At 40.8% G+C, this 71,086-nt stretch overlaps 5 protein-coding genes across 8 annotated transcripts; 3 read left to right on the top strand and 2 right to left on the bottom strand.

Moving 5' to 3' along the window:
• Window positions 1-4,180: 4,180 nt before the first annotated feature.
• On the bottom strand, window positions 4,181-5,204 carry LOC146632142 (ferritin, heavy subunit). The gene has a single exon (XM_085354104.1). The coding sequence runs from the start codon at window positions 4,967-4,969 to the stop codon at window positions 4,436-4,438; it is 534 nt and encodes a 177-aa protein (XP_085210230.1). The 5' UTR covers window positions 4,970-5,204; the 3' UTR covers window positions 4,181-4,435.
• Window positions 5,205-19,941: 14,737 nt separating this feature from the next.
• On the top strand, window positions 19,942-25,444 carry c1galt1lb (core 1 synthase, glycoprotein-N-acetylgalactosamine 3-beta-galactosyltransferase 1, like b). 2 transcript variants are annotated; one of them, XM_085354103.1, is made up of 4 exons: window positions 19,942-20,449; window positions 20,573-20,843; window positions 23,100-23,764; window positions 24,627-25,444. In XM_085354103.1, the coding sequence occupies exons 2-4, from the start codon at window positions 20,618-20,620 to the stop codon at window positions 24,924-24,926; spliced, it is 1,191 nt and encodes a 396-aa protein (XP_085210229.1). In that variant the 5' UTR covers window positions 19,942-20,449; window positions 20,573-20,617; the 3' UTR covers window positions 24,927-25,444. The 2 variants fall into 2 exon arrangements, with proteins under 2 accessions (XP_085210229.1, XP_085210228.1); XM_085354102.1 differs by having other exon boundaries at window positions 19,942-20,843.
• Window positions 25,445-40,021: 14,577 nt separating this feature from the next.
• apof (apolipoprotein F) lies at window positions 40,022-42,695 on the top strand. The gene is made up of 2 exons (XM_085354100.1): window positions 40,022-40,157; window positions 40,730-42,695. Exon 2 carries the CDS (start codon window positions 40,766-40,768, stop codon window positions 42,044-42,046), a length of 1,281 nt encoding a protein of 426 aa, XP_085210226.1. The 5' UTR covers window positions 40,022-40,157; window positions 40,730-40,765; the 3' UTR covers window positions 42,047-42,695.
• A 2,489-nt stretch (window positions 42,696-45,184) lies between these two features.
• stat2 (signal transducer and activator of transcription 2) lies at window positions 45,185-54,950 on the top strand. Of its 3 annotated transcripts, none has more exons than XM_085353234.1 (24): window positions 45,185-45,341; window positions 45,695-45,826; window positions 45,914-46,058; window positions 46,436-46,531; window positions 47,123-47,215; window positions 47,302-47,380; window positions 47,540-47,619; window positions 47,714-47,865; window positions 47,969-48,127; window positions 48,228-48,317; window positions 49,047-49,106; window positions 49,243-49,263; window positions 49,360-49,453; window positions 49,707-49,754; window positions 49,851-49,934; window positions 50,089-50,187; window positions 50,311-50,446; window positions 50,639-50,691; window positions 50,886-50,971; window positions 51,586-51,722; window positions 51,834-52,022; window positions 52,105-52,159; window positions 52,352-52,443; window positions 54,159-54,950. In XM_085353234.1, the coding sequence occupies exons 2-24, from the start codon at window positions 45,696-45,698 to the stop codon at window positions 54,386-54,388; spliced, it is 2,409 nt and encodes an 802-aa protein (XP_085209360.1). In that variant the 5' UTR covers window positions 45,185-45,341; window position 45,695; the 3' UTR covers window positions 54,389-54,950. The 3 variants fall into 3 exon arrangements, with proteins under 3 accessions (XP_085209360.1, XP_085209358.1, XP_085209359.1); XM_085353232.1 differs by having other exon boundaries at window positions 47,537-47,619; XM_085353233.1 differs by having other exon boundaries at window positions 45,185-45,826; window positions 47,537-47,619.
• Window positions 54,951-61,727: 6,777 nt separating this feature from the next.
• On the bottom strand, window positions 61,728-62,951 carry LOC146632138 (G protein-coupled receptor 84-like). Its single transcript, XM_085354099.1, has one exon. It carries the CDS (start codon window positions 62,949-62,951, stop codon window positions 61,728-61,730), a length of 1,224 nt encoding a protein of 407 aa, XP_085210225.1.
• Between the last annotated feature and the right edge of the window lie 8,135 nt (window positions 62,952-71,086).

Genomic DNA, 71,086 nt, shown 5'->3' with positions numbered 1-71,086 from the left:
GCGTTTTTTCCATTGATTAAGCACTGCTTCCAGCCAAGAGTGATACCATATATGCCACATAGCTGCAGAAAAGGCTAACATTGTTATCTTTTTACAAAAAAACCCAGCTAAACATGAGAGGTTTTTGGACAAAGTTTGTGTTCTCCATTCTTTAAGCACCGGTTCGAGCACCGTTTAAGCACCGGCACCGTTTCAAAAGTACCGATTTGGCACCGGTATCGGATAAAACCTAAACGATACCCATCCCTACTTAGAGATATTGGGGTGCCTTGGATCAGATGAAGAAACCCCTGGTGTCACATACAGGATTCGTTACCTCCTGGATCAATCAGACAAGTCTCAAATTGTTTACTACAATTGTCTCAGGCCTTACAATTCACCTGTCCCTAAAGGTAGCACCAACTCGCCTGCTGGTGACCAGTGTTGGTCAAGTTACTTGAAAAAAGTAATCAGTTACTAATTACTGATTACTTCAGCCAAAAAGTAATCCCGTTACTTTACTGATTACTTATTTTCAAAAGTAATTAATTACTTAATTACTTAGTTACTTCTTAAAAACATGATTTACAACCTAAATAGGTGATAAAGCGATAGATCTGTCAGCCCAATTCTACTTTTTCTACATAATCCATCATACAAAATGTAATCAAATGGAAAAGTCCCTTTTTAAAACTTGTTTTATTAGTTTTAATCTTTTAACTTTATGCATCAAGCAAAAATGTAATTATATGCAACATTCTCTGACTGGAAGAAATTTGTTTGATATTTAAACCTATTTTCTACGGAAGCGTAGAGCTGCCACCCAGGCAAAAGAAAAATACAAGTGTATCACGTTATAACGTGAAAGGTTTATTGTTCTAACAAGATACTTTTCCTGTTTGTACAATATACTATCATGTTTGTACAATATAAATATTATATTGTACGAACGTGATAATTATGTATATTGTAATAACGTGATATTATGTTGTTCAAACGTGAAAAGTATATTGTTAGAACAATAAACCTTTCACGTTATAACGTGATACACTTGTATTTTTCTTTTGCCTGGGTGGCAGCTCTACGCTTCCGTAATTTTCTGCACATTCCAGCACATAAATTTTATTTTTTTTTTTGTGTTAACACTCAGTCTTTCAAATAGATGCAAGTAAAACACAGTAATCCCTTACTATTGCAAAGGGATGATTTGGTCAGAAGCCTTGCTGCAGCGTTTTGAACAACCTTCAGACGTTCCAGGGAGTTTTTGCTTAGACATGTAATGAGTGAATTACAATAGTACAAACATGATGAAATGAATGCATGTATAATAATCTCAAGTTCAGTGCGAGATACAATAGGCCTTTATTTGGCAATGTTTCTTAAGTGATAAAAGCAAGACCGAAACAGACATTTGACATGAACAATGTGAGAACTGGGTTCAAACAAATGTGGAAAGGGGACCAAGAGCATTCATTATTTTAGGTACAAGTCTGTCAGGAGCACATACAAGGACTTCAGTCTTTCCTTCATGGGGGCTGGCTGCAGCTCAGCAGGTCATGTACTGATCAGAAGGTTAGTGGTTTGATCCCTGGCTCCTGCAGTCTGCATGCCAAGTATGCCCAAGTATCCTTGGGCTGACCCCAAATTGCTCTCCGATGCATTCATTCATGTATGAATATTAGTTAGGAAGCACTAAGAAACTTAGAATGGGTGTGATTGGGTGAATGCGGCATGTTGTATAGAGTACTCCGGGAGAGTAGAAAAGCGTTATATAAGAATTAGTCCATTTACTATTAAGTTAGAGGAAGTTGGCAGCCATCCAACCATTAATAATTCTAAGCTCATTCAGAATCTGCAGCGTAGATAATTCTTGGGGCTTAAAAGAAACGTATACCTGGATGTCATCTGCATAGCAGTGTTAGCAAATGTCCTTAAACGGGCTCAAAATATGCTGGAGAGGAAATAGATATATTAAAAACAATAAAGGCCCCAATATGGAACCTTGTGGCACACCGTTGGTAAGGGAGAAGAAGAGAATCGTTAATTATGAAGTTTCAAAGGGTTCAGTACTGGGACCAATTCTGTTTACATTATACATGCTTTCCTTAGGCAGTACCATCAGAAGGCATAGCACAGGGCTGGGCGATATGGCCCAAAATTCATATCTCCATACTCTTTAGCTGGATGGCGATATACGATATATACCTCAATATTTTTTTTAAATCATAAAGTACGAACAAAAAGAGAATTCTTAGTCAAAGCTGTGTCCCAGATCTCACACAGGCACTTTACTAACATACAGCGTAGATGTACATGAAAAAATTACTCAGAAATAAATTATCAGCATTTATTAAAAAATTATTGCTCCATAAATAAAATAAATTTTTTTTGTCTTTTTGCATTACAAAAAGCTCACAATTGTGCAGTCAAAATGTAAACTAAAAGACGCTGAGCATAATAACAAAGACAGATTTCACAGCTGCTCTGTTTCCAAGTGCCGCTGCGTGACTGAAAGCCTCGAGTTTGAAATCCTCTTTGAGACTGTGTCTCTTAACAGGTGCTAAAATCAGCCTTCAATAAACGGCTCGTTTTCAGTTAATAGTAAGCCTTGTTATTTTGCGTGTACGCACTTGGGTCCAACTTCTTCACTCCCTATAGTCTGCCTCTGCCAGACTGTGACAGCGGTGCAGCTTCGTAGCTTACCAAAGTCGTACTAAATAATTTTTTTTTTAAAGATTGCTGAATGCCGTGTACCACAAAATCGGTTTGCGGTCAGTAAGCACAATCAGAATTCATACATAAGGTGCACTGTCGATTTTTGAGAAAATGAAAGGATTTTAGGGCGTGCAGCCCCCGTGCATGGGGGAGTTGTGTACAGTGAAGGAGAGAGGCGAGGCAGAGTAATGTTGCGTAAAGACAGGAATGAGCGGAGCCTCAGCTGGCCCAGGAACATGAGCAAAGACCAGCTGAGCCCCGGCCACCCTCACCCGAGGCACTGGTACGGGTGCAGGGAAAGGCTGGAGAACGGTCGAGCCCTAGCGACCCTTACCTGGGGAACTGGAACAGTTGCAGGGGGAAGCTGAACCGCAGGAACAGGAGCACATGGAAAAGCTGTCCCAGGAAAAACCAGCTGAGGAAAGTGATTAGCAGTGCCATATTGAGCAAGCTCGTTGACACACTCGAGCTGATGGGCACTACTGGAAATCTGTGTTTGGAAAACATGGAATAGGCTTTGAACAGGAAACATAATGGAGCAAAACACAATGGAGACCATACGTGAGCGTCAAAAGCTATCAGCTTCAGTTTTTGTCAAACCATTGCAGATGACCATTAAACTCTCTGAAGGTAGATCAGATCTCCACATCTGATCAAGAATTACGGGACATTATGTGACCTGGTGTAGGATTACAGGTGACCATACAAGGATAAAGATAGCTCTGGACCTATTCAAGTTAAACAGATATATTGCCTCAAGCTGTTCAAAGAATAATTAATGTACATGGATCTCCCTTCAGTTAGAAAACTACAGTTAGCAGCAGCTTGCTGTAGTCAACTCCCAGGAGAGGAATGCCCTACCTTAGCGGTACACATATTTATAAGGATAATGTGCGTCTATCTGATTGGTCAAAAACTGTTGAGAAGGGCCTGGGATTTAGAGTTAGCCCCCTCCTCCTCCCTCAGCTGCAGCTTGACCTAGGGATGGACATACACACACGCACACACTAGAACAATAAAAATAAAATAAGAACACACAAAAGACCAATAGATCTCCTGGAACAGATGGCCTCTTGGTTGAATTTTATAAGTCCTTCTCTGATGAGTTAGTTCCCTTTCTAATGCAAGTTTATATAGAAAGTTTACAAAACTGACTTCTCATAACAACTTTAACTCGGGGTCTAACTTCTCTAATACCAAAAAAGAAGGATCTTTGATCATTGACAATTGGCATCCTATTTGTTTTATAAATAATGATTATAAAATTCTAGCATAAATTCTTGCTAGAAAGAAAGAAAGAAAAAAGATTAAGGTCCATTTTAAACTTAGTTATTGATGAGACACAATCAGGTTTTGTGAAAAACAAACATATAACAAATAACATAAGGCTAATTTTGGATATCTTCGATTACCCTTCCTTTTATTTTTAGATTTTTACAAACCATTTGATACCATAGAGTGCAACTATTTTTTTTTTTTTTTTCAGAATCCAGAGGGTTGGTTTATTTGGTCTGAGTAACACCTCCAGGCTTTAAAATACAGCAAATATGTAGCAATGACGAGCATTTCTAATTGTAGAGAGACATGCAAGATATAGGGAGGGTTTGAACAAACTCACAGGGGCTTCTAATAATAACATGAGTAATAACTTTAAAGGTCTAACCAGCAACATGCAGATGGCTTTTCATTTTGAAGCAAGATACAAATACACATAAGCTGTAGTAAATGTGGTGTGAGAGATTTAGCTGCTCTCTTTGCCAAGAGTGTGTTTGTCAAACAGGTACTCCGCCATGCCATTCTGGGGAGCGCCCATGCGGCGCAGATTAGTCACCCAGTCAGCCAGCTCTTTGATGGACTTCACCTGCTCATCCAGGTAGTGATTCTCAATGAAGTCGCACATATGTGGGTCATTGTGTTCAGAGCAGAGTTTGTGCAAATCCAGCAGTGACTGGTTCACGCTCTTCTCGAGCTGCAGGGCACATTCAAGAGCCTCGACACCGCTGCCCCACTCATCCCTGTCTGGCTTCTTGACGTCTTGGAGGAAGATCCTTCCACCCCTCTGGTTCTGCAGTTTCATTAGCTTCTCAGCGTGCTCACGCTCCTCATGCGACTGATGATGGAAAAACTTGGCAAAGTTGTGCAATGCCTGGTCATCACGATCAAAGTAGTAGGACATAGACAAGTAGACGTAGGAGGCATACAGCTCCAGGTTGATCTGCCTGTTGACTGCAGCCTCGCAGTCCTGGTGGAAGTTCTGTCTGACCTGGGAACTCATGGTTCAAATTTCAGTGGCAGGTCTTGTTGAGAGGAGGTCGAAGCAGTGCGTTGTTAGCAAAACAAAGAGTTAGCTTCCGAGCTAGGTGGTTTTCAAGGCTGACTAAGCTAGCTAATGTTTCAAGTTTAAATTCACTCGATGTATCGGAGCGACTGGTCCCGTGCTGTACTGTATAAAGACAGTTGAAAGGTTGCCGTTCAAACACTGTTGAAGCAGGTAACCTTCACTGTCCGATAACGAGAGACACAACTATTTTTCAAGCTCTAGATAAATTGGAATTTGTTAGTAACTTTATTGCTGCTGTTAGAACTTTCATCTTGTAATTGAAAAAGAAAAAGCCTCCCAAAACGTTTCAATCAGTGGCTATTAAGGGATCTACCTCTGAGAGGCAGAGTCTTAATGACTAAGGTGGAAAGGCCGAGGGCAACTCCAGGTTAATTTATGCTGCCTTGGCTTTGGAGGTCGGAAATAAAATTTACAAGGAAATTAATCATTTACTCTTCAGTTTTGTCTGGGAGAATAAAACAATAAAACAAACAAACAACACTTTATAGGTCAACTGGATTCTGCAATTTTTCAGGTTCCCTACAAGTATTTGTAATGTCATTCCTTTTCATATCCTCTCTAAAATTCAAGACTTACATTTATTTCTTGTCTGCAGTAGGATGGTTTAAGCCTGGTCTCAATGCCTGTTTTCAACATGCTGACCTATTGCCAGGAGGGGCGCTGTGTATATGAGGACGCTGAATTTCCTAGCGTCTGTTGTCGCTTTCTGTTTGGTCAGCTGCTTTGAACAGGTGCATTCATTTACGTAGTGCGTGTGTTTGCACAGAAGTTGTAGACGTTTTATCAGCTTAATCAAACTTGGCTATCCACTTAGAGGCCTTTTGTTGTGGCATCTCTTTTTTCTGTTGTGGTGGGAAATTTACCACTCCTCCCTAGGAAAACACAGTACAATAGAAGATGTATGCATCGCGTTGTTCGCCTAAACTGGCATGTTGTCACCTGTTGCTGCTGGGTTGGGAACAGGGCTGGACTGGGACAAAAAAATCTGCCCGGGCATTTTGACTAGAGACCGGCTCACCAGGTATTAAAGGAAAAACCATAAAGCCTTTGAATGAAAACAAACGCTGTTGTCACAGTGATGTACACTGTCTTGTTGGTATATATGTATCAATGTAATAAACTTAAACCTACACCATCCTCCCTATTCTGGTATTCTAAACAGTACCCAAAAGTAGACTGCTTGGTCGAGTTAACCTCCTAAACTATCTAGAACACATGGCGAAAACCTGAAATTAAGACAGAGAAGACTAGAGGTGAGACATGATCATTACTGATTACTGATGACAGATTTAGATATATTTTCATAAACCATTCATTTGCCACATCAACAAACAGCATGGCAGGGCAAAAATATTTTTTCTAACATGGCAACCTTTAAAAAGTGAAAGGAGACAGAAAGACAGGTGAGAAAGAATAAAACTTAATTGACTTTTTGATGGCATTTTATACACAGTACTGATACAGTATCTAGAAAATGTGGGAAAATACTGGCATCATATACAGTACTTAGCTACTTCTGAAGAAATTATGATGGGACCCTAAAAAAATTACTATGTACAATAATGGATTTCTATAAATTTTATATCAGATGAAAACATTTGTTGTAAGATTCAGATAATTATCTGTTAAAAGCAAGACATTTTAAATGAGAATAAGAAAGAAAAGTATGTCTTTGTGCCCCTCTTTCTGTGTTAATGCCCTACCTGGCCCCTGGCAAAACTTTGCTAGATCCGCCCCTGCACAGTTACCAGCTGTCAGCTACATAAAAAAGGATCCTGGGGTTATTTGTCGCTCAGAAACAGTTCATAACTTCCCTTCAACTCATCCATGTCACCTAAAAGGTAAACCTGTTTCTCCATCACCTGTTCAGCTCTGATGATTCAGTAAGGACATCTCCTGGTTTCATCTTCATGTTTCCCTCTCACCAGATAACCAAACCCATATCATGACCAGCAGCTTTTACAGCTGTGGCTCCAGCAAACATCAGCTGATACTAGAAATTAATATTAAATAAATTCTAACAACAGCTGATCAAGCTTAAACGTGCTGCCGTTGTTTAGCGCGACATCCGCTGTTTTCCTCTTTGTGGCGCAAAGTGGGCGATAAACAAACAGGAGAGTAAAACTGATCAGCTGATCATTGATCAGTTTCATGATTGAAATAAGAAACAGGAGAGGGAGGGGAGAGAATGAGAGAAGAAGAGGCAGCTGTGCAGCAAAGACACAGAATAAATCCAGCTTTGTGTCTTTTTCATTGTAGCTGAAGTCCGGGACAAACTGTGTTCCTTTTCACCTCAACACAAAATGTGCAATATTTTCTCTGAATACCAGACGATTCCGTTTTTTACGGGACGGTTGGAAACTCTAATAACTAACCTCACAAATAAAGTAAGATAAAACAAGTTTAACATCATAGCACCCGCCCAGCTGTATATAAACTCCATCATGCTAGCTAGTACAAAGTAGGAGTTATTATAACTGACTGTAAAAAGTCAGCATAACGAAAATAAACTACACCTAAACTTGGTTTATATCTGACCCAGACAGACTGCAGGTCATAACTTCTTACCTGAAGTTCAGTTCACCGCCTTGGGTCTCTGCTCCTCCTGCCTTTCCGTCATCCACCTACCAGCATGTTGCATCTGCTGGCCTCCATCACTTGCTAATGTTACTGAATCTGTGGCAGCTCTGCCATAGCCACCACCAAACAACTGAGTTACTTTACACATCTCCCAGCATCCGGTCAAATCCACCACCTTTCAGTGTTTATACCGTTACGGAAAAAAACGAACCCCCCCCCCCCCCCAAAAAAAAACAAAAAAAACAAAAAACCCATTGGCCCATAAAAACGAAAAATCACCATCGGCCCACCGGGCATTTGGTTGGGAAGCTCTCCTCTTTTGTCCAAATGAAGTAGTTTAGCGGGCCAGGTATATGTAAGCTGCCCGTGAACTCAGCTTCAAATTTAAAGCGGCATTCCACTAAATGCAACTTGTCATTTTGCAGATGTTGGAGCTGCTGCCGTTTTTTTTCGCAGTATCTTTCTTTTCTTTTTTGTTTCTTTTTTCTTGTTGTCTTGTTTTAAGTTTTACTTCATTTGTTCTTTGGTATTGTTTGGGTTTGCGGCCCTTGCACATTGCCTCGCTGGTTGCGCAGCAACTACGTTTGATTCCCTAATTGGGTGTTTTGATCTTTTGTGTGTGTGTGCGCGCGCATCTGTAACCGGAAGGTCGCCGGTTCGATCCCTGGGCTCTCTGTCCTGGTCGTTGTGTCCTTGGGCAAGACACTTTACCCTACCGCCTACTGGTGTTAGCCAGAGGGGCCGATGGCGCGATATGGCAGCCTCGCTTCTGTCAGTCTGCCCCAGGGCAGCTGTGGCTACAACTGTAGCTGCCTCCACCAGTGTGTGAATGTGAGAGTGAATGAATAGTGGCATTGTAAAGCGCTTTGGGTGCCTTGAAAAGCGCTATATAAATCCAATCCATTATTATTTATGCAATGTTTGATCAAGCATTGCTTAAATAAATGTGTGTGTGTGTGTGTGTGTGTGTGTGTGTGTGTGTGTGTGTGTGTGTCCAGGCTGAGAGCTGAAGGTGGTGGATGGCCTTCTGAGGAACTGTTCCTCTGTGCTGTGCGTGTTTGGTGCCGGGTTCTCTTCACACTTGAATGCATGTTCACAAGTGTCTGACGTGATCTATTTATATTATTTGTTGAACTTGTCTCCTCCTCCTGTTACCAATCCTCACTTGCTGGTAAACCTCAGTCATAAACAAAAAAAAGTAAATACATCATTTTACTATTCTATTTTTTTTTCTTTTTTTTGGACCAAATTTCATATTCACAAGAAAACCCATTTTCCCCATTTTCATGATGGAATTCCTCAACTAAACTGACACTATCAATCATAAAGCAGTTAAGATGTTGTTGTTCTGCTCTCAATTAAATATTCAAAAAGGTACTTGATACAAAATGAGGAGGAAAGGGGGAAAAAAACTTCCTCAGTAGTCGCTTTTTTCTTTTTTGCTCACGCTGGCACATCTGCATTCCTTTAATGTTCAAGTTCTGAAAAGATTTTGTACAGTATATATTTTATGTCTTTGTGCTACTGAGGTAGCTACAGCTCTTAGCTCACACTTTATTAGTACCACATGAAAAAGAGCAAACGTTTGTCTTATCTTGTCTTATCTTTTGTTGAATTAAGTTTTAAAAAAATCCTAGTGCCATAAAGTTCTATTTTGCTCGCTGTGGTACAGCATGAAAAATTGATAGAAACCTGGATTGACAAATCAGGTGTTATGTCTAAACTTATAAAGAAAAGCATCTGGACTGTTTAAAAATCTTATTTGGAAGGTCAAGGACCCAGTATTGATCCTCTGCCTAATCACAGAAGTCAAGGTGACACTCTCACGGGTGAACACATTGTGCCTATGACACCAACGGTCTGCTATCTATAATCCAGTTTTGAGATCCCTTCTCAGAAGTCTTAACACCCACTCACATTTTGGGTCATTTTATCTCAGTAAGTCACATGATAGGATAGGGCAAGGTCTCACAATGTGTACACCTGAAACCTTGACTGATAGTGACCTATACCTGTTTTCACACCTTGGTTCATGTGATTGGACAGACGATCAATAGTTGGTCAATGATCCTCTTAGGGACACTCCCAAAAAGGCTTAAAAATCTGGGACTCGACCAGTTCCTCTTAGAACTGAAGAAGTTTCTCAAATGAGAGGTGAAACATCTTCAAGAAACTTAAAGTCCAGATGCTTTTCTTTCCAAGCTGCTTAGATTACTATGACCTGGATGATTGAGAACCTTCACAGACAACACCAAAATCAAATATGCAAAATTAAAGATAACAATGATGACACGAGTAAAAGTGTGCAACAGGCATAAGAGATTCACATACACTAGTCTATTTCTAGATGTGTATATATAGTGTGTTCAGATATAAATAAAAAAAAACACTTTTTGGGTGAGAAATCAAAACTTCTTGTGGTTTGAATGTCTGACAAACGTGTAACAATTACTTAATGATAGTGCAGAGAATGTACATTATAGATGGGAGACAAATATGCTCTAAAGCAGGGGTCTCAAGCTTAAATGAGCTGTGGGCCACTGCTGGCACTGTCATCTCACTGGAGGGCCACTTTAGTGTTCAAGTAGTGCAAAAGAAACAAACAAGAAAACACCCACAAATCTTTCTGAAAATGTAGTGGGTTTTTTTTCTAAATTTCAAATATTGTATAACAAGACAAAATCGCAAACGTGAACGCAATTTTCTTTCCTCACTCTTAACTAATTGAAGCCTTTCATTGAACTACCAAATAAACTAACTGATACTGTCTTTCTGGCCAGACACGTGGCAGCACTTCTGCTATAATTTTGTTTGTATTTAACAAAATAAAAATGCAGATATATAAGTGTACACATTAGTTTTTGACTGCAAGTGAAAATTGTTTTCTTTACAAATAACTCTCACTTAACTAACACAGCCTAGACATGTTTACTCTCTGCCTTCATATTAAATAATTTTGGGTGTTTTAAAGAACCTATTTTAACATTGCTCTCAACAACAAACAAATCCTCTCTAATAAAAGCAACTTCAAGGGCCGAATTGTATTATATTTCTTCACATCAATATGTGCAAGTTTGAGACTCCTGCTCTAAAGAATATGTTTGCACTGTAATTTTAGCTGGAAATAAGAAACCTCTCTATGTTAACCAAGATTATAGAGTGGAATCTGAAATGAGAACACATAGTGTGCAGTATGAAAAGGGGCTGACAGTGAAACATACAATCTTAAAAAAACAAAAAAAAAAACATGTATCATCTGGCAACTTCTACAATACTTTTTCTTTGATTTTTTTGTAATCTTCCTGATTATTCCTGTAATAATAATAATAATAATAATAATAATAATAATAGATTGGATTTATATAGCGCTTTCAAGGCACCCAAAGCGCTTTACAATGCCACTATTCATTCACTCTCACATTCACACACTGGTGGAGGTAAGCTACGGTTGTAGCCACAGCTGCCCTGGGGCAGACTGACAGAAGCGAGGCTGCCATATCGCTGTAATAAAACAGCTGATAAATATAGGACAGACACTGTGCAATAGACAGAGAATTACAGTGTCAGGCCTTTTCCTTGCTTAATGAATGAAGTTGATTCAACACAGTCCTCTATATAAGGGATATGTTGAGGTTTGGTCAATTCAAAACCCTGTTGCACTTCCTGTACTAGGTATGCTTTAGAAAAGCTAAGCAAAATTATCTCCTTTTTGTCAAGTATTGATTATTATCCACCAGTGTTTTTAATTGTTTGTATTTTTAACATACAACTTTTTCTTTTCTTGGTATTTTTAGCCTATTTCGTTAGTGATTTTTATCTCTGGGTCCTGTGTGGTGGATCATAAATTTGATTAGTTTTGAAGTTGTACATCTCTGTTCCTTACATTTCATGTCATGCCCTTATTAATGTTTTATTGGTTGCTTTGACTGTTTTCGAATAGAATATGCAGTGGGAATATAGAGGGAGATAAGTAGTGAAAGTTTTGCCTGGGTTGATTGTGGGTCGATCCATTGTTAATGCCTCAGGGCTCCAGTAGGTGGGTTCGCGCGCTTCCTCCTTCACTCAATACAGACGAGTGAGAGTGAGAGCTGCGTGCTGCGTGTCTGTGCCGTTCTTTCACCTCTCCTCACTATTTCCCCTGTTTAAGGGCACAACATTTGGAGGCACCGCTGGGATGATTGATTCGAGGACCATCCCTGACCTGTAAGAGAAATCCTCTCGTTGATCATCCCCCCCAGACGACCCAGGTATCAGAAAGGAGCATAGTAAAGCAGCAGAGACATCGCTAGACCTACGTTGGTATCTGTATCCTGAAGTGAAAAAGTGGCCACTAGGGGGCAGTAAAAGCCAACTAAGTCTGATCATTTCTCAACTGACTGCTTGTGCTAACTCCTCTGACAACATGGAGTCTGAATTAGAAAAGCTTCAGCTGGAGATTAAAGGAACACTGTATCAACTGACTTTAGAGCAGCTGACTAAATTATGTGATGTACTTCAAATCTCAGGACCAGGAAAAGAGTTTGTGATTAATAGAACGCGCAGTCAGCTAGTCTCGCATTTAGTTAAGCACCTTGAACGCACCGAGCTGGCTACCCGAGAGGATGAAGGTATGTCAGAACTTCTTAATGTCCAGGACATTATAAGTGACATATAAATGGATAAAAAACAAGGTGTGAATGAAACAGTGGATCCAGCTGTTCAGGACCAGGAAAGTAGCCAGGAGGAGTTAGAGACATTAAGACTGCTCTTACAACAAAAAGAGGGTGAAATGCATGACTTGATGAGGAATAGCATGAATCCTGCCTTAAGTCCTCGCACCCCAGTGAGAAACATTGTTCCAACAGCACCAAACAGTTCCATGTGGCGCAAAGATTTTAAGATATCAGGCCAAATAGGAGAGCCGGGGCAAAAAGACAGGCTAACATTCTCCAGTCTGGCCAGACAAATTGAAAGCGGGATCAATAGAGGCTACCCAGAATCAGAAATCACTGATGCTGTAATTCGTGCTATCACGCCAGGCTTGCAGCTAAGGAGTTATCTTGAAGGAAAAGAAAACCTCACATTACCTGCTCTTAGGAGAATCCTCAGGTCTCATTACCAGGAAAAAGGTGCCACAGAGTTATACAAACAACTTACCTCTGAGGTTCAGAGTAGTAAAGAGACACCCCAAAATTTCTTGATCAGGACAATGGACTTGAGACAGAAAATCCTGTTTGCTTCTCAGGAAGTTGAGTCCAGTCTGAAGTATGATCCAGCACTAGTCCAGAGCCTTTTTATGCATACTGTCCTGACTGGTCTTCAGAATGACAATATTAAAAGTGACCTGCAACCTTACCTCCTGCAAACAAATACTTCAGATGAGTTGTTGCTCGAGAAGGTAAATATTGCAGTCGCAAATGAAAAGGAAAGACAGGACAAAAAGAAACATGCCGCTCCATCACGAGTAACAGCTGTAAATACTGTCCAGTCTAATGATTCCCCAGTGGGAAAGAGAAGCACAGCTCAAGAGAAACCAGCCCCTCCACCCCCTGATCTTCTAACAGAAATAAAGGAAATGCGTGCTGACATGGTGCTGCTGAAAGACTTGAGGGCTGAAGTTTCCCAAATCAGAGAAACCATTCAAAAGACAACCCCAGCACCTCAGCAGCCTTTCCCCATTAAGGCTGAACAAAACTGCATGCCATTTTACCACCAGCACCCTCCTGCAGCAGCACAGGAATACCACTCAGCATATGGACCTGGGCATGTGCATGGGACAGCACAGTTTCAACAAAGATTCGCACCACAGCGATATTATCCCTCACCAAGTCACCGTCCCAGATGTTTTGCATGTGTGCAGGCAGGTGAGGCATATTGCCAGCATTGTTTTAGGTGTGGGAGTAGTGAGCATTTCCGTGCAGGTTGTAAAGCACCTAGACTGACAAAATCAGATAAAGGGAGCCCTTTAAACTAAGGGAGGTTGCTCCCACGGGACATGGGGCAACCGACAGCATTGAAAAGTCCCAATATTGTGCTAACTGTGAGGGAAAGGAAGAGAGTATGAAGTTAAAATGTTGTTCTGTTTGTAAAATAACATTGTACTGCTCAAAAGACTGTCAAGAGACACACTGGTCTGTGCACAGAAGGTACTGTAAGCCACATACATGTTCATCTATTAAGAAACAGGAAACACAGTCAAGTTGCAAACCAAAGTGTAGGAAAAGAAGTAATCCAGTGAAGATGCCTACTGTAAAAGAGCTTGTAGGAGAGAAATGTCTCATTCAGTGCTTTCTGCACAACCAAAGAATCCAGGCACTTTGGGACACAGGTTCACAAATTTGTGCTGTAGATGCGGCCTGGAAACAGACCCATTTGCCTGATGTCCAACTAAGAGATATAGCAGAACTAGTAGACCCACTTGAACCACTGCAACTTGAAGCAGCCAATGGGACGGAAATACCATATATTGGTTGGCTTGAGGTAAGCTTCAGACTTACTGCTAATGATAAAGATCTGCTAATACCTGTGTTAGTGTTAAAAGGCAACCAACAGTCATGCCCCATAATTGGCTTCAATGTGATTTCACACCTAGTTGCAAACAGAGTACAGGATAAGACAAACAATAAGAATAAAGAGAAACTCATGAAAACAGTAAAAGTAGCTTTTCCTCACCTCAGAAAGAGTAGGGCAAGAGCTTTTGTTAATGCAGTGACAGTGGGACAGCCATGTGAGCACAGTGTAAGAACAACAAATGAGAGAGTTGAAGTGCCTAAACAGAGCTCCGTCCAAATAGAGTGTCGAGTGCAAGCCCCACCTTTCAAAGAAGATAGAACCCTGATCTTCGAGCCTCATGAGAACCCACATTGGCCTGAAGGACTCGAGTTCTGTGATACCCTTGTTTTAGTAAAGACTGGTATGACACCAAAAATTGTCATTAGTGTACAAAATCCCACCAGCCATGATATCACACTGCCAAGTAGGACTGTTATTGGAACTGTGCAGTCTGTTGCATCAATATATCCTGCTAATGTATTCAAAACTGACTGCCTCCCTACTGCATCAGTCCGTCCCATCCAGGCTAAGAGCTCAGGTGAGAACACACCTAGAAGTGAACAATGGGACCCACCTGTCGACTTGACTCACCTGAATGACCACCAGAGACAAGCTGTTAGTCAGATGTTAAGAGAAGAGTCAGAGTCATTCTCTAAATCTGATGACGACATAGGCTGTGTTGAAAACTTGCAAATGAACATTTCGTTGAAAGATAATGAGCCAGTCACACGGACTTATCTCTCTGTACCAAAACCCTTGTATCAGGAAATGAAAAACTACCTACAGGACCTAATAGCTCAGGGGTGGGTGGAAAAATCAAACTCATCTTACTCCTCTCCAGTAGTCTGTGTGAGAAAAAAAGACGGTACATTGCGCTTGTGTATTGACTACCGAGAGCTGAATAGGAAGACTCACCCAGACCGCCACCCTATTCCCAGAGTACAAGACATCATGGACAACTTAGGTGGCAACACTCTCTTTTCTCTACTGGACCAGGGTAAAGCATACCACCAGGGGTTCATGGGCAAAGACAGTAAACACCTAACAGCTTTTGTGACCCCCTGGGGCCTGTATGAGTGGGTCAGAATCCCATTTGGACTGATGAATGCTCCGGCAGCATTTCAACGCTGCATGGAGGAGTGCTTAGAAGGGTTAAGGGATGAAATATGTGTGCCTTACCTCGATGATGTCCTTGTCTTTAGCAGAACGTTTGAGGATCATGTTGAGGATGTCAGGAAAGTGCTGCGCCGACTCAGGGAGTACAGAATCAAACTCAAACCAAGGAAGTGTGACCTGTTTAGGACAGAAGTGAGGTACCTTGGCAGGACTGTGTCAGCAGAGGGAAGCAGGATAGACCCCGCAGACACTGCTGCTGTAACAGCTTTGAAAAACAAACGGCCAGGTACTGTTGGTGAACTAAGAGCAATGTTGGGCCTACTAAGTTATTACAGACAATACATCAAGGATTTTGCCAGAATTGCAAATCCTCTGTATGACTTGCTCAAGGGACCTGCAGATGCTGAAACCCAGCGAAACACAAGATTAAAGTGGCAAACAAAGCGAAACAGGTGTAGTGTCCCTTCGAGTACACCTATTGAGTGGACCAACATGCACCAGTTAGCACTAGAGCAGCTGATAGACTGTCTAACTCAGCCCCCTGTTCTAGGCTTTCCAGAATTTTCACAGCCATTCACCCTTCACACTGATGCGTCAAACCAGGGATTAGGTGCCGTGTTGTACCAAAAGCAGAATGGAAAGCTTCGTGTGATTGCTTATGGTTCCCGCACTTTAACTGCAGCTGAGAAGAATTACCATCTGCATTCAGGCAAGTTAGAGTTTCTTGCTCTCAAGTGGGCTATCACAGAAAAATTCCGTGATTACCTATATTATGCACCATTCTTCACCGTGTACACCGACAATAATCCATTTACCTATGTACTGTCCACTGCCAAACTGAATGCAACAGGGTGTCGATGGGTAGCAGAACTGGCAGACTTTCACTTCACAATTAAATATCGCCCTGGTAAAGAAAATGTGGATGCAGACAGCCTCTCCAGGATGCCGGTAGACATGGAAACGTTTATGAATGAATGCACAGAGGAAATGGCATACGATGTAATTGGAGCAACCACACAGGCAGTGGAAAGGCAGGATGACTCCAATGTGTCATGGTCCATGGGTGTCTCAGTCAGGTGTTCAGCCATGGCCACAGATGTTTCCATCATTCCACTGACAAAAGGCCAGATCAAACAGGACCAGAGAAGTGATCCGACTATTGGACCTGTAATTCAGTGTAAACTAACACAGGAAAAACCATCACGTTCAGAACTAAGAAAACTCAGCCCACAGGTCATATGTCTCCTGAGGGAGTGGGACAAATTGGAGATGGATGAGAATGGGATCTTGCACAGAAAAACAGCAAACAGAAAACAGTTGGTCCTACCAGAAATACACAAAAGTACTGTACTAAAGGAGCTACATGATGAAATGGGCCATCAAGGTGTAGAGAGAACATTGTCACTGATACGGGACCGGTTTTACTGGCCCTATATGCAACGGGAAGTAGAGGATTATGTGACCAGAAGGTGTGTTTGCATAAAACAGAAGAAGCCGTGTCATGAGAGCAGAGCACCACTGACTAATATTGTCACTACTCACCCATTTGAACTTGTCTCAATTGATTTCCTGCACCTTGACAAGTGCAAAGGGGGTTATGAATACATCCTTGTAGTCATTGACCATTTCACACGCTTCGCCCAAGCGTATGCCACAACTTCCAAATCAGGTAAAACGGCTGCAGACAAAATCTTTAATGACTATGCTTTAAGATTTGGCTTTCCAGCACGAATACATCATGATCAAGGTGCTGAAATTGAAAATCATCTGTTTGCACAACTAAAAAACTACTGTGGAGTTGCTGGGTCCAGGACTACTCCCTACCATCCCCAAGGGAATGGACAAGTGGAGCGATTTAATAGGACACTACTCCAGATGCTGAAAACACTCTCAGAGAGTCAGAAAACTAACTGGAAGGACTCGCTTAACAAACTGATTTATGCCTATAATTGTACCCGCAGCGAGGTAACTGGATTCTCCCCTTTTTACTTGTTATATGGACGCTCCCCACGATTGCCAATCGACATGCTGTTCAGCTTGACCTCAGAACAAGGAGATGGCAATCATCATGACTACATGGTAAAATGGAAGCAAGGCATGGAAGAAGCATATGAGATCACGAGAGAAAATGCTCATAAAGCAGCTGTAAGAAGTAAAAGACATTATGACAGCAAGGTGAAGAGCTCAGTATTACAGCCAGGTGATCGTGTTTTAATAAGGAACATGACACCTCGAGGAGGTCCAGGCAAGCTGAGGAACCACTGGGAGGATGTGGTTCACACAGTCGTTCGTCAGGTCAGCAGAGATATCCCAGTTTATGAACTCAGACCTGAGAAAGCAAAAGGGAGATCAAGGATATTGCATCGCAATCTTCTTCTGCCATGTGACCATCTGCCTGTTGACACTGAAGTGCGACCACGAACAAGAAAAAGAGCCGTGGAGACAAGTGAGGAAGTGGAACAAGCTGAGGAAGAGGATGACGATGATGAGTACTATCCAGTGTCATCTCAGCAGCCATTTGAGCCACTTTACCCTCAGACACTGAATCCTATGAGCACTGATGAACCAGCCAAACACCTTCAAACAGTGGAAAACATGTCATCTGAGCCAGAGAATGAACATGAAGTACTGAACCAATGTGAACAACTACCTGACCAAGAGGAAAATTATGTCGAGGAACCATCAGTGGAGGAACCTGTTCCTGCACCTGTTCCAGACAAACACAGCAGGACCTGTGAGCAAGAGCATCAGCGACCGCGTAGAGAGCGCAAGCCACCAAAGATCTTCACATATGATCGGCTTGGTTCACCAGCTTGTTATAACCTGAGAACACCATCACATCATACACACTTCATGGTTCCACGGACTGTTCAGGCATACTGCCATTGATAACTGTATGGACTTGAGTGAAAAGAAACATTGTGATCAAACACGAAACACATTACTGAACAGAGACAATGTACTTACACTCCACACCAACCACAAGGAAATGGACTGTTTAACACAGAATTCATATTCAAAGTGACTTTTGGACGTTGAACTGATTCATATTGTGCTTGCAGCTTAACACACACATCCAAAGCACACCACATGGCCACGGCCACTTGTATCACTCTCATGGACATTTGTCAAAGGAGAGAGTGACTGCTTTGACAAGCTGCACTAAAATGACTTTGTTCTCAAGCCAGCAGCAGACTGTGTTAATGTAACTGCATGGACACTGTAATTCATACAGACTGTATGAGAACACTGAAAGACTTTGGGTAATAACCCACACTAAAGAATGTATGAAAAGAGTTCCAGCTTGTGAAACTATTTTTGTAGAGTACATATAAGGTACAAGAAACAGTTATAGTATGCAATGGTTTATTGGTTTTGGTGATATTAATGGTCATAACTCCACGTTTGTGCTAAATGTTAAACATTTGGATGTTGAGGACAACATCTATTCTGAGGGGGAGTATGTGGTGGATCATAAATTTGATTAGTTTTGAAGTTGTACATCTCTGTTCCTTACATTTCATGTCATGCCCTTATTAATGTTTTATTGGTTGCTTTGACTGTTTTCGAATAGAATATGCAGTGGGAATATAGAGGGAGATAAGTAGTGAAAGTTTTGCCTGGGTTGATTGTGCGTCGATCCATTGTTAATGCCTCAGGGCTCCAGTAGGTGGGTTCGCGCGCTTCCTCCTTCACTCAATACAGACGAGTGAGAGTGAGAGCTGCGTGCTGCGTGTCTGTGCCGTTCTTTCACCTCTCCTCACTATTTCCCCTGTTTAAGGGCACAACACCTGCTGTGTGCTTTAGAGCTTCGTGGTGGCAGCCTGTCTGCTCACTGGGATCAGTTGGGTTTCTTGTGGGATTGTGTGCAGTAGTATTAGAGTGTGATCTCTGAATTAGGGTGAGCGGTCATTTTATTAGTGCTTAAGACTGTGCCACAACCTCTGTCTGTGCCTCGTGTTTCTTAAGTGAATCCCTATAGGACCAGTGGAAGTGTTTAATTGATTTATATGTATCTGTATACCAATAAAGCTGCTTGTAACAATGTGTGTATTGGACATTTTTGACTGCAGTGCTTGTTCTGAATTTTAAAATTTTATTCAGTTTTAAAACCTGTCCTGTACCCAAATTGGGTAACAAAAATAACAGTTGAAATAAGGTATAAATTAACATTCGGCTTTAATTTTGTTGATACATGACTCTTATAATTATTTAATTCATTTATTTAATATCAACACACTTTAAAGAACAGTAATTATGCACTGGAAGTTTTATCCTACCACATATGTAAACCCCTGTTAACGAAATCAATTTAGTTAGAAAAGGAAGAAACATAGAAGTGAACAGACAAAGAAGAGGTGATGGGGTCAACACATGATCCAGTCGTGTGTTGACACAGGCGGAACAAATGTCAGTCCTTTTTTTTGTATTTTCTCTTTGTCACTGCAACCAGACTTTGCTTCCTTTGTTTATATAACTGTATTTATGCTCAACTTTCACAGTCAAACATATTCCACAACTCACATCTTTTTCTGAGAAAACAAAAGTCATATTATTACGTATTATTTTATAAAGAAAACACACCACTCTCCATATTAACTTATGTGAAAACATGTCAGCGCTTTTCTTCTGAATAAATTGACCGGAAGTTACTTTTTTTTAGACGGAAGGAAGCGGCAGACAAGTTAGATGTAGTTCTTGGCGTGTTTCGTATAATATTAGTAATACTATTGTAATCTGCGTGACAGTTTCACTAAACTCTCTGACTTTATTCCTGTCAGGATTTTTTTCAGCCCGTTGGTGGGCTTAGTAGTTTCCTCTTGCTCCGTGTAACCGCGACGTGATGGAAAGTTAACGTTAGCACTCGGAAAAATAACGGACTAGCTAGTTAGCTATCACCAGCTGTCCTAACACACATGACTGGAGAAACCGATTAACTGGTTATGACTGTGACTGTACTTAGTTCTATTTTTCTTCCGGGGAAATTTTGTTTTCTCGGTTAACATACATATTCTTTTAGCAGGTTTTTACCCCACCCCCACACCCACCATCATACGTGTTAACTTAGCAAGTGTGGCTAGCTGGGCTACCTGAAGAAAAACGCCGCTTTATGCGCGGAAGTGTTTGAACACCTATGGACTAGCTGTGTGCTGTCATAAAGCTGATATGGTTGATAGGCTAAAGCTGGTGAGTAAACCACACCTTTAACAGGGAGTGACAAACACTTGTAGTCACGCACATAGTCAACACGTCTACAGCTCGAGACTGTAGTGAAACTTAGGTCCATGCTTCCTTTGCTCTCGTACGCAGCTGCTGCCAAGTTAAGTCTCTGCCCGTGAGGATATCCGGTCCACCATGAAGACCCTCGGACCCAGAATCTCATTTTATGCGGGCTTTGTGGTGGGAACTTTTACGCTGTACGTGTTTCTGCGGCAGCTTTGGTTTGAGAAGACTCTGCCAATGCATCAAGTCACCACCTTGGCTAGAATTCAGGACTACCAGCAACAGCTCGAGGAGGAAAAGAAAATGTGGAAGAAAGAGGGGTCTGCACTTTTCAACCTCGAGCACCCTCATCACATAGGTATCACAGCATGTGCCTCTTTAATGCCTTAATTAAACACCAATCTGTGTGTTTCAGACTTTGAATCTTCTGATAAATTAATAATTTACGGTATTCAGCTTTGGACTTTGGTCAGCTACACTTACAGCATAAATGAAAACTTCCTTTTTAAATTTCACTTCTTCATTGTAGTCCCTTTTATACCATAGTAGTCTCACTTTCTGCTAGGCAAGTTTGTACATTATATGTATAGGTAGTGAAGCATAGAAAGCCATGGACTGCTTCAGTAGCTACAAATATAGGTAAAAACCTTTCAATGTTTTAAAGGGGTGAAATGTTTTGTCTTAAACCAGAACAATATTTTATCTTCAGGCCAAGTGAGGACGTGATTCTATTTATCTTCAGACTTTTAGGACATATGTTCTCAACAAAGAAAAGGGTTGAGTCCGGTTTATAAAACTTTATCTCTTGCACGTGACCACGAGCTACATAGTTATATCCTTGAAGATTGTACATATTCACTTAGAGCACAGGTTCGGAGTCACCTTGTTGCCTTATTTAACTGAAATGTCTGCAGTAATCCATTTTTTATTTTTCAATATTTTTTATTTTGATTAACAAAAATGTGCTCTGTGTTTGACGATTAACAGAGCCAAGTTACATTTGTTTTAGATTGCAGCTGTTTTCGTTTATTGCAGCCATAACTCTCTCAAGCCTTGTTTATAACTGCTAAGTAGCCTTTCCTGTTATACCTGAGTACTTTCTGTATGATATGAATCTATGTAAAACCCATGATGCAATAATGTAGTCAAAAGTGGGCTTTACGGGCAGCTGTGTGTTTACATTTCCAGGGACGTGCACGTCAGGACACAATCTAGGATTTCAAAGAGGTTTGTGGTTACAGTGTGCTTATGGCGTAGATTTAGCAAAGAAGTATAAATCCCTTATAACCAATCAAGATTTGAACATTACCAAGTGAGAACTGTGGACAAGAACAAACAAGAAATCAATAGTCATATAATCATGAGGATAAAGTGGAGATGATTGACTACACCCTCAGGAAGCTCAGCAGTCGCCAGGTCTTGACTGGAATCCACAAGGAAGAAGAAAGATGTGAAAGCTCAGGAACACAAAGCACAGGGAAACGAGTGTATTAGCATACATTGAAGGGAAGAGTCCAACTGTGTTAGTGAGAATTGGAAGCTGATTTCTGTAATCCAGGACAGGGGAACAAAAACCTCTCATGTCTCTGTAATTTGTTTAAGTCAGCAGATTTCTAGCAGACCGCTGATAAGTAGAACCATTTTAGTAACAGTTTCACTTAAGCTGTGAATAAAGGTGCATATCACCGTACTGAGTCATGAGTATTAGTTACTAGAGCTTTTTGTTCTCCCTGCAAAGACAAAAGTGAATACACACAGAATCACTCATAAGAGTGAAATGAAATATTCAAAGCATCCATGACACCTATTAAAGAAGATCACAGATAAAACTGGAAAGAAAGTTAAATAAATTTTTTGAATCTTTCAGACGAGAGGGTTTGATCACCTTACACTGCTTATCAGACCAATCAATTGTATAACACTTTTATAAAATAATATAGGTGCATAAATGCTGAAATGGATTCTTTTACCCGTTGGTAGGTGGTTGCCAAGCATTTCATAATATTCATGAATTTAATCGGGTTAATATGTGCAGTACCTGTGTACTATGCCAATTTTGGTTGCTCAAGTCCTGATTATGTTGGAGGATCTCACAGGCAGACAGATTTTGTATGCTATAGTAAAATGTTGCAGGGGTCCGTACACTTCATGGGGTGTTGTAGTGCATGAAAGCATGTTATTACCTGATTGATCCCCACTTTTCCAGTAATCTGGTATCTTATGTATGTGCAAATATACCTTTAGTACTCAGATTTGATGTGAAATTAAGGTGAAGTAATTCATTACTGGTAACTTGCCCAAACTGTTTATCTAAATAGCTGTTGCACTGCACTGATCTGCACTGCTTTTTTGTGACAGAATTATTACCAACCATAACTAGTCTCAGTATTTCCAAGTTGCCATCAGCAAATTAAATGTGAAATCTTGTCTTTTTTTCTGCATTGATTATTTGCGAACCTGGAAGCACAGTCAACAACAATAACATGTGAGCAAAACATCTTTCCATTAGTTTACCCTCCAGGACCATCAGTAGTTGTAGGAGGTTCCTGAAACAGTTGGACTTATCTTTGTTTCAGTCAGTGAAATGATAATAACGTCTCTGTGTCCTTACCAGGTGAGGATAGCCGCATGGCTGATGAATTGTACAAAAAGGTGCGTATTCTTTGCTGGGTGATGACTGGACCCAAAAACCTGGAGACGAAGACTCGACATGCGAAGTACACTTGGAGTCGCCATTGCAATATTGTTGTCTTCATGAGCTCTGTGGATGACCCCGACTTTCCCACAGTGGGATTAGGTACAAAGGAGGGCCGGGATCAGCTGTACTGGAAAACAATTCGGGCCTACCATTATGCTTATGAGCATTATGCAGATGAGGCAGATTGGTTCCTCAAGGCAGATGACGACACCTACGTCATAGTGGACAACCTGCGCTGGATTCTTGCAAACCACACTCCTGAGGAACCTATTTACTTCGGCAGACGATTCAAGCCCTACACTAAGCAGGGCTACATGAGTGGTGGTGCAGGCTACGTACTGAGCAAAGAGGCTTTGCGAAGATTTGTTGAAGGTTTTAAAAGCAAACAGTGTACTCATACTACCTCCGTAGAGGACCTGGCAATGGGGCAGTGCATGGAGAAAGTTGGGGTGCTGGCTGGAGACTCCAGAGACTCTTTTCATAGGGAGACATTTCACCCCTTTGTCCTTGAGCAGCACCTCACTGCCAAATTTCCAAAGAGCTTCTGGTATTGGAGCTACTGCTACTACCCCATCTCAGAGGCAAGTGTGGCAAACACCGTTGACATTGTGTTTACTCTTGACATCACTATTAAAGAGGTTTAAAGAAAGCTGAACACTATTAATATTTTAACTGAATTCTCACCTGCAAAATAAAATCCAATATTTGGATGCATTTCCACTTCACTCCATACTAGAACAATGTTTAAAGTGGACCTGTTATGCTTGTTGTTTTTTCTTTCTGGCATGCGTGCAAAGTGGTGGAAGCTAATATGGATTCTTTAATATTGAGGTTAGCATTATATGCTTAATCTCTATTAGCCAAACGCTGAAGCTTTGGACTGCACTCTCTTGCTTGTGAGGTGCAGCCAGTCTCAATAAAGTGAGCTTACTGGAAGAGCAGCTAATATAAGAGAGTGGTTGAACTAATTCAAAATTTTGTATCTTGCAAAGCTACTCTAGTAGAGTCCAAGAATAAAATCCGCAATAGATCCAGTTTTAACATTATATGTTTAACCAGACTAGCATTCTTTAATCAGTCATTAACTAGCACAGCTACACCTGGTTAAATCATAATCTGCATGAGCATCTTGAACATGATGCGTGTTACCAACATTGTCACTGTCAATTAGCATTTATACACATGGTGTTTAGACCCACAAAATGGTGATATCGCAACAAGACTGTGGGCTGGGTACTGCAGTTTTGTTACAGCCCTACTGTTTAACCAAACTGATGGAGTCTTGCATTCATTTCTGGATTTATCAAGCATGAATAAATAGTCTGACGCAAGACCATTAGTCTTCTTTTGTACTCCACCCATTCACATTGACATTTTCTTTTGTTTACAAAACAAACATTCCTCCATGTGTATTAATAACCATATCTTGTTTTTTTTTTTCAGGGTCCTAACTGCTGCTCGGACATGTCAATATCTTTCCATTACGTGGATGCTGTAGGGATGTATTTAATGGAATATTACACTTATCACCTGCGTGCCTTTGGCTACAGATATCGCTATCAGCCTCCCACCCCACCTGGCTACAGTATAAATAAGTTTGAATCGTGGGATGCTGGGAAAAAAGACAAAAAGCTGGAACAAAAACTAGTCCATCCAGACCTATCCAGAACTGACAAGAGACAGAATGAAGATCCCCCTCCTGTAGATGGTAAAGATGGTCCTGCTGCTGCAGAGGGTAAATAACAGTAGGACTTTGTAGCAGTGTTGAGGGTACTGATCATTAGGATATGCGGTGGATTTGGGGTGTTGAGTGTTTGGGTATCCATTCTGATAATCAAAGTGAAGTATAAAAACTTTGTCCACTTAGACTGCTAGTGAACTTTGACAGCAAGACTGGGTGTTCCCCATGCTAAAAGGTGACCTGTGGCTCTGTATGTCAGTTTTGTCAGGTGTTTTCACAGATTGTTCCATAACAGGACTCACCTTTCTGTTGTTCTGAAAACAAAGTAAACCAGTATTTCCAGTGCATTTTTAAAAAAGTGACTTTTCTGTTCTTTCATTTCTTACCACAAAGTCCCAGTAAAACTTGTTCTAACACTCTTTAAGGCTTGCTGGAGTTGTTAGGCTTCAGTTCACACTTATAGCTACATGTGCCTGAAACCTGGTTTATGTCAGATCATATTGTTGTTTACGAGAGTTTGATGCCTCCCAAACACTAGCGTTTAGGATTGTGCTTAAAAGCCTTTTCACATAAAATACAAGGGTAGCATCTCTTTACTTTTTATTTTTGGTTGTTTTGTGTTTTGACAAGTTCCTTCTTTGAAGACATGTTTTAAACCAAGACGTTGCATAAGTCTAAAAGGTTTACTTAAGTGAAGTAGTTACAGTTAACTAATAATATTTATGTACCCATTAGTCTGCATCTCTTGGTAAACCAGACATCAGAATTGGTGAAAAACTGCTGTTTTCCTAAAAAGTAAATAGGCTAATCAAAGTGGATCTCCTATTTTTCAAAGTAACAGTGAAAAAAAAAAGGTTTTAAAAAAGTGATGAATAGGTCAATCTTTTATTCTCTATCAAATGAAATATTTTGTCCCATGGATGGTTTTATATATATATATATATATATATATATATATATATATATATATATATATATATATATATATGTGTGTGTATATATATATATATGTGTGTGTATATATATATATATGTGTGTGTATATATATATATGTGTGTGTATATATATATATATGTGTGTGTATATATATATATATATGTGTGTGTATATATATATATGTGTGTGTATATATATATATATGTGTGTGTATATATATATATATGTGTGTATATATATATATATGTGTGTATATATATATGTGTGTATATATATATATATATATATATATATATATTGTATTGTATTAATATTTGATATAACCGATATCATACGTTACTAAATGTATTTTAGGAAAATATTTTGATTGCATACTCCTCAATAGTGAGGTGACTGTTATGCTTTAAAAGGAATCTAAATTTCTACAATGCAGCCAAAGATTTCACACAAGACCACAGTGAAGGCTGATGAGCCTTTTCAGCTGTTATATGTGATCGGGCTAATTGTGTGGCGCTTGTGGGTCTTTTTCTTTCTTTCTTTCTTTTGTTAAAGAGGACTTTGTTTAGTCAGCAAAGACTTTCTGGGAAGTCAGTTGGATGAAGAACAAGTTAGTCAAACTTCTTTTGTCTTCTCTGGAATGAAAAATGATCTTTATCAACCGACCCACAGCACATTGTTACCTTTCTGTGTAACGTGCTGCACACAGTTTCCTGCATCTTCCTACAGTGGAGTCATTAGCTTGTGCCTTGTAAATTGAGATTGTATGAGCCAGCCATTAGCTGCACACTTGACTTAGCACTGTGACATGAGCGTGAAGAGAGTGTTGATTCAGATGGCTGTTTTATTTTACTGAATCCATCTGTTGTAATGTGTTTGAGCTTCATTCAAGTCAGTGAATGTCTTTTTTGGTTTTTTTAAGTTTGACAAAGGTGGTGTTATTTTGAAAGTCTTTGCCAGTCAGGCCTCATTTGAAGTTGGCACACTTTGCACATGTAAAAAATAAAATTAATAACAGCTCTTTTGCTAGTTTCTAACCAGACATTAAACCTGTGGTAGATGCAGTAATCACCAAAGGTGAGCTTAAATGCTGAAAGAAGAAGAAGGAATTTGGCACATATCTGCAGAGTGACTAAAGGTTTTCATGGAACGGTGGCCATTTTTTTTTCTTTTTCTTTTTATGACCACATTTTCTTCAAGGTTAAAAATGTATGAGGTTGATATTTTCAAATATAACTTTGTGTTTACACTTGGTTTCTGTAGTATGTGCACGAACACATGCATGTTCACCAGAGCATGGTTTAAAAAAATGTTTTTTTCTTCTCATCTTTCTTTTGGCTGCTCACGTTCACATTTGATATCAGCCGCATCATTTCTAATGGTCCTTGACAATCTTCTCATTTCAGAGTTTTCTTAAAGGGAATGGTGTACAGTGCTATATTTATATTTGGAACGTATTTATATTGGAATAGAAATCTTAATTGAGTCGATACACTTCAGTGTGGATATGAGTTCATTTTAATGTGTGAGCACACATGATATAATCAGTGTGCAGGATTGTTTTTAGTGAAATGGTAATTTAATCACTATAAATAAAAGCATATTTTATTTTATATCATGATACAAGTATGTGTCATGTGTCCATTAAACAAAGCGTTCCATCCTGAGGGGGGAAAAAAAAATCCAAAATGGAGTCAAAACATTTCCACAAAAGCGATACATAACTTTCTTTCTTGTATTTCTTTTTTCTCAAGTGAGCGGGTTTCTTACCTATGCCTTCCATCATCAGTGAAACCGCCTCCTCTTTTCTGCATACCTGTTTTCACGCAGACTAGTCATACCTGTTGCAAAGAAAAGTAAAGTGCCTTCAAGCTATCTACACTGACCAAGAAACACTGCTCACTGCTTCCTGGAACTAGATTTGTCACTTGCCATGGAATACCAGACTTGACAGATCCACACCTTTTCACAATCTCAGCCTGAGCTCTTGTGATAGGCGTGAAAAAAAAAAAAAAAAAAAAAAAAAAAAAAAAATCAGGAGAGGCTGTAGAGAGTGTAATGCTGCCTCTTGATTGAGAGCGAGCAGTTGCTCCCAGCTCATCCATCAACAAGTGTGGTTTACTGTTACTGTTTTAACACCTATGCCTAACCATGTTGTTTTTGGAGTCTAAACCTAACTAACAAGTGCTTCCGAAGTTGCTTAAAAGTGACCTGAGATTTAAGAAAATGCATCTAATTCATTTATCAGCGCATCTTCCTTCTAGTGAGAACTGTTCTACTGATTCCAAAGGCACTCACTTGTTCTCCACCCCAACAGATCAGCAAGGCTGTGATCAGTGTCCCCTGCAAAAGAAAAATATTGCATTCAGTAAAGCACAATGATGAAAACTTGTTTAACACCAAATTCAGCTGCTTTTTATGTTAAAACAACTACAGGTTAAATGAGTTTCATTCTTAGGAAAAGTGGAGCAAAAATTCTTGGCATACTGTTTGTCAGAGCAGCATTTCTCCGTCCCATCAGACCCAGAAAGCTGTCATAACCGATGTCATCAAATCTCTTCAAATCACGGTCCGATCCAGCCTTGGGGGACAGGGAAAAAGAGTTACAGTGGGGCAAAAAAGTATTTAGTCAGCCACCGATTGTGCAAGTTCCCCCACCTAAAATGACGACAGAGGTCAGTAATTTGCACCAGAGGTACACTTCAACTGTGAGAGACAGAATGTGAAAAAAAAAAAAAAAAAAAAAAAAATCCATGAATCCACATGGTAGGATTTGTAAAGAATTTATTCGTAAATCAGGGTGGAAAATAAGTATTTGGTCAATAACAAAAATACAACTCAATACTTTGTAACATAACCTTTGTTGGCAATAACAGAGGTCAAACGTTTACTATAGGTCTTTACCAGGTTTGCACACACAGTAGCTGGTATTTTGGCCCATTCCTCCATGCAGATCTTCTCGAGAGCAGTGATGTTTTGGGGCTGTCGCCGAGCAACACGGACTTTCAACTCCCGCCACAGATTTTCTATGGGGTTGAGGTCTGGAGACTGGCTAGGCCACTCCAGGACTTTCGAATGCTTCTTACGGAGCCACTCCTTTGTTGCCCGGGCGGTGTGTTTTGGATCATTGTCATGTTGGAAGACCCAGCCTCGTTTCATCTTCAAAGTTCTCACTGATGGAAGGAGGTTTTGGCTCAAAATCTCACCATACATGGCCCCATTCATTCTGTCCTTAACACGGATCAGTCGTCCTGTCCCCTTGGCAGAAAAACAGCCCCATAGCATGATGTTTCCACCCCCATGCTTCACAGTAGGTATGGTGTTCTTGGGATGCAACTCAGTATTCTTCTTCCTCCAAACACGACGAGTTGAGTTTATACCAAAAAGTTCTACTTTGGTTTCATCTGACCACATGACATTCTCCCAATCCTCTGCTGTATCATCCATGTGCTCTCTGGCAAACTTCAGACGGGCCTGGACATGCACTGGCTTCAGCAGCGGAACACGTCTGGCACTGCGGGATTTGATTCCCTGCCGTTGTAGTGTGTTACTGATGGTGACCTTTGTTACTTTGGTCCCAGCTCTCTGCAGGTCATTCACCAGGTCCCCCCGTGTGGTTCTGGGATCTTTGCTCACCGTTCTCATGATCATTTTGACCCCACGGGATGAGATCTTGCGTGGAGCCCCAGATCGAGGGAGATTATCAGTGGTCTTGTATGTCTTCCATTTTCTGATGATTGCTCCCACAGTTGGTTTTTCACACCAAGCTGCTTGCCTATTGTAGATTCAGTCTTCCCAGTCTGGTGCAGGTCTACAATACTTTTCCTGGTGTCCTTCGAAAGCTCTTTGGTCTTGGCCATGGCGGAGTTTGGAGTCTGACTGTTTGAGGCTGTGGACAGGTGTCTTTTATACAGATGATGAGTTCAAACAGGTGCCATTCATACAGGTAACGAGTGGGGGACAGAAAAGCTTCTTACAGAAGACGTTACAGGTCTGTGAGAGCCAGAGATTTTCCTTGTTTGAGGTGACCAAATACTTATTTTCCACCCTAATTTATGAATAAATTCTTTACAAATCCTACCATGTGAATTCATGGATTTTTTTTTCACATTCTGTCTCTCACAGTTGAAGTGTACCTCTGGTGCAAATTACTGACCTCTGTCATCATTTTAGGTGGGGAACTTGCACAATCGGTGGCTGACTAAATACTTTTTTGCCCCACTGTAGCCTTTTGCTCAGTGTTGTTATTTTTTCAACTTCTTATTTAATACGTTTGCTGAAGTGGCTGCGAAGTTCTGCGTGGAAATGTGAGTGCATCTCATTTGACTTAGTCATACCTCTGTCAGTGGATTGTAGGCCTTTTCTTCACAACAGCACCTCACAGTCAGTAAAATGAAGATACTCAATGCAACCAGTGAAAAATGTGTTTCCTCCATCACTTCACTGAACTGTGAATCACTGGATTAAAGGTAAAAAGAAAAACAAAAGACATAAGTAAGCTACAAGTGAATTTACACATTAGGGAATCAGATGGGAGGCGTCTCCATGTATCTGTGGTTAAGGTGTTCTTTGTTCTCTGTTGAACTGTCCTCCACAACACTTAGCGATCTGTTGTGTAACTTCAGTTTACAACGATGCAGCAAAGCTGTTTGAGTATAGTTAAATACTGCTTCTTTAAGGCACCAGTTTATCTTAGTGGTACTCATCTGCCTTGTGCAGAACTGTGGCATTCATTTTCATATAGTTGTATGAATGATGCATATCAAATTATTGTTGACCCCAGAGTGTCTTAAAATATGAGTTTTTGAGTATTTGGTTTAAAGCACATCTATTTTAGGAATTTGGCTCAAATATAAACATTTAATATGTAGCAGCCTAAGCCTATTGCTACATAACTTAGGATGGATTTAGGGTCACCTGATACAGCCCTAACTATAAGATTTATCCAAAAGGAAAGTTTTAAGCCTAATCTTAAAAGCAGAGAGGGTGTCTGTATCCTGAATACAAATTGGAAGCTGGTTCCACTGAAGAGAGGCCTAAAAATGGAAGGCTCTGCCTCCAATTCTACTTCAGAACACTCTAGGAACCACAAGTAAGCCAGCAGTCTGAGAGTGAAGAGCTTGATTCAAAGTGACATGGTACTGTGAGGTCTTAATGAGGCCTGATTATTCAAGACGTTACATATAAGGAGAAGGATTAAACATTCAATTCAGGATTTCACTGGGAATCAAGCATATATTTATTAGTTTCAGATGTAGCCATTCTTGTATTTTGCTTGTTTACATTATTGTATTTTGCACAACTCTGTTGCTTGTGAAGCTCGCACACAAGAATTTCACTCACATGTACTGTACCAATGTACCTGCACATGTGATGTGACAATAAAAGTGATTTGATTTGATTTGATTTGAGAAGCTAGTATAGGAGAAATATGCTCTTCCTTTCTAGTCCTTATCAGTACTCTTGCTGCAGCATTTTGGATCCACTGAAGGCTTTTCAGGGAGTTTTTAGACATCCTGATAATGATGAATTACGGTAGTCCAGTCTCGAAGTAACAAATGCAGGAACTAGTTTTTTTCAGTATCACTCTGGGACAGGATGTTGCCATCCAGAATAAGCATCTGGCTGGATGTCAGATTTTTATGGCTGAGTGCAATAACCTCAGTTTGATTTGAATATAGAAGCAGGAAATCAGATATCATCCAGGTCTTTATGTCTTTAAAGACACTCATGCAGTTTAACTAACTGGTGTGTGTCATCTTGGTTCATGGATAGATAAAACGTGGTTTTAGATGCATAGCAAATATCTGCCCACTGATTAGCCTTAAATATTATGTCAGAGTCTCTAAAGGCCTAATACTGGTTTGGTAAAGCTTCAATTTGCCTCTGTGGCATCACCATCATTATATAAAGTCCATTAACTTTCGTGTGAATTATGTAATCTATTAATCTATTCTGCTGTCCATGACCACAGCCATTTCTTCATAAAATAATTCACTTGTTCCCTTTTATTGTGCTTCAAATGACTTTGTAGATCTCGTGCTGTTAACAGCAAGACATTCTTCCAGAATTTCATGAGCATTCCTCTTGAATTTTGTATGTTACAGCTGAAACCCAAGCTTACAGTGAACTTTCTCTAGTGTGTTCATAACAGAATACAGAGTAAACACTACTGTTTCAGTGCTTCCTCTAACACCTTTTGAATTAATAACCACGTCAGCTGGATATGGACAATACACAACATTGTCTATTGTCTGCCTAGGCTCAGGGCAGACCAATGACTGGCTGGAGAGATCATATTTCTCAGATGGCTTAAGACTCTCTGCTCGAACTGCTGCCCACGCAACACAAACCCAGATAAGTGATAGGAGGATGGCATTGTCTATTGTCAATCTCTGTCAAATAAACGTCAAATACTTGTCTATTAGCCAACATGAGCAGTTCCTATTTTATTGTTTACATTTTTTTCTCTCTTTTCAGAAGTCTAAGGAGGAGCTTAACCTTTGAAACATTATGCTGTTCATAAAAACTTGAAAGGTGCTTATTGACTGAGCAAACACCATGTAGATGAAGTATTGTGCCACACCTCTTAATCTTTGAATTCAGTTGTATTCAAAGACAAAAGTCAAATACGTAGCCACGCAGTCCACCTTTACAAATATTTATGAAGGAATGGGTGAGTGCCACTGTTAGCACTCACTCCCGCAGTCCAGCGACATGGAATTACTGGTAATTCTATATGCCTGTAGGTGTGAGTGCAAATAGTTGTCTGGCTCTTTGTGTTAGCTCTTTGTGATAGTCTGCAGCCTATCCCAGCTGCAACCAAGTTGCGATGACGAGTCGCTGAGTCCTGAGGTGGAAAAAGGTGAGCTGAAAGGCTACAAACTTCTTCTGGCATCAACACAAAAACTGTGCTAGGAGCTTCATGGCATGGATTTCAATGTCTGAGCAGCTCCTGCAGCTGTGATGTGTAGGTATGCCATATTTTGTGCATATAGTATGACAATTATTTTTATTTGCTATCACTCCATTGCTTTTTACCTATACTTATATTTATCTATTCTCACCTCATCCCATCTCAACTGGCTGCTAGAAATATGAATAATTAAGGAATAATATAGCAAGTTTTAAATAATCAGATAACTATAGTGCATCAAGTGATACATTTTGACCTAATTGCTTATGATTTAAGTCAAAATGGAATAAAATAGCCATGGAGTATTGTGTTATCACATAATCCCACATTATAATTTAATTCATGCAGTCAGCCATGTAAAGACTCATGTAACGAACCAAAAGTGTAAAAAATCTTACCCTGAGCTGATCTTTATGTATAAACCAACAATCACTCCAGCTTTTCCCTTCGCATCAGAGCAGCGCCATGTCACGTTGAAGCCTGTCTTTTAAGACAGCAGGATTTCTCTTTCTCAAATTTTATATAGCTTGAGTTAATTTTTAATCTGATTAGCACTCCACCCACCACCCAAAACTCTGTCCCACCCTAGCACATGTATACACATAATTTGTTGTAACTGCCTCATTAGATGTTCCTCATTGAAAAAATGATATTTTTTTCCCATTAAGACATAAAAGAAACAGGCAAAAAATCTACACAAAACTAACAATAAAGCTAAATGTTTCATCCTCATGTGGATAAAACTTTGGCTTAAACATTAAAAGAAAAAAAAGAAAGTAATCTGGAGCTTATTTGTATGCTGAATTGTGTACAGACCTTTGTCCATTCCTTATTTAATGCAAGAGACATTAAAAGAAAATGTTTAATGTGGTATATAATAGCTTTGTGACATGGTGCATCATCCAGCTGGAAGCAGCCATCGGAAAATGAATCATACTTTTTAATCTATTCATTATGTGGAACAGGTTTTGCTCGATTATCTTGTTAGAATTACTCTTCTGTATCTCTCACATGAAATCTCTTTGTCACTGAAATGCATGCTCTTTAAGAAAACGAAACACAGTGTCAGATGGCTTACAGTAACATGTTTGAAGCTTTAGCTTACGTTTGTGGTCAGGGTGTGAACTAACGTTTTAGGGCGTTGTAGCTTGCAGATATTTGTTGCCTGTTACTCTTAGGATGACTTGTGTTACAGTGACAGACATTCACAAGAGCAAATTTAAAGATGCGTGTGTTTTTAATTATTTAGCATCGCTGCTCCCTTTAATGTAATGAGTGACATCACCACATTAAATGTGAACATATATGAGCATGTAGTGTTTGCCACAAGACATTATGAAACTTGTTCATTCCAAAGTAAGTGCCATAAAGTTTTAACTATTATCTCCTGTCAAACATGTCAGTCAGCCTTCCTGTTTGTCAAACACTACAGTTTATTTGCTCCACAGAGTTCCACAGAATTGGTTGCTCGTTGCTAGGAAAAACTATTTGCATTAGACATTTTCCCTTGGGCAGTTTTGTTTACCATATGCCACAAAACACAACGTATGTTGTCATTGCTATGAAAATGAAACCCAGCTTTAGCTATCCGTGCAGCCAGATGACACATGCAAAATTTAAGCTATTACTTATTAGACATAATGACTGGGATGACCACTAAATTCAGACAAAACTGAGGTTATTGTAAAAATCCTAGAAACATGGTGTCTAACCAGGTGGACTTGTTTTTGACCAGGATATCTTCTTCAGTGTGCACATTAGACAAATATACATATATATATTCTTGCATTTGTGCAGAATCTCTAAAATTAGAGTAAATAATCAAACCCCGTCTCATCCTAAAGACCTCATAGTAATCCAATAGAGCACTTCACTCTCAGACTGCTGGCTTATTTGTGGTTCGTAAGGTATTTAAAAGTTGAATGGGAAGCAGAGCCATCAGCATTTAGTTCCTTCTGTGAAACCAGTTCTCTCTGTGAGTTTGTAATTGGGAGACAGACACCCTCTGCTTTTAAGATTGGTCTTACAACTTTTTTTTTTTTTTGATAAATCTTATAGTTAGGACTGGATAAGTTGACCCTCAATCCACTCTTAGTTACACTGCAACAGGCCTATGCTGCTGGTGACTTCCCATGATGCAATGGTTCTTCTTCAGTCACCTTTTTTTTACTCACTATGTGTTCTCTCTAGATTCACTCTCTAGATTTTAATTATTACTTATTATTAATCTCTGTCTTTCACCTGTCTCCCACCCCTCACCCCCAACTGGTCGCAGCAGATGGCCTCCCTGAGCCTGGTTCTGCTGGAGGCTTCTTCCTGTTAAAAGGAAGTTTTTTCTTCCCACTGTTGCTGAGCGCTTACTCATAAGGCGTTGTCTGATTGCTGGGGTTTTCTCTGCATTATTGTAAGTACATTGAGGCGATTGTTGTCGTGATTAGGTCAGATTATAAATTAAACTGAACTGAATTAAATTACAGTGCCAACAGCTCATCAGTGGCTTGATGAGACAGAAGAAACACCCCTACAGACTCATCACATGCAGAACAATTGGTTTCGTTTTCTTTTTGTTTTAATTTTAAATGGAAAATATTTTTAACACTTTTATTCAATTTGTCGGTGGTTAATTTGATAAATTGATAATGCTTTATTGATAGCTTTATTTATTTTCAAATGACTCTAGCAGTTAGCAGTAGGCATCACCCAGCTAACTCTGTCCATAGTTGCTGAAACCTGGTATTAGCATCTCTTAAACTTGATCTAGAATGTTAACGCTTTCATTTTGTACAGAACATGAAATGCATGGAGAACAATTCATCTTTCGCTGAAGGACTTTGTCATTCAGACACAAATAAAAGTTCTGAGCTTTTCTATTTCTTTCTTCTTCTTTTTTTAACCTCAGTTACTTTGAATTCAGTTTTGCCATAGGCAAAAATATTCTATTGCAACAATAAATCTAAATGTTTAAAGTCTTTCTAACTACACAAAAACAAATACTCATTAGTATCACGGTATCATGGCTGCAGTCGTGCTCAGTCATACATTGCACAAACAAAGTGAAGCAGGCACTTAAAAAACCTGTGGTTCAAAACCTGTTGATGTAAATAAAGTGCTCCACTTATATGAAAAAGCTTCTGAGGATTTTTTATTGGACCCTAGGGTCTTAATCATATCCATATGTGTCATTTCCACTGAATTCCTTGCAGAAATTACTGTGTAAGCAATCAGTCCTCTAATTAGACATTTTATATAATTTATCAACCACATTAAATAGGACCGCTTTCCTGTGTCCGGGCAAGAGCGTCATATATTTGTGTTGTACACTCATCGGTCACTTCATTAAGAAATCTTGCTGCTATCTTGATTGAGCTCCTTTTTCTTTTAGAACTGCACTAATTCTTCATGGCACAGATTCAACAAAGTTTTTAAAACTTTGATTCATACTGACACGACAGCATCACACAGTTGCTCCATATTCATCATCTGCACATCCACGATGACACTCTCCCCTTCTACCACATCCCTAATCTGTTCTGTTGGGATGTAAATAGTCAGCAACTAATACTAATATTTAAAAAATAGGTGAAACATTCAGGTGGTTCGATAAGCATTTCACTACATATCGTACTGTGTATGACTGTGTACGTGACAAATAAAATTTGAATTTGGTTCATATTTCTTGCGTCAGATGTAAAAAAAAAAACAAAAAACAGACAGCGTTCTTTTCAGAACATTTTGCTCGAATCATTAAGTCTGTGAAGGTTCTCAGTCATCCAGGTCATCGTAGTCAAAGGAGCTTGCAAAGAAAAGCGTCTGGACTTCTTTAAGTTGCTTGAAGACGTTTCACCTCTCATCCGGTCAAACCAGATTTAAACCCAGTGGGAGAGGTGAAAACATCTTCAAGCAACTTGAAGAAGCAGAAGTTTTATTTATATTGACATCTGCTCCCATGAAAAAGAAAATATTTCCAACATCGCCCCCTAGTGCCAAGAAATCCTCCTATCACACATTATGCCAGGCATTTCATTAGGTACACTTTGCTACTATTGAGTTGAACCCACTTTTACCCCCAGAACTGCCTTAATTCTCATGCCATTGAGTCAACATGGTGCTGGATAAATTCCTCAGAGATTTTTGTCCATTTTTACATAGTTGCATGACAGCATCACACATGCTTCAAATTTGTTGGCTGCACATCCATGATGTGAATCTCCCGTTCACCCACATTTCAAAGGTTTTCTGTCAGATTGAGTTATGGTGGCTGTGGAGGCTGTTTGAATAGGGGGAACTCATTAACATCTTCAAGAAACCAGTGTGAGAGGATCTGAGCTTTGTGTTATCCTGCTGAAAGCAGCCATTGTAAGATGGGTAGTCAATACAGTGATCATAAAGGGATCCAAAGTGGTATGCTATGAAATATTTTCACACCATTAGCTGACATATATGGTGTCTTCTGCAGTTGTAGCGCATCTTCTTTAAAGATGTGATGTCCTGTGTGCACAGAGATGCTTTTCTACATATCTTGGTTATGATGAGTAATTGTTTGAGTTACTGCTGCCTTCCAATCAGCTTGAAGTGGCCTGCCCATTTTTCTCTGACCTCTGCTCATTTTCTAAACCCTAGAGATGGATGTGTAGTAAAATCTCAGCAAATGCACAGTTTCTGAAATACTCAGACCAGCTAGTGTGGCACCATCAACCCACTACATTCAAAGTCATGTTTCATCCTTATGCTGATGCTTAGCAGAGCTTCAGCAGGTCTTCTTGACCTAATAAAGTGGCCAGTGAGTGCATATATTTAAGAAACTATTGCTGGTTAACATAAATGGGCCAAAACAATCTGCTCATGTGATATGATTGATTATCGTCTAATTGGAAGCAGCTCTGAATTTTATGTGTCTGTGCAGAGCGTTATATTACTGAATTACCAGACATGCAAGAATGACAACAGGACTTGTGAACACATGAAATGACTGATTAACTTTTATTTATTTATGTTTTTTTTACATTTTTTTAATGGTAGTTGGACAATTTGGTTCTGAATGATCTTATTTATTTGTAGGACACTCATTGACATACATGGAAATTTAAAACTTTAACTCTAGAGTGTTATCGGAACCTACAAGGAACCTATTACTACTGGAAACTATAAGTGTGGGAGAACATAGGGATGAAAAACCTAGTTTTCCAAATTCTGGAAGAGCACTGAACAAGTCTGACATGCTTCAGTCCACTACTGACTGGTTAAATGCAATAATATCACTCTCTGTCACATAACCTGAATTTGCTGAATAAGTGGGAGAAATCCATGTGGAACCTCAGAGTGAGTCCCGGGGAGGCCAGTTTTGATGTCTATTTAAGTTACCGAATACGGTTCCTCACCAAATATGGGTTATTCCTGTTATTTGAGAGTTCTGCAGGATTCTAACAGGGTAAAGCTATTTTTGTGTAAGGGTAAAATCGGTGTGTAAAGAACAAAAGAAAGAGAGTAGCCATAATGAGTGAGTGGTATAGGATCAGGAGAAGAAGTTAAGTTCTTTGGATAAGAAGTTCTTTTGTGCTTAATGCCGGTCCAAGAGCAACAACAAACAGGATATGTGCTTATTTTTGAAAATGTTTCACGCCTCAAATCAGTCAAAAAAACAAACAAACAAACAAAAAACAAGCAGGCATTGCAATTCATTAGATTGTAATTTTAAAAATGTAATAAAGGTAACGACTTAAATGCGTCATCACAATGACTCTGATAAAGTCACATTTCTAAAAGACACTGATGCTCCAGGTCAAAACTGCACTATTCTGGGTGCAAGATGGACTTTTACCAGCGTTATATTGTGTGTCAACAGAGCTTCAGGGCAAAAAAAAAAAGAAGAAAAAGAAAAAGTATGTTTGTAAATGGAGCAGTGTGTAATGCATTAGGATGTAAAATAATGGCACAAGGAAAAGAAACGCACACACAGCACACAGAGTTTTATGTGGGCTTTTGTGATGGGTCTTTACCTTAAATACCCCCCCTTCACTTGGTTCTGTAAGAGATAAATTCGCTAACGGCACGAGGGGAGATTTCTTTCAAGTACCGTATTTCCCGGACTACAAAGCGCACCTGAATATTAGCCGCACAAGCTAAAATCAGGGGAAAATCCTGTTTTGTACATACATTAGCCGCACCTGACTAAAAGCCGCAGGTGTTTCAATGTTGACTTATCATATGTAAGAGAATATGCACAAAGGGAATTGTCAGGAAAGAGATGGCTGTTTGGAGACACACCCCTTTTATTAATATTTTGAAAAACAAGTTATGGGTACATATTTGCACATGTAGTACATAACAGTAACCTACAGCACACCAGAAAAATAGATTCGGACTACCTTTTAGGCTCAGGTGCAGTGACACGGCTTTAACAAGAAGAAAAGTCAGTCATTCACCATCTTTCTCTTCTTCCTGCGCTCTAAAACCACCAAAGTCCTCTTCTCCAATGTCGGAAACGAACAGGCTCAGGATGGCTTCGTCATCCACTCTCAGCTTCTCTCCTTCGTTGTCACTTTCAAAACCAAAGAAATCCTCGTTGTCAGTGTCAGAGTCGAACACCCTCTGAAGGGCCGTGGCGGTGTCCTCCTCTCCATCATGCAGCAGTCCAGCCCTTCAAAATCCGTTGGTGATCGTGGATGTTTTCGCACTTTTCCACGCTGTCAGAATCCACCGGTGGAGTTGGGCATAACTTGCTTTTCGCAAGTTTATCGCCGCTCGTCATCCACGCCTCCTGCTGAATGCGTAGCGCTACTTTGAAGTTTGTTTTTCGCGCTACTTCGTACGGCACTACGTTGCCTGGCGGACGGACATGTGACTAACATACCACTCTTGAACCCCGATCCTTCCGCCAGGCAACGTAGTGCCGTACAACAGCGGAACAAACAAAACAAATCGTCTTACGATATCACAAAAATCATGGAAAATCCATAGAAAAGCCGCACCTGACTAAAAGCCGCAGGGTTCAAAGCTTGTGCAAAAAGTAGCGGCTTATAGCCCGACAATTACGGTATTTGGGTCAAAAACAAAACCTGGCGACTGTGTGAGAGGGAACAGGGGGAGCAGAGGGACTAGGTGGGGGGCGGGGAGAATGAGAGGATGGCGGGGCAGACAAACAAAACTGCTTTAGAACACATGGACTTTCCCCCACGTGAATCAATATTCAAGCCCTGATCTCCCTGATCTCCCTGTTGAGCAATGAGGCCAAAGAGAAGAGGGAGTTGAAAGACGGATGATACAGAGGGAGGGCTGTGGGATGTCATGTGTAAAGAAAGAGATTCTCATTGGAGGCAAAGGGAGAGAAGATCACTATGTACGTTTGGAGAAAAGGGAAAAAGGGGAATACAAAAAGCATCCTACATGGTGAAGCCATCTTGGTCAGACGCTCAGGACTTCATGAGCAACACTAATTATTAATAAGGTAGGTGTACGATAAACATATGGAACAGGATGTTTTTGTTGTTTTTGAGAACAAAACAGGACATGAGCAATTGCTTCAGCTCCGAGTGAGAGGCCAGTTTCAGGACGTGTTGCTCTTTCTTGCTTTGCTAAACAAAATCATTTTTTTACTGCTTTTGCTTTTTTTTTGGGTTTAATTTCACTTTAGATGTAGAATAGATTTGTTAATAGCATTTTTTTTTTGTTAAAGTTACAGTGCGATTAACTCTTTTTTTTACAAACAGCATTTTTGTTCTGGATTTAAAGGTTAAATGTTCTACTAAGGTTATTTTCCTGCACAGCGTACCTTTGCAAATGCATAAACACCATTAAGTCAATATTTGCTTAGTGCCTGCAGCAAAGGATTTAACACCACAAGAATAACACTGCACGGCAGCTAAAAAATTATGAACTCATCTATAAGACAAAGTGGTTTACATTTACTGTGATGACAAACTAACCAAATAATCCAGGTCTTTGATTGCACTATTTACTCAGCACATACAATAATAACCCTAATGTTTTTTTTCCCTTGTTTTTACTATTCCGATTTAGTGTAGTGGCTTTGGAAAAGTGTTCTTTTAAAGCAGGATGATGTCCTCCAAGCTGAAGTGGCTGATTGTGATCCAGCTCCTGCTGAATGAACAGGCCTTGTGCAGGGTCCCACCTCCTTTGGTGCAAAAGAGCACTCTGCTTCCAGGAAGTGACACCCATGAAGCTGTAGAGGAGGTGTCCAAACAGAATCTGGACTCTCTCCTGGGATCTCAAGTTCAGTCTGGTCTCTTACCTGAGGAAAAATCTAAAAGAATCCGATCTGCCCAACGAATGACATCGGTCCTTGGGGCGAAGCTTCAGGAGCAGATTCAAGCTCATTTACATATTCAGGGGAACATCAGCTGTGAGGAGCTGCTGTCAGCCAGCGCTGTGGATGACTCGCTGTCCTCCATGTTTCCACAGGAGCTGTTGGGTCTCTCTTTGGTGCCTGTGTTGGTGGTGGCAGGGTGCCCAAAGGAAGCACAGACCCTGTTGCTGAAGCTGTATGATCTGCTGGGAGTGGCTGATACAGAGGAGCTCCTGATGGAGGTAGAAGGCCTAATAGAGCGAAGGATGAGTAAATCAGCAGCTGCACCAACACCCACATCAGCATCATTGCCTTCAGGGAGAGATCAAACTCAGCGACACATAAAAGCTGTGATGTTTAACATTGAGCAGCTGGCATTCGTGGGAGAAGGCAACACTATTCAGGAGGGGCACTGCGAGGGTTGGAGTCGAGTAAATGGGACCGTGCTGATAGGAAACGCTGTGGAGGGCGGCACAGGTGGACTGGAGGATGCTGTGAGCAGCTGTGAAAGCCTGGGATTCCTGTGTGCTGGTGTGACCAGCAGTGGGCGTCACACACCCGGGATGTACCAGGCAGTGTGGAAAAAAGGTAGTCGCATATTGCCATCTGAATCCACAGAATCTGAGACCTGGATCCATCAGTGCAGCGCCACAGCAGCAACTGGTCACCGGTGGAAGCGCAGCACCCAGAGGAACTGCATCAACAAAAGCGAGCAGCGCGTGTACAGTGTAATGGAGTGGATCCCTGGAGTCAGCACACTCTATAACCTTGGCACAGCTGTGTATTACGCCTCAGTCAACTGTTCTGAAACAGCCAAGGAGAGAGCCATCCTGAGCGCCGTTGACCTCGGAACAGATGCCCTCATGGTCGCCACGGGTGGGACTGCTGGGGTAGCAGGCTATGCTCTGGGTGCAGGGGTGAAGACCGGAGTGAAAGCTGGGGTCAAGTATCTGCTCAACTCCATGAAGGAGGAAGATGACATGCTGGTGAACCAGTTCAGCGTGGAGGAGGGTGTCATCACCATAGACTGAAGAATCAATGAATCACCCTCTTAAACTCTGGCAATAAATACTGACATAGCTACATGTGTAAAGATAGAGGATCAATAATTGATAGCTTACCTGTTTGCATAGTAACTATTAGTGATAATTTGCAGTGCAATTTTTCTTTTCTTTTTTTGTAAGTGTGTACACAACGAAAGAATATTATTAAGACAGATTCCAAATTGTCTGCATATATAAAATAATAAAAGAGACAATGTAAGCTAACGATGAAATAAAAGTCATTCCACAGAGTGAAAAATGTCCACATGAGCTGAAAACAGATCCAATAATTTATATCCTCAGAAAGTAAGCTTTAAGCCATTGCTTAGAAATAATATTTTAAGTATATACTTTATAAAGTAGTTTACTAGTTAATCGTATTAGGCAGCAACACTGATGACTGGTCTCAGGAAACAAAACCTTCAGTCCCTCAACACTTTGATTTTGCCCGTCTCTGTTTATCATCTTTTTTATTTTTAATTTGTCTCTTCCTTCAGCTGAAACCTACAGTCAGGTTGTCAGGTCGCAGTCATATTCTCAGCTCGGATTTAATTGCAGGGACACTAGCCTCATGATAAAATATTGTTGCTGTATATGTTTTCCTGTAAATGTTATTAAATTTTACATTAAATTGGTGGCAGTGTATAAAGTTATCAGATTGTTTTTTGTGCTGAAAATATTTAATGTGCACGCTCGTGTTGAACTGCAGTACATACCTAACACAGCTTTAAAGAATATTTACATAATACTTTAAAAAGAAGAAAATAAGTGGCATGGGGTTTGGCACTTATAAGGCGCCTTCAAACTCAATTTAAGCAATCAAAATGCTTCATACTGTAAATTTGAGTCAGCTGATCACACACACATGCGTGCGCGCACACACACACACATATTTGTACAAGGCTTTTTGCAATACCTAAGGACTTTTACCTAACATTCACACTCCAACAGATAACACAAACTGGCCATAAGTGCAGATGTGTTAGTGTGTGATTGTGATGTATTTTATTATCTTTACCCATATAACTAGAACAGACTTAAATGAAATCAATAAAACTCTTTATGTTTTATTTAAATTTTTTTCAAAGTAAACGCTAACAATGAAGTTCAAGGTCAAATGCTTAGCCAGTTGTGGAATTTGAAGATAAGCCATAAAGAATTGTCGGTAGATTTAAAGTTTTCACTGATTTTATCATTTGGGGTGACCCTGACCTTAACCTTGGCCCAATTTTCAGCACAATTAAATCAGCTCGAGCTGTTATTGATATCTACCATCACACAAAATTTTGATATCTTCAAAACAGTGGATGTTATGCTGCTAAGAAACAGACAGACAGACAAACAAACCGAACTGATTACATACTGCCTCCCTTCAGGGGGGTGAAAAATTCTGTTTAACTGCTTCACTTTCAGGGCCTTGACATTTTGCAGTTGGCCACACTGTTGCAAATTAGACTTAGATTTAAGAGACGCTCCTTGGTATTGGCTTACAGGATACACTCAAATTTCTATTTAATTCCAGCTGTCTGAGACGTTTGTGAATTTGTCTGTTCTCTCTGTTGATGCAGATTATTTATGAACCAAAAGAAAGAAACCCACTGTGTTTCTTTTTTTGTGTGTGTTTGGTGCTGGCCCTGTGACTGACCAGTGACCAGTGCAGAGTGTTGCCTGTCTGTTGCCTAATTCCCTCTGACTTGATCAAGATATTCTTACACAACATATTATTTATTTAAAATAACCTGCCACACTCTAAATATACTGAAAAAAGGATAAGAATCAAAATATTTAATCTGATAGGCCCAACAGACCTATAGAATGTATGGTTAAGTTAATAATAATAACTATATTAGATTTGCAAAAGAGAAATTATATTTAGAACTTAGGAATTTCTTCACACCTGCATGGCGCATTTGAGTCAAAGTTAAAAAAAAAAAAAATCCAAACTGGCATCCTAATTTCTTTGAGTGAAGTGTGACATCTACTGGTGACAGTAGAAATCGAGAGAATGAACACATTAAATACAGTGTGCTGTCGTCTAATAAGCAAAATATGCCTGGCTTGTAAATCAAAACATGCGGAGCCACCCACTGTGAATAGCCCCTGTGGGTTAAGGAGCAGTAAATTGCTGAGTATTTTCTTTCAACCTTTAAAAACACAAAGATTTTGTTTTTCAGCACTTTTCACAGTATGAAAAACATAATGTCACATGCACAAACCCAATATCTGATTTACACACATGAGGACTTGCGTAAATACCTCTGAGCAGTTCTTGCCTTTAATATATTACCCTTTCTTCTTCATCTCCACTGGACCTTTAGTTAGCAACAAGCTGTACAAACTGCGCACAAAATGACAGTCTGTGTATGCTGATTTTTCTAAATTCTCGTTAAGTACAGTAACGAAGTACTTGTACTTCTAAGTACTTCGTTGCACGCCAGCTCTGGGGAGCAGCTACTGTACTGAAAATATGCACAAAGAACTGGAGACTTTCCATGTGTGTCAACGTTTTAGTTCACTGGTAGACAAAAACACCAACTACTCTTCTTCTTAGTATTAATATTATTATTAGTAGTATTAACGTTGTTGTTAATACTAGGTATGAAGGATAAAACGTCATGCTTTTCGAATTTTACTCCAATAAACGTAAAGGTACTTTTTTTCATTTTCATTGTGTTTGCATAAAGGAATACAATAAAAACGACGTGGGAATACAATAAAAAACGCTTTCTTCTCAGATGATTCTACGAAGACACACAACCTGTTTTGAGGTTTGTTGTGAGTCACATGCTCCTCTTTGGCTTTGTCACTTTCGAAACGTCATTTCTCGGGAAATCTCTTGGTTACACGGCCGTAAGTTTCTATTTTGCTCACTGCTATGCAACGCGAGAGATTGACAGATGCGTTAACCAGCAGAACGCGTGGTCCTGTCCACAGACTAACCAATCAGGCGTTAAGTCTGAACTCACGAGGAATCTGCGAGTCTTCTCGCGACATTTCGGCTCTTTAACTGCCTTTGGTGGAAATTCTTTCAGAGCCAAAATGGCGTCGGGAGTTTAGACGTCATGGTCTTCTTGGGCGGGACAAATAGATATCCAATGAAAAAGCAGTAAAATAAAGACTTGACGGGGAAACACTTTACACGCTTGGTTGCTCTTGACAGTTGTTTTGTTTTACCAGCGTTCCAAAGTAGCTCGACGGAAGAGCTAGATATGCACATTGTCTTAATCTAGCGGAAAGCTAATAAGGTATACTAAGTGGATTCGCACTGATATCTTGCACTGAGGTGAGTAAATGTGTTATTATCGACGGGTCATTATCGACGGGTATTTGTGGTCTTGGCACTTTTTCCGCCAGCTAGCTAACCTGCAGATATAAAGTTTAAATTTTCAGTATCGCTCTTAAACAGTGTGCACGGATTTCACGTCATGCAGTAAGGACTTGGTCTACGGTCATCTGTTGTTCGCTCAGCTGTTGATTTCATACTGGTACAAACTCGCCCACTATACTCTTTATGGCACTGTTTATAAAGTAGTCGCACTCTAGGATGACAAGTTAACACCCGGCATAGATACACATTCGTTCCCGTTGACTTGAATCCAGCCTTTAATGTGATTGCTGGCTGTTTGTGTGCCTTAGGATGGCACAGTGGGACAGATTGAGACAGCTTCCTGTTGCGTACCGACAGCAGTTACACGAGCTCTATGACAGAGATGCTTTACCCATGGATGTTCGGCACTACCTGGCCCCTTGGATAGAGAAGCAGGAGTGGTAAGGAACCCTGTGATTCAACGAGTTTCAATGATTACTGTAAGTGAGTATGGCTGTGAAAAGCTCTTATTATGTCATTTTCTACAGGCAGCGGGCAGCACGGGACCATGCCTTTGCTATGGTGCTGTTCCAGGTCCTGCTTGAGAATCTGGACATCCAACACAGCCGCTTTGTCCAGGAGGAGTCATTTTTACTGCAGCACAACATTAGGCGCTATAAGCAGAACTTTCAGGTGTGTCCAGTAAAGGAGCAACCCAGTGACGTCTCTGGTTTAAAATGGAAAAGCAAATTTTGAATAATAGTATCATAATTCCAACCACTCCGTTTACCATGATTTGCTTATGTGTTTACATGCTCAGAATTTCCTGTTTAGCCAAGTGAGAGATATTTAGACATAGGAAAACATTAACCTGTTATTAATCCTTTATTGGCTGATGAGAAATGATAATATGACAGTAAAGGTTTATAAAAAGTGACAAAAGTAAAAAAAAAAGCCTTTTAATGACCTCCAGTAAGTCTGCACAGTTGATTGGCCTATATACTGTATCAGTGTAATATAATATACTTTAACACATGTGACTCCCAGCCTCTGCTATTTCTCTCTTACAGAGGTATGTGGATGATCCGTGTGCTTTGGCAACCACCATCCTTTGGTTTTTGGAAAAAGAGAAGGAAATCCTGGAGAGCGCTGAACTGGCTGAAAAGGTTGGTGTAACGTCTCATTGTGGTAATTAAAAATAAACTTTATGTATAGCCACTTTTGATAACAATGTAGCTAAGTGCCTTAAGAAAAGAAATAAACCCAGAAAAGCATAGGTATTTAGCATGTACTGTAAAATGGTAATGCTCTGCTAAAAATAGTGCCCCAACACTACACTTGCACACTTGGATATACCTGTATGTGGTATTTTTTTTTTTACAGGAAAACATTATATCATATGATCTATTGGTGTATTGCCATGTTTTGGCTTTTTTTATGTTATGACTCCATTGTTAGCTGTTGTGTTTGTAGTATTGCAATTCAGCTTTTAAGTGTAAAATTAAATGCAAACTTTCAAGGAGCCTAGTGTAAATTTTTATCCTGTTTTAGTTTTTTCCATTCAGTTTTTTAAAAAGAGCTGTGTGTGCGAAATAGAACCATGAAACTCACTGTGTGGGCTAAAACGTGAAGATTTTCCCCCCAGCAGTTTTTACACTACACTCTCACTTACTATTTCCCTTGTGACAGCTTCACCCAGTATTACATCTGAAAGACAATAAGATCTTGGTATTAGCTCCACCTTTGTTTATTCTTAGGTCCAGCTTTTGCAAGTTGAGCCAGAGGCAATGGAGACAAGCAGTCAGCAGGACCTTGAACGTAAACTGGCTGGCTTGAGGAATGAAGTGCAGGTGGAGATTATGTTCCTTTGTGTTATTATTTGTATTATATGGATAAAGCATGTCGCAGTTTTTTCATTTCCTTTTTTGTGCTATAGTGTATGGAACATACAATCATATGTCTGGAGGAGCAGCAAGATGAGTTTGATTTTAAATTCCAAACCCAGAAGTTGGAAGGTAAACAAATGAAAACAATCTGGTTATATTTGCATGCTTTAATGTCTGTGAGAGTTAGTAATAAATCTAAAAAAGATTTAAATCAGAGCTACATGTACTCTTTTGTTTTGGTCTTTGTCATGTGGAAATTTTCATCCCACCATGGAAACTTTTAAGCAGCTGTGGTAGACGAGGCCAGGAAAAAAGAACAGATTAAAGCGCTTCAGTTGCTTGTCAACAAGTTGAATAACTGCAGGAAGGTATGGAGTCAGTAATATTCCTAAATATATTCTTAAATGTTTTATTGTAGTTGTTTAATTATTTACATTCTTATCTCATTTTATCACTTTTTAGAGCACGTTGTCAGGCCTAAATGATATTCTGGACAGGATTCAGGACATCATTGATGTGCTTGTGAAGAAGGAGCTGGTGGAGTGGCAGAGGAGGCAGCAGAAAGCATGCATTGGTGCTCTGGACAATGTTTGCCTGGATCAGCTGGAAAAGTGGTATGTTTATTCTCTTTGAGCTGAATTTGTATTTCCAAAGTCCATCCCCCCATTCTCTAAAATCTGCATGAAATTAAAATAAATTCTCTTTCTGAATCTCTAGGTTCAGCTGTGTGGCAGTGTGTCTGTTCCAGGTGTGGGAGTTTCTTACTAAGTTGGAGGAGCTAGTAGGAAAAGTGTCCTATGAAAATGACCCTGTGAAGGCCCAAAACCCCACACTGCAGAAGAGAGTGGACACTCTTCTAAGAGACTTACTCAAGAGGTATTTCTTTTAGGACACTCTATGATGTTCTCTTTCACTTTTATGTTTTTTTTAGTTAATTAAATGACATTCCCTTTTTTTCTTTTACGTTTACATTTAGCTCCTTTGTGGTTGAAACTCAGCCATCCATGCCTCAGGGGAAAGGATCTTTGGTTCTCCGCACAAATGTCCAGTTCTCTGTCAAAGCCAGGTCAGTGCCCAGCACAGAAATCAGCGTGCACGCAGTGTTTCAATGGACTTATCTGCATTAATAAGAGAGCTACTTTCAGCTGCTCCCTAATCCACATGTTTGATTTGGCAGATTTTGTTTACACTGGGTGTCCTGGCTGGCACAACCCCAGAGGGATTTGTGTCTCCTCCTGGGATTGAACTTTGATCTTTTGCTTTTTAGGAAAATGTTTAAACCTGTAGAGCCACTAATGAGCTTACAGTAAATAATGTCAGAATCAGAATACTTTATTGTGCTCCAAGACAGTAAGAACATTTACTAACTAAACCAAATTAAATAATACAGTATATTACAAAGTTACAAAAAATTAATTAATTATAAATTATAAATATCTCAGCATATTACACAAAGTAAGAATATATGTTTGACATTGCGCCCCCCTTATCTTACTGTACTATGCTGTACTTATTAGGATAATGTGCATATCAAGCTGCTGTATCTTTATAGAAACAGACTGGTATAGAGAGTGGTTTTGTTGGCCTTTATTTCCACCATGTAAACAAAGAATCAATTGTGAAATAATGCGAGTAAGTCTGAAAGTTTGTTGCATTCCTGCAGAGCCATCTCATCTTCTTCCATGCTGTGACCTTGGGAGCATTCCTGGTTTCCTGTTTTTTTTTTACATTTTTGTCTTCATCATCTTCATATTTCTCAAGCTCTAACATTTTGCACCTGACTTAACCATTTCAGACTTCTTGTGAAGTTTCCGGAACTGAACCACTCCATGAAAGTGGATGTATCCATGGACAAGTAAGTTTTCTCTTTCAGACCTTTAGTTGTTTTCATTACCCTTAAAACAAACTTCCAGGATTTAACATTAGAGAAAGATGTCTAATTCCTCCCTGTGATCACGTCTGCTGTGTTTTTTTCTCACCCTTGAATATAGGGAGGCTCCTCAGATCAAAGGGCAAGTTTTTTTCATTTACATCTAAGTTTCAGAAGCCACGTTGAGCTTTGACATTTGCTGTGAACTTGTTTTTAGTAAACCTCCTGTCTTTTGTAGGTATCGACGTTTCAATGTCCTGGGGACTAAAATTAAGGCCTTGAACATGGCTGAGAGCACGAATGGAGGCATGGTGGCAGACTTCAGACATCTGGTATATTCAATAATGAATTCATAAGCAATTAGATACAAAGACTTTTATACAACTGTGACACAAAAATGGTTTAAAACCAAATATTTAACAATGTATTTAACATGTAATACATCAGCTACACTCAAGTAATTCAAAAAATAACATTTATATCAATATACAGCCTTTACTGGCAGGTGAGAATTTTTATTTGTTATTTGGGAGTGACTGTGTGTGCGTTCTTACTAGTTAATTCATAAATACTATTTGTCTGTAGACTCTGAAGGAGCAGAAATCAGGAGGTGGTGGCAAAGGAGTCAGTGATGTGAGTTAATATCGGTAACCCTGCTGATACCATCTCTTCTTAATGTTACATCATAATAAAGGAATAATGATCTGTGTGTTACTTTCTTGTTTATAGATTTCTCTGAGTGTTACAGAGGAGCTGCATATCATCTACTTCAACACTGTATTTGAGCTGAAAGGCTTCTCTGTTGAGCTGCAGGTGGAGTTTCTTCTGCGTTTTTCATGTTATATGGCTGCCATCACAGATAAAGAACATTAGTTCCGTTTAAAAATTAATCATTAATTTGCAGCTTTGGTGACAGAACTATGACCTAAGTAGAAGCTATATGTTTTTATGGCACACACACTTGTAGGCCTCCACCCTCCCTGTGGTCATCATCTCAAACTCCAGCCAGCAGCAAAGTGCCTGGGCATCTGTCCTCTGGTTCAACATGCTCAGTCAGGATCCCAAGGTGATAAGTCACTGTTACTGGCAGACATGCTGTGCTTTTGCATTCAAGTTCCCTTGTAATACAATTACGGGCCAGACTAAATTAATCGTGTACATATGATGTGCATATGTCTGCTTTTCCCAGGATGTTATGTTCTTCGCCAACACTCCTGCAGCTACTTGGCCTCAGTTTGGAGAGATGTTGAGCTGGCAGTTTCTCTCGGCCACAAAACGTGGCCTGGATGACACTCAGCTGGAAATGATTGCAAACAAGCTCTTTGGTAAATTCTTCCACCGTCTTCTGCTTCATTCTGCTCATTGTTGACAACACCTACTTTCATGTACTGTTAAAATGTATCTTGATTTTGCAAACTTTACATTTATAGATAGTAGCACAAGACTGACATAATTCGTTGTCCTTTGTGGCTTGTAAGCATGCTTGTGATTGTCCATCGTGTTTTTTTAATCTCCAGGCAAAAAGCCAAACTATGACAGCTGCACAGTACCGTGGTCAAAATTTACCAAGGTAAGAGCCCTAAAAGCTACTGGTTTTTTTGTAATCCCTCAAGCCATACTTTGCAAGTCTTGAGTAATTTAACCTTAAGCCTCACCACTAAAAACAATTATTACATCTCATCTAAATATATCTGAGCATTTCGTTGCAGAGAACATAGGCCTGTAAGTGTGTCCAAATGACATTTTCTGCTGTTTGTGTTACAGGAGAATACTCCTGACACTTTCTGGGTGTGGTTTGATGGCATTTTGATGATGGTGAAAACATACCTTGAGGATCTGTGGAGGGATGGGTATGATTGTTATACATTCTTAGAAGCTTTTTTGCTTGAATGATTCATAGGTCAGTTTTAATGGGTTAAACAAAACAAACATTCCTCTGATCATGGTTAACTTTAAGGACTGGACTGAGAATGACTGAAAAACAAACCAGTGTCCAAATAAAAATTTTGAAAGACCTTCAGAAAGCCTGGAGAACTATTGCTCAAGACAGCTTACACAATTACAAAATAACAAGGGATTTTGACTTTCTAAATGAATGAGATGTGGCTCAAGACTTCTGCACAGTACTGTACCTTCCATATTATTTGTACGTCACACAGAACAAATAGGTACCTCTTAACTCGTGACAACTATATTGGATAATCCTTTTTTGGAAAAATCTGCAGGTTGTCCTCCAAATGTTATCAACAAATGTCTGTTTTATGTAAAGAAAAGTAAGCGTCTGACAGCAGTGTCAGGTTAATGTTTAAGCAGATTAAAAGAATCCAGCCACTTGCCACACTGTCAGTATTGTAATCTGGATAACTCTGTTTCTAATATGCATGGTCCAGTTTAGCTCATAACGTCAGTCTCCGTGAAACCTGAAATGTTTGCTTTTTAAAATAAAATTCCTTTTGTGCTTCAGGCTCATCATGGGTTTTGTGACCAAAGGCAAAGAGAAATCTCTCTTGAAGAAGAAAAAGAGAGGCACGTTCTTGTTGCGTTTCAGTGAAAGCGTCATTGGGGGAATTACCTTCTCCTGGGTGGAGATCACTGTGACTGGTGAGAGTGTTTTGGGTTTTTTTTGCTTGTATGTCTGAAAGAAATACAACTAAGCTGCATTTCACAGTGGCCGGGGTAACCTGTTTAATACATCATCCACTGTCTGTTTAGGTGAGCCTGATGTAAAGACAGTCCAGCCCTTCACCAAAGTTGACCTTTCCCAGATTCCCTTCCATGAAATCATTCGAAATTACCAGATCTTAGAAGCTGAAAATGTCCCAGAAAATCCTCTACTCTACCTGTATCCGGACACCCCGAAAGATAAGGCTTTTGGAAAGTATTACACTGAGAAGAGTGGAGGTAAGGCCACCATTTAAAATATTATTGAAGTTAGTCCTGCAGATGACCCATTAAATCAAATTTCTCTTTCTTTTTGTTTCAGAGGACAGTCCATACATAAAGTACATCAAAACCAAGCTGGTGTTTGTTTCCAAGGAGTAAGTATGCGGTCCATATACATTCAGGCTAATTTATAGTGTCTTGCTTGTTGGAATTAAAGAAAAAAAAAAAAACCCATCCCATTAATACAACAAACTTAAATACACTTCACTTAAAAAGTGGTGTGCCCACACCTTTTTTTTATGTCATGAGCTAATGGTTGTAATGACTGTTTATCATTGGTCATGTAGGAACACACTGGAGGCCAGGTCACCCATGCCCTCTGACATGGCACAGGGTGAAGGCCTGGAGCCAATGAATGGCCTGTGTGGAGAGGCAGCTGGTGAGTCATGCCTCTCCTTGCTGTCCAATCCAGCTTAAGACCTTGTCAAACAAATTACTCACCTTCCATCAAAAATCTCTGTCACCATCCCTGTGATGGTCTTGCAGTGCATGAAATCAATGCGTAGCATGCTGTCTGAATATAGTAGATGTCAGGTGACAGCTTTTTAAAAGATTTATTTATTTATTTTTTATCCTTGAATTGAACTTTTGTGGGAATGTTGGCTGCTTTTACTGCATGCACATGGTGCAGTGACCATAAAGCCTTGTTCTGGCCAAGCAATAGAATCACTAACACGTTTTATTATCCTGCTGCTTTTTGGTCCTTTTACATTAAATTACATTCTTGGAGTCGCTATTAAAATGACTACTGAAGTAATATACATACTTGCATCTCTAAAACTCACAATTAAATTATATTTACTTCATTTAATTACTACAAAAATGTTTACAGTACGTTATGTTTGACTTTTTGGTCAAATCAAAACCTTGCTTGATCCCATTCATAACAAGCAAAAATCTTACCTGATTTAAATCTTTGCGATCTCCCCTTTGAGGTCACCTTCTCTGCTGTCCTCACTGCTCAAAGTGCTTTTGCCCTGTTTGCATTGATCCCTACAAGTCCTGTTCTCATCACTTGCAATTGTTCATCTGCAATGCATGCTGGATCTCTTCAAGCTTTAAAGGTTAAAGTCATAGAGAACTGTAGAGTGCAACAGGGACTGCCCGCTTTTTTAATGGCTCCGCTTTCAGAAGCAAATTTTCCATTTGTTTTCTCTATTGACACGTCAGAAAATCCTTAGAGAAAGACTTAAGCCTTGAGCGAAGGCAAACAGCTATGAGGTTGAATCATAATTTGAATTGGAAAATGAAAAAAAAAAAGTCCTAGACCATGTACATAGATAGCTTAACTTTAATAAAATGCCCGTCCCCACACGTTTGAAGGCATTTTTGAGGTTCAAAATGTGTTTTGTTATAGTTAGGTTTAGGCTAAGCGGCTAGGGAAAGTGTAATGTAAATGAGATGTCTGGACTAAGATATGAAAATGTGTGTGTGCTGTAATATAGAACAATTCAGTTCAATTTAGTTTTATTCATATAGCGTCAGTGCTTTGTTCATGGCTGCAGTCAAACTCTCACAGTTTCTGAGGTTTTGCACTCGTTAAGTGACTTGATGTTCTCGGATTTTAATATTTCCGTGATTCTGGGTTCACAGGGAAAATAATATTAACAGTATTTTCTATGCACGTCTGAGTTTTATGACGGAAAAATATGGGGGTGAGGGTGTAGTAGTAGTCAGATTTAGTCATGTGTAGGATTTTTATGTACAGGGTTAATTATTTATTCAGTAACATGTAAATTATTGAGCTTAAAAGACACTTTCAGTCAGATTTAAATATTTTACGGATGGTTAAAATGCTCATTTTTGTTTTTTCTAATATGCCATAAAATAAACTATTCCTTTACAAAGGGTATGTGATATTTGTATTTAGTATCGATTCAACTGAGCTATTCTGAGGTAAAAAAAAAAACTATCTAAGTTAGACATCGTTTAAATGTTCTGTACAAAATCAGTTCCTGTGATTTTCTATTTTCTGCTTTGGGCTTCAACAGCAAATCGCATGTTTTTTCAGTTTCATTTCCCTAGCGAGAGCATAAATAAACTACACAGCGATGACAACAAATTCAACTTTTTTTTTTCCTTCTTCACTCTTAGAACAAGACGGGGATCTTTATCCTCTGACGCCACCACTGGAATCTTATGACCCTGATCCCATGATGAATGGCTCTGTTGAAGACCCAGAACCACCGCAGGATCTGCTGATGTATCTCAACAATCCAAACCTTTTTGACAACGACCTCCTGCAAGATGACCAATCTCTGCCTGATTTCAGCCTTCAAGGATTTAACTGTCTGCTCCCACAGTCCTGTGGCAGCTTCCCTTAGCTTCTGTTTGTATTCAACCATATCACTATACATAATGCACTTGTTAGCTTTACACACAGTACAGCATTTCTATCAGAAAAATGTGGCACACGTGGCAAATCCAGCATAAATGAAATGGTTTGCTTTTAATTCCGTTTTCATGTGAGATGCTCAACAGCCCATCTGATGACCCTGAAAATCACACATAACTGATGTTTTTGTTCACTGTATAAATTTATAGAGCATCCCTGTGAATCCTAAACTGTTTTTACTGCTATATGAAGAGATACACGTAAGAACATTGAATGAGCCGCACTCATATCAGTCCATACTTTATTATTTTAAGATTAGGCATAAAGTCTAAATCATGCTTAAAAACTGACCAGGTAAGGAGGCGGGAAAGGTTTGTATGAGCTATTACTGCATAGACTGCACATAATTTATTATATCTTTGTTTATTTTGAACCCTTTGTTATTGTTTTAATATTGGCACATACAACGTGATAAAATTCACGTGAACATCACACTTCCTGTTTTAGTTTGTCCTTTTATAGTAACACTGTCATTTAAGTCACAATAAAAGCACCAGTAAAGAAGAAATGTGTGGTTTGATTATTAACACAAATTGTACATTGACAAATGTAGGAAACTGGTTTTATATTTTTAGCCTGCACCTCATTACCTGTAAAAATTGTGGACTAGAACTAATATTTTGACTATTATGATGATTTTCTGCTGATAGAACTTCTTTTTTTTTTGCACAGAAACAGGCTGGACATGAAAGTCATGCTGTCATGTTAGTTTGTTGCAGCCATATTTGAACAACGGGTGAAGCCCTCAGTCATTAGCTGGCTTTTAGTTGCATCACACATGCCTGCTAATTGGTACTTACATTTTAATCACTAGAGCACAAAATTGTTTGGCTGTCTGTTTATGCAATTTAACAATGCTCTGTATATAGACACAATTAAGAGAGACTCATGAATATGAGGAGGAGGAATCTGAAAAAGTCACTTTCTCTGGAATAGCTTACAATCTAGAGGCAGCTAGAGGAGCTGCAGTACGTGTCACAGGGTTGGCTTCATCTTTCACCTATGACGCTGCCTTTTGTAGTAAGTAGGAAGCTAGTTGACTTAAGAAACAGATATTTCAATGACAGAAAGCCCCGAAACAAAGGAGAAAGGTCAGTGAATACTTGTTTTTTCTAATTTCAGGTTGCAAAGTTCAAAATTAGTTACATGGCCAATCAACCATGAATTATCCCAAAAAAGAGAATGAATATTTACTTCTTGAGAATTGCAAGTGTCACATTGAAATATTATTTTCTTTTCTACTTTCCCATTAGTAAACCTCAAATGTGACTGAGTTGATCGCTTAATGCCTAAAGAAACATGTCCTTGTTGAGATGTAATTTTTCATTATTTTGCTGGAGAGATTTTAAGGATGCTAACACCAAATTTACCTTTCTGATTGTCATCTTGAGACTCATACTCAGTGGCTGAAACCCTCCCCCAGGTTGCTTGGTTAGTCCGAGGTGCCACAGACTGTTGCATAACAGTGCATAACTTGTTTAAGGGCAAAACTGATGCAAATCTCAGCGAAGAGGCTCAGTATAGGTCACCACTAGCAGCACGTGCCTGCAACCAATAAGTGAAACTGTTTACCATGTTTCTGTTCCCCTTGTGATAATTTCAAGGTGTTTTGGGTTGTTTTTGGGTTATTTCACAGATCACAGCTGTGATCCATCGACTGCACATAGAGTAAGGGAGAGAGAGAGAGAACATTTCACTAATAAAGCTGAAAGAAAAAATCAGTGATGGAGCTGATAATTTAATTATATGTGAGTAATTTTCTTAATAAATCCATAACTGGTCAGAAAATTGAAACTAGTTTTTTTTGGAGACCTGGAGTGTAAATGTGCTTGTCTCTAAAGCACTTTAAAGCAATAAATAAAATAGTTGTGATATTGTGAATGTTTTTGTATTGTGAATTTTCCAAAATAACTAAGGGAAATTTATTTAACACAATTCAAAAAACAAAAAAACAAAACAAAACAATTCAGTGGGCTACATACTGAACTTAGAGGTTAGAAACAAAGGCTGGTTCACAAGGCTGACTCTAGATAAGATTTACAAGCTATGTCTAGTGATAATAGATTAAATATTTTTGTTTAACAAAAAAAGAAATGGCATGAATTAGTGTCACCCTGCTACTTCCTGTACTTTCAATAGCAGTTCTGTATAGCTCAGTGTCCACCCTGTTACAGGGGCAAGTTGTTTACAACATGAAAGCTTTGAGTTTCTGTTTTATTTGATTTGATATACCTTTATTAGTCCCACAAGGGGAAATTTCATAAGGCTGCCGACCTATTGCACGCAATGGCTGCGCCATCTTACCCTCCGACCATACATACATTACACAAAACATCACATGGGGAAGACAGGTCAGAGAGGTATAACAATGGAAAAATGCACCACATGAGGAAAGATAAGGAGAAAAAAAAATAACTCCCCCACAGACTGAGCTCCAACAGGGAGATCAGTTTGAGAACAGAAAAAAAATGATGGGTGTGTGCATATCAGTGTATATGTATGTGTGTGCGTGTCCAGAGTTCAGCTGAGACAGTGTCCTTCGCCCTGCTAGGCTAAGTAAACAGTCTTCCAGCCAACCCAGGTGGCCTTGCATGGAATGGGAAGGAACAGACTAAACACAGTCGTTCTGTGATGTTGTCATTTCTTGTGCTCAAGGAGCAGATTCTGAGAACTCACGGCAGTGCGTCTCCCCGAGATGTCATCCAATTTGCGCACAGAGATTCCGAGCTAACCCTTCCGAGGTGTAATCCAGTCTGCAGTCAGAGATCTTATGAGTATTTATAGCAGCCGTAGCCTTTCCAAGATCTTATCCGTGCTGCACTCAAACCCATTTTGAGAAACTCACGCCTCTCCCATTGTTTCAATCCCAGCGGGCAGCCTTGTGGGGGTTTGAACAACAGGTTCCGCTTCCTTAATTCTTCGATAAGTCAGGGCCAAGCCAGCTCCGATCCGCCAGAACCCTGTTACCATGGTTCCGAATAGGTAGATATCTTCAGCACTCAGGCTCACCCAAGCCCAAACTTCTCGTTGAGAAAGGGGTGCTAATTGCATTTAAGGACCAGTTGATCCAATCCATAATTCCTCTTTTAGGTTTTAGAGAACTGTCATGAATCGCTGTGCGGCAGGCAGGAGTTGGACCCAAATGCAGGACTCACAGACTCGGGGGGGTGAACTCAAAACACAGCTTTATTTGCTGGCAGGGGAAAAACATACAAACTAAACTAATCTAAACTGGGACCAACAAACTAAAACTCACAAGGAGGGAGACAAGGAGAGACAGGGAGATCCACACAGCATGAGGGACAACACAACACTGACTCAGAGAAACACAGGGTTTAAATACACTGGGGAGTAACGAGGGGAATGAGACACAGAAGGAGGGCACAGCTGGGAGAAATCAGGACTGACGATGTCGTGTTTTCAATAAAACATCAGTAGTAGTGAGCAAGCTTCTTTATTTTAACGTGGCTCACATCCATGCACGCAAACATAACCTGCCGCTGCTTCTACGACACAGTATATATCACAATTTATATATCACAAACCTAGGATCACTGGACTAAATGACTACAGACCCGTGGCTCTGACATCTGTGGTCATGAAGTCATTTGAGCGCCTAGTTCTCTCCCATCTCAAGACCCTCACGGCCCCCCTCCTGGACCCCCTGCAGTTTGCATACAGAGCCAACAGGTCTGTAGATGACGCCATCAACATGGCCCTACACTTCATCCTGCAGCATCTGGACTCCCCAGGAACCTACGCCAGGATCCTGTTTGTGGACTTCAGCTCTGCCTTCAACACCATCCTTCCAGACCATCTCCGAGACAAGCTTTCCCAGATGAATGTGCCTGATCCCATCTGCCGGTGGATCACTGACTTCCTGACGGACAGGAAGCAGCATGTGAGGCTGGGAAAGAATGTCTCAGACTCCCGGACCATCAGCACCGGCTCCCCTCAGGGCTGTGTTCTTTCTCCTCTGCTCTTCTCCCTGTACACCAACTGCTGCACCTCCACCCACCAGTCTGTCAAGCTAATCAAGTTTGCAGATGACACCACCGTTATTGGGCTCATCTCGGACGGGGATGAGTCTGCCTACAGGAGGGAGGTTGAACGTCTGGTGTCTTGGTGCAGCCACAACAACCTGGTGCTGAATGCCCAGAAGACAGTGGAGATTATTGTGGACTTCAGGAAGCACACAGCCCCACTCCCCCCCATCATCCTGACTGACACCCCCATCACCTCTGTGGACTCATTCCGCTTCCTGGGTACCACCATCACCCAGGACCTGAAGTGGGAGCCCACCATCACCTCCGTCATCAAGAAAGCCCAGCAGAGGATGTACTTCCTGAGGCAGCTGAAGAGATTCAACCTGCCAACACGGACGATGATGCAATTCTACACCGCAATCATCGAGTCCATCCTCACCTCCTCCATCACCGTGTGGTACGCTGGAGCCACTATCAGGGACAAACAGAGACTGCAGCGTGTTGTGCGCTCTGCTGAGAAGGTGATTGGCTGTAGACTCCCATCTCTGCAGGACCTGTACACCTCCAGGACACTGCGGCGTGCAGCTCGGATCTCAGCTGACCCTTCTCACCCTGGACACGGTCTGTTTGACCTGCTCCCCTCAGGCAGGAGGCTCCGGTCCATTCGCACCAGAACCTCTCGCCATAAGAACAGTTTCTTCCCCTCTGCTGTTGGACACATGAACAATAAACGTACGACTGTTCCCACCACTAACACATGACCCTACGCTGTGTCACTGCATCATTCCATGTTTTGGCACTGATCACCACCTGCACTCATGTATATATCTTTCTACGTAGCACTTTTAATTCTTATTCTCATGTATATATCTCATGTATATCTCATGCATATATCCTTCTACGTAGCACTTTTAATTCTTATTCTTACTTTTATTTTTTCATGTCTATTTAAGCGCAATTTATGACAGTATGTTTGCACTGAAGCACCGCAGCAATTTCCTAATGTTGTAAACCTGCTCAACATTTGGCAATAAAACCCTTTCTGATTCTGATTCTGATTCTGAATTTGGTTAGACAGCCCCCTAGTGGTGAAGCTGAACTACCCACATAACTCCTATCAACAGACGAGACAAGCAAAGCAGGACACATTCACATAAGACACGGACCTTCAAAGTAAAACAGGAAGGATCACACAGAGACGCGAACTTGACACAGTGGAGACAGCAACTAAGAAACACAGAGACATAAACCATGAGGCAGAGGACTCGATGAACCAAACGACAGAGGGAAACTCAAACATGCAGACACAGACTTACACAGAACAGAGGGGACACAGAGAGACATGAAGGGCAACGGATCAAAACTAGAAACCATAGAATAAATCACACACAAGTACAATAATACAAACATCACAAGGAACTAAAAACGCTGGGTCAGGAGACCCAGGACCATGACAAGAACAGACTGTGAGAGAACGTTCCAGGGAAAATACAAAAAAACCACGAGACTAGACAAGGACATAAGAGGCTAAGAAGGGAAGCTAAGGGAGAGGAGGAGGAGGAGAAAAGTGCGACTGCCTTCGTCAAGAGCAAGAGCAGAATCCGTCATTTGTTGTGGTTAATGAATATAGTGTGACACTATATTTTTTGTGCTTAGATTTTTGTAATTGTAGAATAATCTTTCACTTAATCATCAATCAATTTATTAAAAATGATTTACTCCCGTGGCTGATTTAATGCAACCCTGTCACCTGCAAATGCATTGAAGTAGAAACTGGTTTTGTTTTACTGTTCAATTTACTAAAAATTCAGAATCAGTGTGTTTTTTAATGCAACCCTTAAACTGCCTTTCAACTGAACTGAAATTTAAAACTTCCACTGGCTGTCTGTTAGTGAAACACTGCATTTGATGAAGCTGTAATGTAAGTGAGCCAAAGAAAGACTTACTTTAAAAAAAACCCACTTAAAGGAGTTAAAGATGATCGTAAACAAGTAATCAAGGAAAATCATTACCACAAAAAAAAAAAAATTCTCACCTTAAAATACTTGTGGTTCCTGTTCTGACTACATGTAGCTGAGTAATTCTTTGCCGTGCACTGCAACACTGAATGTTTCTCTTTCTGCTGATGCTACTGTGTGTACGTGTCTCCTCTGTGTTGCTTAAGTACCCTGTGAAGTGATTTGAAGCAGGGGATTTCTGCTATCTAAATTTGGGGAAACAAGACTGAGTGTATTTTTCCATTTTACTAATTTCTGATGTAATAAATAGATCTGCAAAAAATCTGTCTGTCTATCTAGTATCCAATACCAATGGCAGTGTTGGTATTTTAGATTGATTCACCCACCTCTAACAAGGAGACAAGGTTAAGCTTGTCCAAGAGCAAGAGCCATGTTAATGGTTTCCTTGTCACAGAAAAAACACTTCAATATCAAAAGTAGCACAATATGCAAGAAAACTGCTCCCACTAAAGGTGGAAACAGCAAACTTTTTCACCACAGATTACAACCAGGCTTTACTTACTTTCAGCAGCTGGATGACAAGGCTGACTCAAGATAAGATTTACAAGGTTAAGTTACTGTAGTTACTGTTAAGCTTAAACATGTTAAGCAGTTCATACTTTATACTATACTTATAATTTCCAAGGAAAGCACCACATACACTGCTTTTACGCTTTGACTTGTGCTGTGTCACAACTTTCACATTTGAATTAACCATTGCTGCTTCTGGCACTTTTTCCATCAGCTTCCTTTGTGCCGAAGTGAGTAAAATACTGATAACCCGAACATGTTTGTACATGCACGTTTCACCCACATATTACCCTAAAGGCTGCATGACCTGACCTATTCTTACCATTAGTCACTATCAGCAAAGGAAGTACAGAATTGAGACACAGTGTAGAGTCCTAAGTTCCTGAGTTGCTGAAATAAGGCGTGTTGCATTGAAAAGCAATATCCAGCACTGATTTTTTAATCCTGGAGGGTTTTTTAAATATGATGTAAGTGACACAAAATAATGACGTGTAACAAATACAACAATGTAATATGTATTACAATATATAATTTATTACATAACAAAAACACATGTTCTGGTTTGGGTATATACAAAGTACAGAACACTGTGAAACATCCCTCTAAAGATGACAACATATAAAAATATAATTGTTAAGATTTTTGTGCGTATTAAAGAGCTGTAATGTAACATGAATAACAAGAGTGATAAAAGCAGTGTTGTATGTCGGACAAGTTTCAGTTCCAAGGAATCAGGATCCAGTAGCGGCATGTTTTACCTGCTGTAGAGGCGGGTAAAGGGAGCCGCCATCTTACTCAGCACCACATGATAGGCCTGTCGAAACTGGCGGTTCATGATGGCATACAGCACAGGGTTAATGCAGCTGTTGAGCCAGGTGAGATTGGCACAGAACATGTGCAATACCTGTGGAGCGCGGTTCTGTTTGTCGGCTATGTTCAGCAACAGAAATGGGACAAAGCAGAACACAAAACAGAGGAAAACAGTGAAGCACATCCGTGTCACACGCTTGAATTCACTGTCGTCCCCTGAGGTTGCAGAATGCGATGAGTGAGCTGTTTTAGCAGGTGTGGTTGTAGGTGGTTTTTCGATGATATCAGTGGAAGGCTTCTGTGCTGCTGATGAATTTAATGCTGTGTCATTGCTTGTGGTGGAAAAGGAAGACTTTTCACAGGTCACATTTTGATTTTTCACATCCATGTTTTGGGATATTTCATGGCTGCTCAGATCAGAGGTGCATGTCTTTATGCCGCTCTCCACACCGCTGTCGTCGGTCCCTTGAACTGAATTTGCTGGTTTTGTCTTGGATGACCGGCGGCTGAGTCTGTAGCGGAGCAGAGCCTGTGATGCAGCCTGAACTTTTTTGTAAATGAGCAGGTAGAATGCACCAACAAAGCCCAGACCAATAAAAAAATAAAAAAATAGCAGGATGGTGGTGTAAGGACGACCCTCGGTACGATGGAAGCTGCATGTGCACACCTGTGGCACAAACACATAGACAGACCAGAGTGGACCAAAGCTGACCAGGCCGAGTGCCCACGCAAAGATGATGAGTAAAGTAAGACCGTGGTTAGAAAAAACACGGTCAAACACAGCTCTCTTTGCGACCAGGAGATATCTGCCCACTGCTACCAGGCAGAGGGTAATGATGGAGACAGAGTTGGAGAGGAAGAGGAGCAGGCCGAAGATTCTGCACCACAGATGACCACTGCGCCACCTGAGGTGTAGATAGGAGTCGACGGAGATGGGCTGCAGGATGGTGCAGTACAAGAGATCAGCGACAGCCAGGTTGACAATGAGCACATTGAAGCGAGTCCTCAGACGTGGGTCTAAAACGAAAGCCAGAACGGTCATCAGATTCCCGACCGTACCCGTGATGGTTACAGCACATCCCCACAGCACAGCGAAGTACCGGTAGATTTCAACAGAAGGACTGTAGCAGGAGAAGACATCCTCGGTGTGGTTTGTTTGATTCATCATTATTCTGTCAACTAAACAGGAATCAAAACACTGGTTAATGTCTTTGCACTGTGCTTACTGAAAGTTAAAAGGGAAGCTACAGGTGGATTACACAGTTAACCACTTCCTTTTTTAGAAACACCGCTCATTTACTTTGTTGTGAAGAGCAGGAATAGAATAGAATTCAACTTTATTGTCATTGCACATGTCACAAGTACAAGGCAATGAAATGCAGTTGCTGAAATGCAGGAACACTTGATCAAAGATATTTTATGTGGTTATGTATAGCCCAGGGTCCACCCTGTTACAGGGCAAAAGAGCAAGTCGTTTACAACATGAAAACTTTGAGTTTCTGTCTTAGTTATTCATTTGTGTCACTGTGTGATTATATTTCTTGTGCTTTGATCTTTGTAGTTTTAGGAAAATCTTGCATTTAATGATCAATTAATTTAGTAAACATAATTTACTGCTTTGGCTGATTTAATCAAACGCTGTCACCTGAAAATGTCAACAGTGTTAACCAAAATGAAGTAGAAACTGGTTTTGTTTTCTGTTAGTCAAGTTCAGCTCACTTAATGCAACCCTTAAATTGCCTTTCAGCTGAACTCAAATTTAAAACTTCTACTTAGATGTTATGGCGGAAAAACTGCATTTAATTAAGCTAAAATGTAACTGATCCAAAAATAAGACTTAACATAAAAAAACACTTCAGTAGTTAAAGATGATCATAAACAGTCATTACCAATAATCAAGGAAAATCATGAGAGAAGAAAAAAGTTCTCACCTTTAAATACTTGTGGTCCCCGTTCTGACTGTTAACATGTAGCCGAGTAATTCTTTGCAGTGCACCGCCACACTGAATGTTTCTCTTTCTGCTGATGCCACTGTGAGCATGTGTCTCCTCTGTGTTGCTTAAGTACCTGTTACACTGTGAAGTGATTTGAAGCAGGGAATTTCCACTGTCTAAATTTGGGAAGCAAGATTGAGTGTATTTTTCCATTTTCCTAATTTCTGATGTAATAATTAGATGTCCAAAAAAATTTCTCATCTATCTATGAGTTATGTGTGCATGGCATGAAATATTTTGATCATTATCACAGTATTTGCACAGTACTTCAATCAAAAGGTACTGCATTATTTTATGGATTACATTTTTATGCACAGCTGTCTGCTTTTAGAAGACCGACGTGGAGTTTAATGATCAGGTGAGTCGCTCCCTTGTCATTTCATGACAACTGAAACAGACAAAAGATGCTAAGAACCAAAAACAGGCAGCAAATGATGGTGACTTCAGTAAAGGCATGACAGAGCAACTCAAGGGACGAAACAGCATTTGATACAAGTAATGAAAATGGAATCCCTTGAAAAATGTATAACAATCTAAGTCCTAAATAGTCCAGTCCAATCTGAAGTATTTAAATTAATTTTCTACTTTGCTTTGGACAGGAAACACTGTCCAAAGCTGCATACTGACAAATGCATCTCCTTTGCATCTGCAGGTTAGTAACAGACAGATAAAAGTGTTACCGCCAAACCACAAATTTGTCCCTTTATAGTTTCCTGTTTCTGTAAATAGAGACCATTTTATGAGGTCTCAAATGCAACATACACACAGAGCAGTAAGCAGTGAGTCACGAGAAAATGCAGAACAACTACTGAAATTGTCTGTGACGTCTTTTCTTGTCTCTTTGAGTACAGAATTGCAACAAAGTTGTGGGGGGGGGAAGTTGTGGCAGTTAATAAAGAGGATGTTTTTAACATATATGACATGTATTATTAAGCAAATCCTGTTCTTAAGTAAGACTTTTCCACTGTGTGGCAGTAAAAGGACAAAAGGACAAAAAGGAGAGTTTCTGAATATTGTTTCCACTGTGCACCACAGAGGGTTCCCGAAAGCTTGTGTTTATTTCACATGAAACATGGTTTTGACTTGGCAGTATGAAAATTAAGTCTGACACCTTTCAATACGATGTCCTGGAGACAGTTTTTCTATTCACCTCCGATCTCTGACAGAAGCGGTGGAACAGCTGTAACTATGCTGTTTCTCTGACTTTTTTTAAAAACGGGATTTCTATTGAAAGATTTTTTCAGATTATTTATTGTCTCTAATTGTATCTTTTTAACTGGCTGTTATGCCAGGTAATGCTCTTGTTTATTTTATGCTTTTTGTGTGCAGCACTTTGTGACTGTTTGTCTGTGGAAAATGCTTAATAAATTAACTTTACTTACTTATTATAATACTAACAAACATTAATTGTCTAAAGTCCTTAACAGCAATGTTACAAAGTGCATAATGAAACACTGGGGGCTTTGTCTGTGAAGGTTCTCAGTCATCCAGGTCATCGTAGTCAAGGAGCTTGCAAAGAAAAGCGTCTGGACTTCTTCTTTTTTTTTTTTTTTTGCCTGTCCCGTTTGGCTCTTTTGCCATCAGAATTGTTGTCTAAAGGCAAAGAAAGATGCCCAACGGATTTACTTTACCAAATTGACCATCCCAGCCTTGCCGTAATGGTCCATTTGATTCACCTTTTATTGTTCATTTTATTTTCACTTACTGAATACGGGACAGACTTGACTGGGGGAAAGAAGGGGAGAAAGAAAGAGGGAAAGAGAAACAGCTGAGAAGAGGGACAGGGGAGAAGGGCAAAAAACAAAAACCAACAGAATGAGCAGGAAAAAAAAAAGAAAAAGAAAAAAAAATGCATATATCAATCACCTGGATCACCTGCTGAGAAAGAAAAAAGAAAACAAGCAGAAGAGAACAAGAGTAATAGAATAAACAACATCACAATGATATATGTATCCGAGGTTCGACTAACGGACGAACTCTCCTTTCCAGCACCCTGGCATAGACTTTCCCAGGGAGGCTGAGGAGTGTGATTCCCCTGTAGTTGGAACACACCCTCCGGTCCCCCTTAAAGATGGGGACCACCACCCCGGTCTGCCAGTCCACAGGTACTGCCCCTGATCTCCACGCAACATTGCAGAGGCGTGTCAACCAGGACAGCCCTACAACGTCCAGAGCCTTCAGGAACTCGGGGCGGACCTCATCAACACCAGGGGCTCTGCCACCAAAGAGTGACCTCAGTGACCTCGCCCCCGGAAATTGGCGGGTCATTCCCCTCATCCCCAGACTCTGCTTCCTCCTCGGAAGACGTGTCAGTGGGATTAAGGAGGTCCTCGAAGTATTCCTTCCACCGCCTGACAATTTTCTCAGTCGACGTCAGCAGCGCTCCGCCAGCACTTCAGTATATGAATGCGGTTTTCGTCCTGGTCGCGGAACACTGGACCAGCTCTTTATCCTCTCCAGGATACTTGAGGGTGCATGGGAGTTTGCCCAACCAGTCTACATGTGTTTTGTGGACTTGGAGAAGGCATTCGACCGTGTCCCTCGGGGTGTCCTGTGGGAGGTATTGCGGGAATATGGGGTGTCTGGCCCATTGCTACGGGCCATTCGATCCCTATACAACCGTTGCAGGAGCTTGGTTCGCATTGCCGGCAATAAGTCGGACTCGTTCCTGGTGGGTGATGGGCTCCGCCAGGGCTGCCCTTTGTCTCCGGTTCTGTTCATAATTTTTATGGACAGAATTTCTAGGCGCAGCCAAGTGGCGGAGGGCTTTCGCTTTGGTGGCCTCAGAATCTCATCTCTGATTTTTGCAGATGATGTGGTTCTGTTGGCTTCATCGGGTGAGGGCCTCCAGCTCGCACTGGAACGGTTCGCAGCCGAGTGTGAAGCAGCGGGAATGAGGATCAGCACCTCCAAATCTGAGGCCATGGTTCTCACCCGGAAAAGGGTGGAGTGCCCACTCCGGGTCGGGGATGAGTTCCTGCCCCAAGTGGAGGAGTTCAAGTATCTCGGGGTCTTGTTCGCGAGTGATGGGAGAAGGGAGCCGGAGATCGACAGACGGATTGGGGCTGCAGCTGCAGTAATGCGGACGCTGCACCGGTCCGTCGTGGTGAAGAGGGAGCTGAGTGTAAAAGCGAAGCTCTCAATTTACCGGTCGATCTACGTCCCTACCCTCACCTATGGCCACGAGCTGTGGGTAGTGACCGAAAGAACGAGATCACGGATACAAGCGGCAGAAATGAGCTTCCTCCGAAGGGTGGCTGGCCTCTCCCTTAGAGATAGGGTGAGAAGTTCGGCCATCCGGGAGGGGCTCAGAGTAGAGCAGCTGCTGCTCCACATCGAAAGGAGCCAGCTGAGGTGGTTCGGGCATCTGACAAGGATGCCCCCTGGGCGCCTCCTGGGTGAGGTGTTCCAGGCATGTCCCACCGGGAGGAGGCCCCGGGGCAGACCCAGGACACGCTGGAGAGATTATATCTCTCGGCTGGCCTGGGAACGCCTTGGTATTCCCCCGGATAAGCTGGAGGAGGTGGCTGGGGAGAGGGAGGTCTGGGCCTCTTTGCTTAGGCTGCTGCCCCCGCGACCCAGCCCCGGATAAAGCGGATGAAGATGGATGGATGGATGGATGGATGGATGGACAATGATATATGGGAATATGACAGTAAATACTAAATATTAAACATTATTGTGCAGCACATAAGATCAACAGAACACAGTGTGCTTTGAGGTAGGAGCCAAAAAGGGTGTAGTTTGTGGGTGTGGTCACCCGTGTGTACACCTGTGAGCATGGACGCGCTTGTTTTTTTTTTTTTAAAGGTTCCTTCATGTAATGATCTGCTAGAGGGTGTGGGGGGGCCACAGCCCCGTCCTCCAGGGCATGAAGCAGGTATGGAGGAGATCAAAACTCCAGACATCCAGAGGCCCCCAGAACACAAGAGACCAAGGAAGACCAACAGAGGGGCAGCCGCGCCACTGTCCCAGAAAGAGCTGAGGAGAGTCCCAGATGAGGGCTCACTCAGCAGCCGCGGAGCAGAAACCAGGAGGAGTTGCAGTGACGGGCCCGTGAGCTCCGCCGGCAGCCAGCCGTGCCTGAGTGACCGAGCCCCAGGCCGAGAGGCCGGGGACACCCCACCTCCGAAGTGGCCCGAGCGAGCCCCAGGCTCCAGGCCCCGATAAGCGGCCGCCAAGGAGTGAGCCGGTGTGTACCTGGACGCCCATCCCCGGACACAAAGAACCACCAACGCACCGATGTCTGAGGGAGTCCGCCACTGGCAGGGGAAGTGGTGGTAGGAAGATAGGCCTCCAAACCTTGGAGGGCCTGAGATGTCCCCAGAGAGGTGGCACCTGACACCCAACCTGACATATAGACACAGACATACAGGTACACACAGATACAAACATCCATTCCCACCCTCATGCTCTCATATACACTTACTCCACACTCAACCAACGTGGAGACAGACATAAAGAGACGCTGTACACACGATCACACTCCCCAAGCGTACTCTACAAACCGGGTCTAGGTACCCTTGCCCCTGGAGGGGGGAACTGCACCCAGAGCCAGGTAGTGTTACCCTTTTCCCTGCGGTGGGGGGGGGGGGGGGGGGGGGGGGGGGGGAGGGGGAACATCTCCTGGGTCTAGGTGCAGTTTTCCCCACTGGGGGCAAGGGTACCTGAACCTGGGTATAGAGCATGTTTGGGGAGTGTGATTGTGTGTACAGGTCATAATGCTTGACATTTTATATTCATTTAAAAAGTGTTGGTATTAAAAGACAAAAGTCAAAATACAAAAGATTTCAGGGCTGCACAAAGACCCAAGTCAAAGGAGCTTGCAAAGAAAAGCGTCTGGACTTCTTTAAGTTGCTTGAAGACGTTTCACCTCTCATCTGAGAAGCTTCTTCAGTTCTAAGGTCAAATGGTGGGGAGTCCCAGATTTAAACTTAGTGGGAGTATCCACCCGCAGAGGGACAAAAGGACCCCCTGATGATCCTCTAATCGCCTGAGCCAAGGTGTGAAACCGGGTGTGGGTCCCAATCAGCCAGGGTGAGCTAATTTCAAGACTTTGAAAAGGACAAAATCATTGACTGCCTTACATATCACCGCCTTTACCCAGGGGATGCCATACCCTGCATTTACGGACTTCCTAAAATCCACAAAGAAGCTGTCCCACTCAGACCCATAGTCAGTAGCATAAACTCAGCCACTTATAACATTGCTAAACACCTTGCTACCATCCTTGCTCCTCTCATGGGGAACACCCCACACCACATCAAGAACTCCACCGACTTCACTGACAAGGTCCAGAAACTTACCCTGGATCCAGATGAAACCATGATGTCCTTCTATGTAGTCTCTCTTCACTTGCATACCCACCACGGAGACTGTGGAGACTGTCAGAAAACGACTACAAGAAGACAGCTCCTTGGAGGACAGGACCAACTTCACACCCGATCAGATTTGCACACTGTTAGACCTCTGCCTCACCACTACATATTTCAAGTACAACGAAGGCTTTTACAGACAAAAACATGGCTGTGCCATGGGCTCCCCCGTGTCACCTATTGTAGCCAACCTTTACATGGAGGAAGTGGAAAGGAAGGCTCTTGGCTCTTTCAAAGGAAGAGTACCCAGCCACTGGTACAGATATGTAGACGACACCTGGGTCAAAATCAAGACACAAGAAGTGGAATCCTTCACTGCGCACATTAACGCTGTGGATAAAAACATCAAGTTCACCAGGGAAGACACAAAGGACAACTGTTTGCCTTTCCTGGATTGCGCTGTGCACATTGAAGAGAACGGCAACCTCAACAACGAAGTTTACCGGAAGCCCACACACACGGACCAGTACCTCCTCTTTGACTCCCATCACCCTAATTAGGACCCTACACCACCGGGCAGAACATGTTCCCTCTAAGCCTGAAGGAAAAAAGAAGGAACACACACATGTAAAGGAAGCACTCAAAACGTGCGGCTATCCTAAATGGGCGTTCTTAAAGTCAGCAAAGAGGCACAGAAAAGAAGACCAGACACCAGAGAGGGAGGATAAGAAGGACAGACGCAACAACATTGTCATCCCCTATGTAGCCGGTGTATCAGAAAAACTCAGGAGAGTTTTCTCCAAGCATGACATCCCAGTGTATTTCAGACCCAGCAACACGCTCAGACAGAAACTGGTTCACCCGAAAGACAAAACTCCAAAACACAGACTTAACAATGTGGTGTATGCTGTACAGTGCAGCGAGGAATGCTCAGACCTCTACATTGGAGAGACCAAACAGCCACTTCACAAGCGCATGGCACAACACAGAAGAGCCACCTCCACAGGACAAGACTCAGCAGTCCATCTGCATCTTAAGGATGAAGGACACTCTTTCGAGGATGCCAATGTTCACATTTTGGACAGAGAGGACAGGTGGTTTGAAAGAGGAGTGAAAGAAGCCATCTATGTCCACTGTGAGCGACCATCTTTGAACTAGGGCTGCCACAAACGATTATTTTGATAGTCGACTAGTCACCGATTATTTTTGCGATTAGTCGACTAATCAGATCATCATCCATTGAACGTAAAAGTACAGCTTATTGCACCAGCAGCATCTGCTCTTATATAACTATCATTAGCTTACAGCTTTAAGTGTTTAAGGTCTGTGCTAACTAAAAATAAAGACAAGATGATAGTTAATTGAATTCTAATTAAATGTGCAGATTGTTTCGGTGGAGTTTAATAAACTCAGCCGATTTACTCAGGAACAAATAAAATACTGAAAAAAGCCAAACAATAACATTTTTAAGTTATCTAAGTGACTTGTATATGTTTAACCTGAGTAGGGCGGTGGGTTTGAAAACGATCTGCCGGGAGTCCGGTGCTCTCATGGCCCCCGGCTAGCTATCGAGCTAGTGGGTAACAGACGCCTCCGAAAACGTCGGAGCGCTTTTGAAAATATGTGGTGTCTTGATAAACTGAGCAGATATTTGAGGTTTACACAGCTACATTCTCGCCTGAAAATATGTTAAACGTTTATTTTGTGACCCAGAAAGAATAATAAGAGTAATATTAAAACTAACTAGCTGCCGCCATTGTTGACAACTGCGCTGGGCCGCACTATGAATTCTGGGACACAGTTTCTTCTTCTTCGGGGTTTAACGGCAGCTGGCATCCTTGTACATGCAGTGCTGCCATCTTCTGTTTCAGTCCGTTATTACACTCTTAAATCCTGCTACTTATTCCTGCTTTTGCGATCTTACAAAGCTTCAAATGACGCGTCGACTATTAAATCAGTCGTCGACGATTTTGATAGTCGACGTAATCGTGACT

This window comes from Diplotaxodon limnothrissa, linkage group LG5, assembly GCF_057381915.1.
Source record: "Diplotaxodon limnothrissa isolate DT_005_m linkage group LG5, D_limnothrissa_male_GT1.1, whole genome shotgun sequence".
Classification (NCBI taxonomy): Eukaryota; Metazoa; Chordata; class Actinopteri; order Cichliformes; family Cichlidae; genus Diplotaxodon; species Diplotaxodon limnothrissa.
This window is presented reverse-complemented; position numbering and strand designations above follow the sequence as displayed.

What these genes read in the sequence shown, in the direction of transcription:
- LOC146632142 (XM_085354104.1), bottom strand. Translation starts at nt 4,969, where the DNA reads ATGAGTTCCCAGGTCAGACAGAACTTCCACCAGGACTGCGAGGCTGCA.
- c1galt1lb (XM_085354103.1), top strand. Translation starts at nt 20,618, where the DNA reads ATGAAGACCCTCGGACCCAGAATCTCATTTTATGCGGGCTTTGTGGTG. An exon ending in CGAGCACCCTCATCACATAG is followed by an intron (nt 20,844 to 23,099) that starts GTATCACAGCAT and finishes TGTCCTTACCAG; the next exon opens with GTGAGGATAGCCGCATGGCT. An exon ending in GCTACTACCCCATCTCAGAG is followed by an intron (nt 23,765 to 24,626) that starts GCAAGTGTGGCA and finishes TTTTTTTTTCAG; the next exon opens with GGTCCTAACTGCTGCTCGGA.
- LOC146632138 (XM_085354099.1), bottom strand. Translation starts at nt 62,951, where the DNA reads ATGATGAATCAAACAAACCACACCGAGGATGTCTTCTCCTGCTACAGT.
- stat2 (XM_085353232.1), top strand. Translation starts at nt 45,696, where the DNA reads ATGGCACAGTGGGACAGATTGAGACAGCTTCCTGTTGCGTACCGACAG. An exon ending in GCTTGAGGAATGAAGTGCAG is followed by an intron (nt 47,216 to 47,301) that starts GTGGAGATTATG and finishes TTTGTGCTATAG; the next exon opens with TGTATGGAACATACAATCAT. An exon ending in CGTGGTCAAAATTTACCAAG is followed by an intron (nt 50,692 to 50,885) that starts GTAAGAGCCCTA and finishes TTTGTGTTACAG; the next exon opens with GAGAATACTCCTGACACTTT.
- apof (XM_085354100.1), top strand. Translation starts at nt 40,766, where the DNA reads ATGATGTCCTCCAAGCTGAAGTGGCTGATTGTGATCCAGCTCCTGCTG.